This window comes from Amphibalanus amphitrite, unplaced genomic scaffold (genome assembly GCF_019059575.1).
Source record: "Amphibalanus amphitrite isolate SeventyFive unplaced genomic scaffold, NRLGWU_Aamphi_draft 000715F_arrow, whole genome shotgun sequence".
In the NCBI taxonomy this organism is placed as follows: domain Eukaryota; kingdom Metazoa; phylum Arthropoda; class Thecostraca; order Balanomorpha; family Balanidae; genus Amphibalanus; species Amphibalanus amphitrite.
This window is the reverse complement of record NW_024882209.1, coordinates 304066-369996: the sequence shown is the minus strand read 5'-3', so window position 1 is coordinate 369996 and position 65931 is coordinate 304066. Positions and strand designations below refer to the sequence as shown.

The 65931-nt window shown below is 46.0% G+C and overlaps 2 protein-coding genes and 1 long non-coding RNA gene across 3 annotated transcripts; 1 reads left to right on the top strand and 2 right to left on the bottom strand.

Annotated features, from left to right (window-relative positions):
• Nucleotides 1-29: 29 nt before the first annotated feature.
• On the top strand, nt 30-1869 carry LOC122365118. Its single transcript, XR_006253679.1, has 3 exons — nt 30-224; nt 341-539; nt 1694-1869. It is a non-coding gene; the product is annotated as an uncharacterized LOC122365118 (long non-coding RNA).
• Nucleotides 1870-5736: 3867 nt separating this feature from the next.
• LOC122365120 lies at nt 5737-35169 on the bottom strand. Its single transcript, XM_043336077.1, has 2 exons — nt 35052-35169; nt 5737-7659 (listed from the first exon to the last, which is right to left on the bottom strand). Exon 2 carries the CDS (start codon nt 7305-7307, stop codon nt 5925-5927), a length of 1383 nt encoding a protein of 460 aa, XP_043192012.1. The 5' UTR covers nt 7308-7659; nt 35052-35169; the 3' UTR covers nt 5737-5924.
• Nucleotides 35170-42225: 7056 nt separating this feature from the next.
• Nucleotides 42226-49283, bottom strand: LOC122365105 (C-type lectin domain family 4 member M-like). The gene is made up of 2 exons (XM_043336046.1): nt 48931-49283; nt 42226-42848 (listed from the first exon to the last, which is right to left on the bottom strand). Exons 1-2 carry the CDS (start codon nt 49223-49225, stop codon nt 42406-42408), a joined length of 738 nt encoding a protein of 245 aa, XP_043191981.1. The 5' UTR covers nt 49226-49283; the 3' UTR covers nt 42226-42405.
• Between the last annotated feature and the right edge of the window lie 16648 nt (nt 49284-65931).

Sequence of the window (65931 nt, the reverse complement as noted above, 5' to 3'; positions counted from 1 at the left end):
TCTTTGCTTTTGAGTATTGGGTAATCTATGTATGCTTATTTCATGCCGTAAGAATCCCAACATTCAATGTGTTTTATTGTGTTGTGGTAGGTATTTTGGTTTCGAACTATCATGTCTAACATAACAGTCTTTTCTACTTTCAGTTCCCTACGCGTGCCCACTTTGAGGTCACCGTGGGTTGTGTGACCTTGAAAACTGCGCTTCGTTATGCGAGTATTTCGAAGGTAAGCAGTTAGCTGAGCCGGGATGAAAGCAAATAAACAGTGAAATTCGATTTATACCGGAATAAAATGATACATTTGCATCAGTGATGATTTTCACCTCCATTGACTGTCGCCAGAACCCGCAACCAGCATTCGTGCTGAACGCTACAGCAACCGAACGGCCGTCCAGCAAACCTGGCAGCACGTTCACAGTGACCACGTGCGTGGCAATGAATCCGACCTTCTCCCCAGTCGACCTCGCTAGTCTGATTGTGGACATGCCTTCCGGTTACGTGCCAGTGAGCGCCAGCGTCCGAGAGTTGAGACACAGTCACCGTAAGAACCGTTCGGGGAGGGGAGGAAGAGAGAGAGAGAGAGAGAGAGAGAGAGAGAGAGAGAGAGAGAGAGAGAGAGAGAGAGAGAGAGAGAGAGAGAGAGAGAGAGAGAGAGAGAGAGAGAGAGAGGAGAGAGAGAGAGAGAGAGAGAGAGAGAGAGAGAGGAGCCAGTGCTAGCATAGCATCCGCGAGCAGAGATATGGTCGCAAGCAAGTAAAGTTATAGTTCTTTTTTTTAGTTTGCCCCTCACTGTAAACGTCTTTTTGAACACAGCACGAGAATTGCTAGCTGAATTATTGAAAAAAAAACTGGTTGGCGCGCATTGATTTGACCAGGGCCCAATCTTACCAAATGCCGTGAATGCGCATTCACGGCATTTGGTAACATTCAGAACTATTCCACATTCACTTATTCATTTGTTCAGGCAACATGCATAATCATTCACGCTATCAAAATCATTGGACAAGATTAGCTGAGTGTAAATAAAAGAAATATCTTTGATATCAGAGCCGTTAACTCCGGCCAGTGCTGCCAAATCCTATTTACGGCATTGGTAAGATTGGGCGATTTCATAGACGATCAATTTCATCAGATTTATTTACTATTTCACAGACTCGTAGCTCGTATTTGCCAATACCTACAGCCCCACAGGGATAGACGACTTCTCAGGAATTATGTGTGAACTAATAAAGAAATTGCACGGCGCTTAACATAACGTTAAATCGTTGGTGTTCAAAACTTATTTTGAAAATATTATTCATATATACAAAACAATGTGCGCTAACCAGTTTTCTCAGTAATTCAACTAGCAATTCTCGTGCCGTGTTCAAAGAGACGTTTACAGTGAGGGGCAAACTTAAAAAAAAACGAACTATAGTCGATGACTGAAGGGGTCGAAAAATAAACCTTGAAAGGCAATATTGCGTTTGCACATATACAATATACATGCAACGTCTATCTTATGCACTAAGGATGACGTGTACTTGAACATTATAAAAAAGATGCCGAAGTTATACATTCATTTAACAACTTTTTCCATGGCTAAGGGCTAAAGCCGTGGTTCTTCAAACCCTATGAGTAAGATGTTTCCATTTGCTCTCCGCCATCACCACTGTCTTATCTATTTGCAATTTCGATCTCTGTTCGTGCCCTCAGAAATCAAAGGCCTCAAGATAGTGAATAATGACGCTGTCGAAGTACAGTTGGAGAACATCACTCAGAAGACCAAGTGTTTTAGCTTCCGTATCGTGCGTGAAACTGTCGTCGAGGAGCCGAAGTGGGCCATTGTGAACGTCATCGACTATTTTAGCCTATCCCGTCGTGCTGAAACGTTACGTGGGGAGCCTAAAAAGGAACATCCACTGATACCTAAGCAAAAGTGCTTATGTAGTGTGGTTGTGAAGAAGTCATTGCATAGCTGAAGAAAAAGCAATAGCTATCGGTGTTCTAACTACAGTTCCGTTGTTTATTAAATCTCATGGCTAAGAGTTACAATAAAAAATGACAATTCTATCTAAATCTGATATATTTTAGAAATTCGACAACAATGTTCCATCGTCAGTGAATGGTACAAAATATTTTATACAATATTTTGTACTATTTTTTAGATCAGTTACAGACGATAGCACATTGTTGTCGAAATGTAAAAAGTATATCAAATTTAGATTATGATAATCATTTTTGATAGGCTACTCTTGGCCACCACATTTTGTAAATATGTCTAACAATACTGAACAGTGAATAAGTCCCGTTGTTTCCATTCGTTTTTATTATCGAGATTGAATGATGGCAATTATATTTCGCAGACGTATACGCTACAGTAGAGTACCACCGCTCCCAGCGGTCGGCAAACCCACGAGTCTACTGAGGCCAGACATGGAACGGCAATTGGAGCACAATTAAGTGGTGGCGTAAACTGCACGTGCTCACTCCACGGGGCATAAGAAGTGTGCAATATTCCACCATGATATCACATGCTTCGGTTGATTTTGAAACTGAATTAACGTTTTATGAGGTTTATGTAAGCTATAAATTCGTATAGTGTTAAAGCTGAATTTTAAAGGGACCCTCCCACCTTCACAAAAGTTAATGAATTGGCATGAAAGTGATGTCGCTCGGTTCAGAAAGAGTGAAAACGAATATCGACCAAAATTCACCGACAAATATTCACCAGTTTTCAAGGTTCAAGGTTTTCAAGACTTTCACTTTTGTTTCACTTTTTGGGATCTCCGCTGTTCCTAGTGACTTTATTTGGAAGCAATAGTTTGGCAGCTGAAAGTGCGGCACTTGTCGCGTGCAAAGCAGCATATACCACCGCGTGCTTCCAAACGTTTTTACGAGCGAGCGAGCGCAGTGAGCGAAGCGAAGTCTTTTCAATATAACGGACAAATCTCAGTATGAGCGGCCCGGCCCGGCCCGGCCTGTAGCGCTTTTGAGAGGCTTATATCTCAGCAACCGCTGGACCGATTGGCCTGCGGTCTTTTTTGCTGGGTAGCCCCATCCCTTCTTCCCCGTAATTGACTACTTTTGATACATCTCAGTGACCGTCGTGGCACGTGCCACGTGAAAAGTCAAGGGTGTTCAAGCAGTTTTGCAAAAGTAATGATTTTGAGAGGCCTAGGGGAGACCCGGGAGGTATGGGCCCCCTGGAGGTATGGGCCATCGCAGTTTTGAAGAAGTGTTGCGTGTTTTTACACATTTGACCGCGTAAACTGGTAGCAGCCATACCGTTATACAACCCATGTGATTTTCAAAATCTTCGCCAGTCTTCTTTGGCAGTGAGGGGTGATAAAGCGTTTTTGCCCTCTTCTAGTAAAATACTGTACATACAGAAAATTCGTGATAAATTTGAACCAGGCTCGTTTTATGATGTCAGACCAATGCTAACATTAAGTTTAAAGCATGCCAATTAGGGCTGGAGAGACAATATGAAGCTCTCTTGCAAGATTGTGAGCTAAGATGCTACGCAAATTCTGGCGTCCTAACCGGGAGGTTCGGGCCACCCACCCCTGTTGATCCTAAATCAGTAAAAAAATGCTTTCATTGATTGTCATCTTTAATAAGTTTTATTTTTGTCGCGCAAGGTTGAAAACTTAGCTTTAAATTTCATTCGAACAGAAAAATATTATATATTTTATTTCATGGTGCATGATTGAGTTTACCAAAATACATATGTGCCCAAGTGACCTGCATGAAGTAAGCTGTTCGCCGCTTATGCGGTTCCTGGGCTCTAAGAGAGATCAAGGTAGATACCAGCTACGAGCATTGTTCTCATTGTCGAGAAAAAGATATGAAACATGGCACCGGCCCATACCTCCCGGGCCATGGCCCATACCTCCCGGTGCATTTTGATGGATCGAAAAAGCGCATGATTTATTAAAAGTTATCTCGAGACAAAACAGTTCATACCAGATGCCTAATATCAGGCACACTTTGCAGGCGAAAGGCAATTTCACGTGCACAGAGTGAAAAATCGGGTGTAGCCACTGCCCACTGGAAGAAAATTGCCTTTTCACAAAACCGGCCCATACCTCCCGGGTCTCCCCTATATCTCAGCAGCGGCTTGAGCAATTGTCTTGCGGTAATTTTTATAGGGTAGCTGCATCCCTTCTACCAAAGGTCGGATACTCTTGATCTATGTGAGTGACCCCCACTACACGTGCAAAATACAAAAAGAAGAGGTGCCAAATTTGTTCCCATTTCAGTAACTCGGTAATTACTGGGGCGATTTCGCTGAAACTTGGCATACAGGTAGGCACCCACCAGGCAATGCATTCCCATGTGTTGCGGTTAGGGTGCTACTGCACGTGCGCACGTGCAGGGGGCGTTTCCAGATCTCGAGAACGGCTGGGCCGATTGCGCTCAAATTTGGTACACGGTTGGGGACCGGTTAGTAGGGTGCCGTGCAAAAGTCATTTTGGACCCCGTTTGCACGTGCGCACGTGCAGAATGCCGCTTCCAGATCTCAGGGACGGCTAGGCCGATTGCGCTCAAATTTGGCACACCGCTAGCGACCGGTTAGAGGGGTGCTTTGCACAAGCCCGCTGAAAACACCCTCTCGCCCTTCCGCACGTGCAGGGCTCACTATCTCGCTCGCTCGTTCTTCGCCCAAAAGGCGTTTTACTGGTAGTAAAACATTTAAAATCGTTAGATCTGCGCTGACGTCACACATTTAGAGGGGGCATTCAAATGCATTCATTAGCCCTCTGGATCCAAGGTGCTGCAACTTTGAAATGAAATATTTTCGATTTGAGGCATTTCTCGATGTTGTAAGTGCCCAAACCGATAAGTGCAAGCCAGGGACCCCAGTTTGGCTATCTCAACTCAAAACTAATTTTAAGGTGGGATGGTCACTTTAACAACAGGGTAGCTACAGTTTTATATATGCCTTGTGGGAACTTTGAGGAAAAACTATTCGGGAATTTCCTCAGATAATTTTTGGGACGCTTTTATGTGTAGGGACTTCATGCAGAGCTTGTATCGCATTTAATAATAAATGTGTGCAGTTTGACATGTTTGTGATCCATCCAAAGTCACTATTCTTTGATACGACTAACCACTGAGCAGTGAGCACTATCAACAAGCGACGGAGCGATTCCTTTGCTCGACATATAATACCTAACACTGATGAAATTTATTATTATTTTTTCTAGCATTTTAACTAGCTAGCTACCTTTTCTGTGCGGGCTTTGTCTTCTGACTCAGTTCAAAATTGATAGCGTCGTAGTCAGAATCGCCGATGGCATTCGTGAACTGACGAATGCGATCCCTGACTTGTAGGCTTCAGGGAAGTTCTACTGGTTTTAGGGAAATATTGTCCTCAGTGACTTCGCGTACAGACCTCACCTGGCGGGCCGAGGAACATCCAGAGTGTGGTCGAGTGCCGAGCGTCAGCGGACAGATCCAGGGTCTACATAGACTTTGAGGCGACGGGAGGATCTTCAGTTTGTGTGTTGTACACTGTCCATCGTCCCTGTCCTTTTAGCGAGTTTGAGTTTGATCTTCTTCTTTTTCTTATGGGGAGTTCGTTCCATTTTAAGTAGCTGATACGTCATATAAGAATACTTCTCTATGAATACGCCAAGAACAACAAATACAAATAGAATTAACTACATAGAACTATAGGCTAGTGGCTACCATTGGTTAGGCGAGTCTCCTTAACGAATTTCATGAGCATTCTGTGAGAAACACCAGCCGCATATCTTCAGCCTAGAGATGAATATATTTCCCTGATCACCCGTCTTTCCGGCATCAATTCATAAATGTCTTTATTCAGAAAGGGAACATGTAAAATAGATTGATGTAGAAGTTATAAAGATTACAAACAACAACTTTAGACGGCTACGTTCAGTGTTTCCAACGATCACAGCGATAGAGCTCGAGCTCCTCAATGTGAGGCGCCCCGCTCAGAAACATTCAGATAATCCTCCAGAGCTTTGCCCAGAGCCCAAACATTAACCATCATGTCGTTTCCTTCCCAAGGAACGACACTGCCATCTGTTGTCGACAGTCGGCTCCTCTGATTATCCAAGCTGCCGCCAGGGTCGCTAGTAGCGGCCGAGGTTGACGGTCGCTCCTCCGTTCCGTCGATTTTTCCGAACGCTTGCTGTAGGCGCATGATATCGTTTGTCTTGCAGACGATACCACCACCTCTTTCGGAATACTCCATAGCTGGCATGGAGAGTGACCTGGCTCGTGTCACCTCCGGCGTAGCTGGGTGCTCGTTGTGGAACTGAATCGTGACGCGGCGCGAGCGCTCACTGAGAACGTCCACCGGCGGCGCGTCGTAACGACGCAGCAGGCATCGCACGCGACCCGGGGTCGGCACGCGCTGTACCAGCCCCAGCAGACGCATCGTCGGAGCCGACACGTTCCCGTTACGGAGGTCGGAGACCACGACCTCTGCGGCGCGCTTGCGAGGCTGAGTTTCTGAATCTCGCCTATAGGTGTCTCTGTGGCGAATGTTGGGAACCATTGCGTCCGGCTCGCTGGAGAGACGACGAAGCGCGCGGAGAGGTGGCGCCATCAGGGGTCTGTTGGCGATGATTTCACTATGACGGCGTTGTGTGGACATGGCGCCTCCTTTTCCCGTGTCCACGCCTGTGAATAGAGGCGTGCCACGTCTTCGCAGTCGCGTTGACGTCGTTGATGGCGGCCCCGATCCACGTCGTTCGAAGCTGTGCAGCGGCGCCAGCAGAGTTGTGGTAGGTAGTGGCTGCGAAGCACGTCGAGCATGTCCTTGTGTCGCACCAATCGCTTCGCGAGGCGTCATTGTTTCTCTCCCCGCAAACGAGGTACTTCGCCTTCTTCTGGGGATCACAGTCGGGCTGAGAGTGGACATGGGGGCTCGTTGGTATGTCTGATGGGAGTCTGTGTCGACCTTTGCTTTCCCTATACAACTGCTGTCGTCACCGTTACCTCTGAAGCCGATCCCGCTCCGACCCGACCGCAGCGACATCTGTGGCAAGCTCTTTAGCGACGGTGGCGCCACCTGCATGGGTCGCCGCGATGTGCTGTCGGGCACGGTCGGCCGCTCGGAGTCAGCCAGTTCGATGACAATTTTCGGCGTCACCGGACGATTTTCACGGACGAGCGGTGTGAATTTCGACTTTCGTTCGGTCTGAGTGCTGGGTCGAGAGGAGAAAATCGTGCTTGATGAGGGTGGAAGCCTGGGTGACAGAAGCGGTCCGGTTGGGAACGTAGCTGGCCGAGCTTTTCGGTTGACCAGGGAACGAGGGGTGACCCCACGAGAGCTACGAGCGTGAATCATACCAGAAGGTTTTCTCAGTGGTTTGTGTTTACGACAGCTCTATCAAATGGTCATGATGATTATCACAATAATTAACCAGTGACTGCAATTGTTATAATCGACCGTTCAATATCGGCAATAGCCAGATGTTCACTTGAAGGCTTGGTAAGCGACGCTGATGAAAACTGAATGCTGTATCTATCCTTCTTCCTTTGATCTTCTTTCCTTTGGTCCGATTTACGAGTTCCTTGGTTTATCCCAAACTCGGAAGACGGTGCTGTCGTCTGTCAGACGGTGCTATCAGCTCCGTCAGTAGCTCCTCGGGAAGAAATTGATTCGCAGTCCTCGTAATCCAGTTTTCAATCTCGATCCACTGCAAAGAAAGAAAAATGTGTTAGCATCACACGGAAACAACAATACCGACCGTGGTCCGTGGGCATCCAGGGGAAAAAATGCATTAACCCTCGCCCATGTAGGGGGGGGTTGGTGCAACCCCCCCCCTGAGGCTTTCGGAAATAGTGCAAAAACGGCGGCGCGCAGCGCCGCCAAATTTTGGGTACCTTATGGGGCAAACCTTGCGCATCTTTTGATAAAAAAAATTTGACCGGGTCATGTCAGGTCACGGAGTTATGACGTCACAAAGGGAACAGCCTCCGGCCGGATTTTCACAAACTGAGTGCCAACGCCCGAGGTTTCCTGCCGGTGGTACGGACATCGGTTGATGGATCGTGATGAAACTTCCCATGCATGTTGGAGCAAGTATTGGCTATCATATGGTATAAACAACTTGACCGGGTAAGGTCAGGTCACGGAGCTATGACGTCACAAGAGGAACAGCGTCCGGCACTATTTTTGAAAAGCGCCCGAACCACTATTTTGCTAATTCTTTTCACCTCAATGGGAATATGCAGCAATATTAGCTTCTATAGGGAGCAAATGGACCTCCCAAATCCAAAAATACAATCAGATTTAAAAAATTTAAATTTTGATTTTTCGAATTTCTGCCGCCGACTGTGACCTTGCCGACTTCCGGCGCTCCCAACGCGCCATTTTTAGAGCTAGGGAAACGAAATACATACCAAACGATAGAGAATTGATCAAGGAACACGATAGTGAAGGTTTCAAGTCGATACCTCCCACCGTTTTGCCGCAATCGCCGCCGAAAGTTGAAAAAAGTCTATTTTTCCGAAAATTTGACCTTTGACCGGTCAAAAGTAGGTCAAATGTTGACCTAGGACCAAAAAATATACCACCAATCGCGAGATCTCGTTGAGAGCAATCCGTTGGTTTTTTCCGCTAAGCTCTACGACCTTCCGTTTCGAAACGCCAGGGGGGGTCGTAACAACCCCCCCCCCCTGGTCGTTCGTGTTATGAGAAATGGCGTCGTGCGAGGGTTAAAGTCAACGTTTTTTTATGATGAGGCAACATCGAGCTCGCTGTTACTGATTAGTTTAATTGCAAAAATATGCCATCTCTCTTCTCCCCTCTCGTATTCATTTCGTTTTTACTCTCTCCTTCCCTCGCACTGCTTTTCCTTTAACCCTCGCCCTGGCAGGGGGGGGGGGTCGATGCGACCCCCCCCCTAAGGTTTTTCGAAGATAGCGTAAAAACGGCGGCGCGCAGCGCCGCCAAATTTGGCACAGCCTATGGGGCAACCTTTTTACATATGACCTGAAAATTTCAGGTCCGGGTGACCTTGGGTCAGGTCACCAGGTCAGAAAAACCGGTACAAGGTCATGGTCAAATTTCAACTTTCTTTTTGCACCTGTACAACTCACAGTTCTCGACTGATTTCCTTCAAACTTTCAGGATGTGCTAAGTTCACCGAGTTGTATAACATATAGTTCGGGTTTTTTGAGGTCACTGACCTGAGGTCAGTTAGAGGTCATTGCGTCGTAATGTTAAGCCTATGGGAAAATACTAAATTCGGAAAATACTGGAGATATCCGCTTCGTTCTATCACTTTTGTGCTTTGAAACCACAGTACTTAACAGCAGGTCACTTGGTGCTTCTTTGTTTGGTGTACTTATCCATGAGTCAGGTCAAATGAGGTCAACTGAGGTCAAATCACATATTTTCCAATAACTTGGCACATAATGACGCTAGAGCTTAAAAAATGGCGTCATTGTGTTCCTGGTGATCAGCCGAATCGAATGATATGCGATATGATGCAATTTGGTTAATTTGAACTTAATTAGTTAATTAAAGTTTACTTAAAAATTAAGAAAAACTTTAGGTACAATTAAGCAAGCTAAAAAGTATATCATTCGACGCGCCTTGACGTGCTGAGTTCACTGGTGCTTTTCTTTTTGCTCTATCTTAATTAGATCAAAAGTTATAAGCGAAAAACTTTTGACCTGTTTTTAGCGAAATTTTTACATTTATACCCCCCAAAACCCCCCTAAATATTGACCTAGAACAACCAAATTTGCACAGGGGCGAGAACTCCATGGGGCCCACCTACCTACCAAATTTGGTGTTTCTAGGTGCCATAGGAGCCAATCGCGAGGGGGGGGTCGCATCGACCCCCCCTGCCAGGCCGTGTTATGAAAAAGGCCCTGCCAGGGCGAGGGTTAATTTATATTCAATTTTCAGATTTCTCTCAATCCTAGCGCTATGCTTATGATGCCATTCTCTCGCCCTCCATTTTCTCTTTTTCCTCTCACTGCCTTCGCATACATTTCCCCTCTGCTCTGCTCTGCTCTCTCTCTCTCTCTCTCTCTCTCTCTCTCTCTCTCTCTCTCTCTCTCTCTCTCTCTCTCTCTCTCTCTCTCTCTCTCTCTCTCTCTCTCTCTCTCTCTCTCTCTCTCTCTCTCTCTCTCTCTCTCTCTCTCTCTCTCCCTGTTGCTCTCTCTCTGTTTCTCTCTCTCCCTCTCTCTCTCTCTTTCTCTCTCTCTCTCCGCCGACCTCTCACATTTCATGTCAGCGTTACCGTCCTCTGGGAGCTCGTTTCTCAGTACTGCAGTGCAAACACCGCAATTATCCTTGGCCGGGCTATCCTCGAAGTCCCCTGTTCAAATATGGTGTGCAAACGAACTAAATCTCTTAGGCAAACTCGGTCAGGTTGAGTCAAGATAAGATCGAAGACATGCTTCAGAAATGTTGAAGAGCATTGTTGGATCATAAATCGTGACAGATATTTCAGTAGCTATCTCATTAGGACTGAGCGCAATTATCTGAGCGTAATTATCATTGATGATTGTCCATAATGAGAGCGAGGCGTCTCACGTGTCTTTGAGCGTGTTCTTTTGCTAGGAAAAAACGCAGATCTTATTTCCAATTTCCTCGGAATGTTACAGTAGCTGCCTTGAGCCCAGCTGGAACCTTGCACAACTGGTAACTGATACCATGTTGGTGTTGCGGCACCAGAACATGAAAGCAATTAGAAAAGAACGAAACCCAGCAGCTATTCGAGTTCGGCGCTTTTGCGTTATTGAAACGTGGACGAATGATATGTCGACACTTGATAGTCGAGCCCTTCTGATTTAGTTTGAACATCTAGCGCAAAGCAGTGTTCGCCACGGGCCGCAAAATCTTAGTCCAGCCCAACCCAGGCCCATGGCGCATTGGGCTGGCCCGACCCGTGGCGAACCACTGGCGAAAAGTACCACAAACAAAGGAAATGGAATCGTGTGAACTCTGCTTACTTTCCGCTAACCTAAACTAACTTTATAAACAAGTCACGTGCGACTGCTTTCAGCGCGGCAGTCGGTACTTTGTAGGTATTGGTCTGGGTCCGACCAGCATGCCCTTCGGCGTTGTTTGGTCGCTGTAGCCAGAAGGCGATTATTGCGCAGCGCCGAAAAGGGAGCAGTCAATATGGCGTAGATCAGATAACGAAATTGGGGCCACATTGCGCGAGCTCTCTAGTCCAGGCACAAAGACCACTGTTTGGTGGTGCGCAATCACGACCCTGAATAGCATGGATACAATGCACCACGGCAAGAAACTGCAATAAAACGAGGACAGCTTTAGATCGTTTCGATTCGTGGCAAAGAAGGCTCTGGCAATTTACCATTGGCTAGAATCTCTTTTGTCCTATATCTTTAGAAACCTTTGAAGTCGAGATTACCTACATAAAATACAAGATGCAGAATAAAAATATCGGAGTTCTCAGTACTTGTGACAGGCATTATGTAAAGCAATCCTCTCAAAGCTAAGCCACCGTACAGAAAATACCAGCTCTGAATACTACGACGGGAAGTCCTGAGTTAGAACATCCCTCTCACCACTGCAGAGCTCTGTTTACGAAGAGCTTCCGCTCAGCCGTGGCGCAGCTTTCATCGCTGGCGACTATCTGAGTCGGCCAGATAGTGCTTCATAAACAGTGCGGCGCGGTCGGAACGGCAGGTCACCGGAGGTCAGCAGCGGAGAACGGGTGCTGGAGAGCGGTGGACGGGGCGGCCTGCAGCGCGGAGGGTGTCGGGTCGACAGGCTGATGGAAGTAATTTGTTCTGTTTTTATGTGGCCGGGCGAGGCATTATGTAAAGCAAGCCTCTCAAAGCTAAGCCACCGTACAGAAAATACCAGCTAATTTATAGTGTTCTGTGTCGCGTTAGCGGGAATATGAATAGCCTTCAAATGCTACTAAACAACAGTGGTTTGATGTTTGGTTGGATTATTGCTTCTGCATTTTCCAATTAGGCCTAAAACAGATTAAAATGTGTTTAAAGAAATTTCCGAAAAAGAAAAGATCTGGTGGTAACTGACAGGTACGAAATTGCAATGTCATCACCCACGAAAACACTAACCAGCAATGCATGCATGAAGCCTGAAAACAGTGCCCAGAGATAGCCTCATGAATATCTTCCAACAATGTTGTACAACAGCTGTCACTTAAAAACACATAGCGGAAAATTGCATCGCCAACGGGCCGCCATTCGCCGTAACTCATGTCAGCCTTATCGCCATGAAAATTAATCGCCACAGCTCCTTCGTCCCTGAATGTTGACGTCACCCCATAAATTCCACGACAGCATACCATAAATTCCCTGCCGGCATTCCATAAATTCCAGAGTTCTCTCGTGAACTCTTACACAGTGCTGGCAAAAGAGGCTCTTGGCGCTCGCTAGCCCATACACGATATAGCCCGATCCGCCTTTGGTATGACTCGTGATTTCTCCCTCACGTGGCGTATATGACAATCCCGTCACGTGTGATCACGGTTCGACGGCTCAGGAATTCTGGGCGACGGCGGAAATTCAATTTATGTGCAGATCCCAGCCTCGCCGTGCGAGCTCGGGCGACCTGCAATGGTGGAACACATTCTTTTGGTTCAGGACACGGGTTGTCGGCAATTGCAATAGCGCGATCCAGGGTCACCAACGCTTGGCCATAGGATGGTGAAGTTATTTTTAGAAAGCTGAAGCCATGCGAGTCAGCCAGGACAGCTTGATGGACCAGGGCAGCGAGGAGTGAGGCTGCTTAGAAATTGAACTTCACCGTCTTGTTAGGCCGGTGACAACCGGCACCAACTGGCGCTTAGGACCGCAGGAAGCTCACTTGTTAGTTTGCATGCTCGTAACTGACATGTTATGAATTGCATAGTGACATGTTATGAAATGTTATGAACTGACATGTTATGAATTGCTTCGTCCTGTCTGTTGCCGATGAGTTTTTAGATGTTGTAAAAGCCTATAAAATTAATCATTCTCGCCAAGAAAAAGACCCCAAAATGTGCTATAGCCTTGCCGGATGATATTTGTCTTATTTCCTAATTTAAGTTAGCATGCGCAAGAACGGATCTATACATCGATATACTCATTTTGGTCAAATTATGTTTTTTCCTGCGAATAGTGTACAATATTGTATTTTACTCATCAGGTAATTGGTAAACAGGCTCAACCAAGTAACTAGCCAATATTTCATTTCTATGCACCATATTTTACCTCTTCATTTTTCTAAAGTCAAATCTCTTTTTATTTTCCCACCTTCTCGTCGTTTCTTATCAGCTCAAATCCCCCATTGTCTTTGAAGTTGAAATCCTTTGAAGTTCTATTATCTCCAGTCAAGAGGAAGCAGAATAACCACTCCCCGATTCCACTCGGGTGCCGGCTCAGTTCCACTAATGCATTTCTGTCGCTCCTCGTGAGACCCCGATGACAGCAAAGACCACTTATAGATCACCGTGCACTTGGTCACTGGGCGTTTCTGTCTGAAAGCAGAACAGAAAACAGACTAGGCTGTTGGCTGCGAGCGGGCGGCTGAGGCCGGGCGCCGGGCGGCGAGCAGCGAGCGGCGAGCGACGGTGGAGGAACCTTTGGCGAATCCTCTTGGGATCAGCTGCGCGGCGGCGTCCAATCGGCGCAGCCGGCGTGACCCGACTGGCCAGGTGCCATTGATTACCCCCCTGCCTTCGACCTCCCCCCCCCCCAGATCACCTCTGACCCCAGGCAGTCAGAGGGGAGGGGAGAGGAGGAAGGGAGCGCTAATGTAGCTGGTCACGACCGGACCATAGGTGATTGATGCGGGAAGAGAGAAGCTGACCAGGAGAGAGAGGGAGAGGGAGAGAGAGAGAGAGAGAGAGAGAGAGAGAGAGAGAGAGAGAGAGAGAGAGTAGTTTGGGATTTGATATTGGTGAAGCTTCTAACTAGCACAATCTAGTCATAATCTAGCATTTTACAGGACTCAAATGACAATCGTCATTCGTAATGTTCTAGCACTGTCAAACATTTGTAATGCATCGGTTAAAGCATCAGAGCGTGCATCAGAGCGTGCAGGTATGACCGTGATGCTATCTGTGATTTTTGACAAGTTTCCCACCCATGTTTTAACTTTGTAACAACTGACACAGAATAGCCACGTCTGCACTGTGGAGTGTCTGCGGAAGTCGTAAATAAATAAATAAATAAAACCGTGTTTCAACTCAGCAGGGCAACACAGACGGTCACTGCTTAGGAACGCGGACATGTCGGTGGTAAGATCGCACCGTTTCTTACTCTCTGACAAACATCAACTCCGGAGCCTTGGCCTTGCTCACAACCGCCGACAAAAGCAATCAGCGCGCGTCGTTCACCACGGGGCGGATGTTGTCTGAAGCTGGTGACGGGCCGTAAATGAGTTTCGATAATGGGGTCGGTTGGAACGTTTGGCGAGGAGGTTTCACGAAGACGCGCTGAAAATGAGAAAATGGCGCCGAAGGAGCTGCGGAACAGCCCTGGCGTCTTTCGAATGCTCACAACAGGTGTCTAAAGCGTCCTGTTATGAAAAATGGGGAAAATGATAGCAATTTTTGAAGGTTAAATGTGCCACAACCGGCTTATTTATATCTATGTAGGCTGACAATGTGATTTACAATCCCATATCAGCTTCTGCTAAATATGCCTATCCGTACAAGCAAACCATCCCTTCAAACTAAGCTAAGTTTTAGCTTGCAGTCTCAATAGCTCAAGCTGTAATTGCATCACAGACGATGCCCATCTATCTTCGAAACTACTGCCAGCTCAGAAACTTGTGCTGTACCATGCTATCAAAGATAGACATGCTTTGGAATTTACATTCGCATGAGGACTTTACATAACATCTTCTAAGTTGTGTTGCTGGTCCTGGATTAAATGTTGAACATTGATGTTGCATTCTAGACATCCTTGGCAGCGTGAGAAGAAAAGGCACACTTATTAAAGATAAACGACGATTATGTCTGTTCAGTTTGCAATTATAACAAATGTAAACGAACTATTGTCTTTATCTATTCAACGAATACCTCAGCGACACCCTGTAGGATCGTATCGACATCTATATTTGACCATAAAATGCAAGACGTTTTCTTGCAAACGTCCGCTTGACATTATCGTATCCGGTCGAAGAAAGGTTTTCATTTGCCCTGGTCCATTCTGACCTTCCATCAGTACGTTATTTGGTTATTTAAAAACACCGTTTGTCCTCTTAAGTCTCTTACTGGAAATAGCGTGATTGAAATAGCCGCTCTTAACTCTGAAGGCACATTACCGTTCTAAAGACTATTCTTGCCGCTGTACCGCCACTTTCGACTCAGTCACCGGCTCTAGACGAGTAGCGACAGCGCTTCATTTGTCTTAGGAGCGCCATTTTTGGTTCAGTGGGCCGTCCTATCAGTCACTCAGAGCTGCCTTAGCGCCCGTTTCCGGATGTCGTCAATCTTTCGAAGTTTTGGCTTGTGAACTCGTCGTATCCGGTATCGCACACTATGCTAAGCAATCAAACCAAATGGTAGTCAGTTACCAGCTGCTATTGCCGCTGCAGGATGCAAAAAAAAAAACATGACTTTTAGTCTACCATGGCAGACAGTTGCCACCAGAAACATATCATTAGCGGTATGACGACTGACGACACTTTTGTTCCGTCCCGCAACATGCGTCATATGGCAGCATTTTCCCTTTGTCAGTGTGGTGCTTCACCAATTGCCGGGGGCGGTGTTCGTTAACTAGAGCCGGCAGCGGCTGCCGACGAGTCTGTTCATTAGCAGCTGAACTGATGACCTGCGCGGGAGCTAATGACGTGACTCGTAACCAGAGGTGATCGGTGAAACCATATAACGGCCGCCGGCGGCGGTGGCGGAGGAAAGATCGACCTTTGACGGGACGGCTGAAGCTAGGGACAAGGGGGGGGGGACCGAAACGCATTTGTGCTGTCTTTTGCTGCAGTGATCAAGGAACTGGTGATAATTCAACGAGAAAAGGCAAATGTGGCGCATTATCATTTCGTCGCGAATACTGAAAAAAAACTGTTTAAAAAACATTGTGAGTTTTTCTCACCCCTTCTTTTTGAAATTCATTTTTCAGTTGGAGAGCGAGCCATTGGCTGCTTGTCGGTGGGTGACAATAAGATATGAAAACGAAAATTGTTTTGGATACATATGGGTATGTTCTGTTTTTGCCGGAGCAGCGGAAGCCGGATTGCGTGAGATCTCAGTGGTGCGCGGCGGATAATGATTGGGATAATTACCGCCCGATACGGATAATGACTGGGATAATTACCGCACCGGTACGAATAATCCGCGTCGTCTCAGCCCGGGTTTCCGGGGGAATCCGCCTGGACTCTGGACTCTGCAGCAGACGCAGTTGCCTGCCAATTAGTCTCCCCACCGGACGTCGGAGGATCGCCTGCGGTTGTCAGGCCGTCGGACGTGCTGAAGGGGGATTTTCTGTATCGGTTTTCCTAAGGCTGCCAGAAAGAAAGCAACAGAGGGCCGGTGTTCCAGATTGCATACCCAAAAAAAGCTTAAAAACACATGTTCAGCACCAAATGCTGAACAATGTGATACATTTGAAGAAGCGTAAAAAAGTATGGAATTAGTGGAAAGCCTGCAGCAGTCTCCTAAGTGTGAAGGCATGTTCAGCTGTGCCTCAAAAGCAATTTGCCCTTTGAGCAACACTACAAGAGTAACAAAAGTAATGAAGTTTGAGGAGAAAAAAAAATGCAATAAAACGCAGCCCATTTCCATTATAAATAGGTACGCCTAAAGGTGCGATTTCATTTCGTGCGGTAGCCGAATTCCCAATCACCTCCTATGGGACAAACGAGACAAGTTTTGCGCCTCTTGCATAATGCATAAGCGACACATGTAATGAGATTTACTATTTCAATTATGCATACAGTTTCGGAGTACAGTATTAATCAATGCTTGCCATGGTCCATGACACCATTTCAGCTAGGAAGTTTTCTCGTTTGGGTTCACATGGGTCACGCTTTTGATGGATCTATCCAAGTTAATTTTACGTTTCATGCTGCTCCAGATATTCGCGCGCCTTCTTGCAATTCAGTGTCAGGACGAAGTGTTTGCCGTTGTCTGGCGAAAGTCGACCCTTTTGCGACTGCGAATTTTATGGAACTTCTGAATGATATGGTCTGCAGCTGCGGGCTGGTAAAGGGATGCCTCAGCAAGTTAGCGTCTGGGGCGTTCCACGACAAATCGACAAGTGCCCTGCACCCTCATATTTTATTTTTTGCTTAGAATTGGTCTAATGGGTTGTGATGGGCGGGGAAGCCAGCTGTGGCAAGGATTTTTTTCTTCGAACAACGGTTTCCGAGATATAGCCTCGGGCAATTCTTGGAGTTCGCGCTGCAGCCCTATGTTTGGCGGCCTATAACTCAGAAACTATTGGCTTTTTACGATAAAAACTTTATATGGTTCAACACACAATCAAGCAACAAACATTTTGGCTATCTCGGATTTTCAATTTTTGAAAATTTTGATCACGTGACCTTTTGTCCTATTTCTCGAAGAGTGACGTTGATATTTTCCCCACTGAAAGTTGCAATTTTGTCTGATGACGATTAAAGCCTTATCAATTGTCATTCATATGCGATAATAAAAAAAAGTGGTTATCGCCCAGAGTTGACTTCTGGTAAGGTCATTTTTATGACCTGTCCATTATTACGAGCGGGAGCGACAGCGAGATCTCGAGAATAAAGCAAGATAGCGACAAGCGGTAAACGGTAAAGGGTACACACGGATAAGGTCTATAATTTTTACTAAGGTTATTTTCAGGTCAGGTCAAAGATGACGTCACAGGAGCTAAAAGGAAGTCAAAATAGCGGCACTATACATATATATGAAGTTTTTCTCGAATAACTTTCAAGGTATCCCAGCTAGGAACAATCTAATAGCACCATCGTGATTCTCTCGTCGATCCGCATCGAAACATATGTTTGTTGACCTCGAAAGGTCGAAAGGTCAAAGGTTGACCTTAGGTCACGTGATCTAAGGTCAACTTTTGACCTGTCGACCTTTCGAGGTCAACATACATATGTTTCGATGCGGATCGACGAGAGGATCACGATGGTGCTCTTAGTTTGTTCCTAGCTGGGATACCTTGAAAGTTATTTGAGAAAAACTTCATATATATGTATAGTGCCGCATTTTGACTTCCTTTTAGCTCCTGTGACGTCATCTTTGACCTGACCTGAAAATGACCTCAGTAAAAATTATAGGCCTTATCCGTGTGTACCCTTTACCGTTTACCGCTTGTCGCTATCTTGCTTTATTCTCGAGATCTCGCTGTCGCTCCCGCTCGTAGTAATGGACAGGTCATAAAAATGACCTGACCTGAGGTCAACGCAGGGCGAAAACCACTTTTTTTATTATCGCATATGAATGACAATCGATAAGGCTTTAATCGTCATCAGACAAAATTGCAACTTTCAGTGGGAAAAATATCAAGGTCACTCTTCGAAAAATAGGACAAAAGGTCACGTGATCAAAATTTTCAAAAATTGAGAATCCGAGATAGCCAAAATGTTTGTTGGTTGATTGTGAGTTGAACTATATAAAGTTTTTATCATAAAAAGCCAATAGTTTCTGAGTTATAGGCCACCAAACATAGGGCTGCAGCGCGAAATCCAGGAATTGCCCGAGGCTATATCTCGGAAACCGTTGTTCGAAGAAAAAAATCCTTGCCACAGCTGGCCCCCGCCCATCACAACCCCTTACACCAGTTTTCAACGAAGAATAAAATACGTAGGGTGAATGAAAAGTTTTGAGCCTAACATAGTTACAGGTGACGCAGATTAATGAAACTTTGGTCACACATTTTGCCACTATTGATATGAATGGACACAAAATTGTGAAGTCCTAGCACTTTTTTCCTCACTTTTATAGCGCCTTGAATCATGCTATTTTGGGTAAGTGCTCGCGGTGTCAATGACGTCATTATTTTTTGTGAAGCGTCATCCAGTCAGTTTTTTCTTTAAGCTTAGACAGAAATAGACACCCTAAGGATGCCAATGCTGTTTAAAAGATTAAATTTGGGATACTTTGGAAGGCTCAGTAATTCATTGTTTACATTGCAACCAGTGAAAAATGCCCTGATTTATTGTCCTGGTGAAACACGACCAATTTTGTCAGGATTGCCCTTCTGATCTTCCTGATTTTCTAACGAAGGTGTATCAGTGGTTCATCCTAGTAATGCCCAATTACAGTAAGACCCTTTGAAAAAGTACACTTGCAAGACATCACATTTATTTTCCGAATTACGGAACACTTTCCTCCTTGTTGTGACTCTGACATTTAATTTTTCAGATTAGAGTAGTGACGTTCTTTCACTGACTCCACTGTTCTTCCAGTGCTGGATTGAAGTGAAACACCCACAGTTAATCATCGGTAGCGAAAAGTGACTTTGAATTCTCAGAATCTGCTTCAACTAGCTGCAAATGTCATTACACATCTCTCGTCGTGCTCTGCAGCAAAAAGCCGAGAGGCCCAATGAGCAGAGACCTTTCTCATGTCATGCCCATTGGTAAGAATGTCGCCAGCTTGCTCCTGGGAGATGTCCATTCTTACCGCTATCTGATGAGGTCATAGTCTTTGATCCAGCATCCACACTCCTAGAGCAGGGTCAATGTTTTCGGATTTTGTCACATTCTACGGCGTTTTTTATATTTGTTCATTTTGGACGCTGTTCCTGCCCTGCTTGAAATTAGCAGCTCAAACCTTAACAGTGACATATGATGGGCCACAACCAATAAGTTTAATTTCAGGTCCTTTTTAATTTCAGATGAAGGCATGGCTTTGAAATCGCAATACTTTATAAAAGTTCAATTCTCGATTTTCTCCCTTTTCACCGAACGCGTAATATTCTTCACATTAACGGGCTCTAAAAACGAAACGAAAAGGACTAGTACTTCAAAACTTGGTGTACACACCTAAAAATAGTTGCAAAATGTGTGACCAAATTTTCATTAACCTGCGTCACCTGTACCTGTGTTAGGCTCAAAACTTTTCATTCACCCCACGTATGAGGGTGCAAATTTAATTTTTTATTTGTCGATTTGTCGTGGAACCCGTCTGTTCGTGTTCCAACTAGGATGACACCCAAAATATTTCTCGGGGTCTTCCCGTGTGATCGACTTCCCTTGAGGCACGTTTTCATTTAATTTCAATGTAGCTCATTGAAATTCCTGATTTAATATAAGCATAAAAATATAAATAACCGTCACATGTTATTCCTTTACGACAAATTAGGCATTTCGCTGCTCGAAGGCGTGATTAATTCAATAACGTTGAAAAATACGTGCATGCTTCAGCGAAGCATCTAAGTTTTTCGTTCCATTTCATTTCCAGTGTGTCTTTAAAGTAGTCCGCGCTTATTTTCTCGCATCAAACGGGCTGACTTCAAAGGATGCCTAGCGCTTGACGAATGACTCACACCGCACCCTCTTATTTCACCTAGTGACACATTTCCAAAAACACATCTAATAACTCCAGCCCAATAACACATCCCCTTGCTGTCGACCCTACTCACAGACGTTCGATTTCTGAAAAAAGTCTGAATTGTTCCTGTTTTTCGTCTGAAAGTGATTCGCTGGCCGATCCTTCGCACTTTCAAACCAATCTGACCTTCAGCCTGACAGGCGAAATCCGCAGCCCAGCCTGTCAGCATTTTCAAACGTCTCCCGAGTGTCTGCTGTTTGGAAAAATTTAGTCTCACTGTCGTTCAAGCCGAGTGCGATGACAGGCAATTGATGAAATCGCCTCTGAACATCCTCTGTGGGATGATTTTCAAATTGTGAGCCCATCAAGACGGTTCGTTGAGTACGGAGGAAAGTTATGTGACGTGAGCGATCTGGCTGTTAATTTTGAGCTACCGGATGCGAGAACCCATCAGAGGCTGGTTTAATGAGCTCCGACGAAAGCAGTATTAATTAATCCTATAAAAATAGCACACACAATGCATCACGTTTTATGAGCCGTGCACATTTTGCAAACCAGAGCTCCACTATGACGCATATGGTGCGTAATGCTCACATAATGACGGATTAATATCGTCATTATATCACCAGCACCTTGTGCAAACAAAGAGCGCTCCGAGTCTCATACGATGCGTAGTTGTAAAAGTGCGATACTCTGTCCTCTCTCATGTAACGTAACCCTATGGCGCAGCCGGAATGGGATCAGTCAACCCTGGCGGTGCCTCCGAAAACATGGATTGAAATCAACAGGCAGACAGTGTTTACTAAAACACACTGCGTCGGCTCGGCCCTCAAAGTGAAACTGTTTACGCCGCATGACGGCGAAGAGCCACCAACGTTTGTTGCTCACAAAGTTTGTAATGCATTCCAAATGCAACGTTTGTTATACACTCTACATGTTGGAGCGCTCAGGAGAGCTACAATGGCGTATCTGAGAGCACCGAGATAATTCAAATGTTTACTGGTATCGGTATCAAGGGCAGTACTTCTGGCTATCCAGTTGTGTGTTCTGATATTACTACTGAGGTTCAAGATGGCTAGCGTTAGGTGATGATGTAATGGAAAAAAGGAATTTCATCACATATCAAACCACGTTAAAATCACAGCACATACCAACCATGATGAAAATAGGGTAAAAGTTGTTACAGACCGAATCAGAACGTCATTCGTCAGCCTCAATTCAGTGAGCTGAGAGTCCCAAATTTCATAATCTCATTTCTGTAATGAATCAGTTGCACGCTTTTCAACTCCGATTTGACACATGTCCAATATGTCACGTTTCTATGATTTATTTGCGAAGAAATAACTGCTGGCAATTTGTTAGTGAAAATTAATTGATTCTGCATAGAACTTGTGCATTTCATGAAAACCACGACACGAAGTAATTTTTTATCATCCTGGCCACTTGCAAGCAGGAAATGTCAGAAGTGAGGGCGATCCTCATGAATCATTTTTAGCCATCAGACTCGTTCATTTCACACAAAAAAATGATTATTTATGATTTCACCCTGCCAAAGATAAAAAATAATAACTTAAATGGTGTTGAATATTCCGATTCTTCATCTAGACGCACGTCATAAGATCGACGTCTTCACAACTTGGCTGAACATCACTTTAGCATGAGTGCTGTTAGTAATTGTGGAGCTCCCGAAGTTATGAACAGTCAGGTCTCTGTCTTCCGTGAAATGAGGTGGCGAGATTGGATGGGAAGCGGTTCGGGGCAATCTGGTGACTGCAGGCTGCTTGAGAAGCTGCCTTTGATTTTCCACTACATCAACCAAGCTGTTTGGACAGCGACGTAATGACAGACGCAACAAAAACATTCAACAGGAGACATGCCGGTTAAAGAGAAAAATAGCGAATGATACTTGTTGACGTTTTATGGAGCCACTTGCCAGGGTAGTTGGTAGAACTAAGTTATGAGAACAAAAAAGCTTGTTTCGTTTTGTAGATTTGTACATTTATGTCTTACGTAATCGTCATCATTATCATGAATGCAAGATGATTTTAGTAATCAGTATTTTATCGGTATTTAATAAGTACTGAAGTACTTTTCCTTGATAACTTCGCTACGCCGTAGCGGTATTGTCAATTTACGGTAAATTGACATTGGATTCTCTAAGTGTCTAGTCTAAGCACTGATAGATTTTCTTTCCGGAATTGTGAGCGATCGTGTTCGTGGCTTCTTGAGTCTTGACGTTCAGCGTCTGTGGCTTCTTGTCCGAATATCCGCCGCTCTTTGTGCCACATGCTGCCGCAGCTTACAGCAGTCGGGGATAATCAATGGCTCAATATTGGATCATTCGAGGCCGGACGGTAGCGGCGAGGGCCATTTGCTGCGGGCTGTACCTTACACGCGTGGCCATTGATCATTGATCGCTGACCACGCGTGATGATCAATGACCATTGATCATTTGTGGCGCGTTGGCGGCCGGTGGAACACCGCGATTGTGGAACTTAGGAGGGACCGCTGCATGGTTTGAGAATTTACGCTGCGCTTAACACATCATCAAGCCAAATGACAGTGTCGTAAATGCTTTATATAAATATTCATTGCTGTCACTGTGCATACTTCTCACGGGTAAGTTCATAATTGTTTGGGCATGACAAACGCTGCTCTTTATTGTTCAGTTATGAGGTAATGCTTCTCCATAAGACACCATGAAATTTTATGCGTGGACAATGAGTCTGACAGAAAAAGACAGCTCTAGGATCACGACCGAAACGAGGTCGGCACTGCAAGAATGGTCATTGGTCCAAACTACTCGCATATTCACGTGTATACACCGACAATAATGCCATACGGCGCCTGCTGACTTCAAGCGTAGCCTGAGCGGGACCCAGTCAGACTTGCACACATATTAGCTCCCGGGCAAAAGCAATAAACCATAATGAAAATCGCTGCATTACATTTTAAGCTGCTGAATTATTACTGTTGCCAGACTAATGAAGAATGATGGCCGACAATAACCAGCGAATATAAGGTGGGATATTCGCCGCAACCGTCAAATCTGGACGGAATATAGCTACTGGACTTTCATTTAGCACATTCCTCAAAATGATGAAATATGCTTAAAGTTTCATAAACTGAGGAATGTTTTAAAACTTAGGTCATGGTAATGAATAACTAGATATTTACTTGCGTTGTGTCCGTTGGGTCTTGTCATATTCAGAGCATTCTTTTTATCCTTTATTCGATCAGCATCTTTGCCCGCCTACACAACTTAGCTGTCATCGACTGAAGCGCCACACAGCAATTGATATGATAAAATCTGGCGGCGCACTCAGCCGGTTTTCCGCCATAGCGAGCCGTATGGAGCCGCCTGGCAGTCAGTCGACTCAGTCCGGCCTGAAATGATAGGCTGTACCGCCGGGCAGCCAAGCGCTGCGGCACAGTCTACGTAGCCAGGGCTTTCGGCGCGGATTGCCTATAAGCGGCGGAGTACCTATCACTACAGGGCACAGGCGTCTTGCCTTTTTCACGTTTTTCAGACAGTAGGCAGACGTGTTGGATATGCGTTACACGACTCCTTTTTCATTATCTGTCCCCTCTACCTCACTTCAGTCGTGTGCACTCTTGATGCGCTTTTTAGTACACTTATCTACTAGCATGTCTTCCAAAAATATATCTCTAAACACTTCCATCTACCATCATCGCGTCGTATCCCTCTGTCCACTCTGAATGACCGTCATCCAATATCTTTTCATCACATGCATATGCTGAAATGTATGTATATGTACGGTACCTATCGTTGTTATTTCTAGTCGCAACATTATGCATCTTTCTTGACACTATGTATTTTCTCGTCTCTATTTTTCCTAGTGCTTCCAGTAACGAATGTGCATTGCTTCAAGAATGCTCCAGTCCAAATGTATCGCTATTCGCTACTCCCTCGTATTGTTCGTTCCAAGCGGTAGGACAATAAGCCTTTTTCCTGCTTTCTACCAGAGGTAAACAACTGACACAGCCAATATACAGAGCAGAGCACTGGATAAGGGCAGATGAGAGTTAACCAGAAACTGGCGAGTTGAACTCATTGTGGAAAAATGATGGGTTTCATATACTAAAAAAACTGTATTTTAATTGTGTTCATTGCACTAAAAACGTAGACATTTACCATTAAAATTGCATTTCTTTAGTGCCCTTGTAGACTTTATTGTTGGAATATATAGAAAGTCTCCAATATAGAAGCAGCCGTATCGGCACTAAAAGCAGTGGGTCTGCTGACTTCAGATAACCGCATTGAACTTGGCACTTTGCTGACCTTTCCTGCAATCTCCCGAGTCTCCACACCGGATCCACACCGCGCGGCCATCTCCCCCCGCCCCCGTCGCCCAGGCCACCAGCCCTCCCCCTACATCACCCCCAGGAGGATTCCACGTGTCACTTTCCCTTTAACATTACCTACAGAAGACTTTCTTATGTAACCCTTCCGTAATATCGGTGATCCGTATTCACCTGCTTCCATATGTGACGGTGATAATGTCTCCTGGGAATCTATTGGGTACTACCATGGCGCCTCCCCGTAAGAACCAATATGGCGGCGGTTGCCATGGTGATGCATGGTCTCTGACCGGTCCAACCCTGAGGCGATAAGGAACTTAGAGTTGCAAGTATATGAGAAAACGTAGCAAGTTCGAGTGGTGTGAGTGTCTAGTTTCAGGGTGTGTCTGGGTGAGTACCTACTAAAAGTGTGGAGCAGGTAGGTAAGTAGGTACGAGATAGGAACTTTGAGCTTTAACGTTAGTTTCGGCGGCTTGGTAAAAGTTGTTTTTCATTAGAGCTGATAATTACAGGCTGCAGTTAAATCGTATCGTTCGTCAACGCAAGAAGGTCGCAAAGCTCATGTGCTCTTTCAGAACAAATGTGGAAAACAGATAAACAAATAAATACTTGATTTTTGAAAGCTGAAATCCATAACACCCCGACACTTTCTGCGCCCTAGTCTGGTAAACAGGCTAAGATATGCTCGGAATGTCGTCTCAGTTCGTGCCGAGCCCCGCGTTCTGCGGACGGTCCCAACTCGACTAGGGAGTCTGTCGCAGTATGGAATCAATAGCCGGTGCGAGAGCCGAATAGCTCGACGCGGTGGGATCTGCCGAGTCTTGCCGTTTCTGTGAATGTAGAAGCATATTGGAACTGGTAAGAGATCCATAATTAAACGCGTTGGCGACCATTGATGTCGGAATGTAAGGTCACACTGTCTGAGGACTTTTATTAATTTTTTTGGTATTAATTTGGGATGTTTGTCCAGTCCATTATAGTTCAGGAAAGAAATTAAACATTCCAGAAAGAAGCAGCTAGCTACATCTTGCATACCCTGCCTAATTCGATAGCAACTGGATATTAGATTCATTCCGTAATACCACTCATAAGCCATGGCGATTGGGTCAATTTACGGCAATTCCCAACGGGACCTCTTGCTCTGTTACAAAACTTCTGTAACAGTATCCTGTCGTCATTCGCCATTGAAAACTCATCAATTTTTCGCCCGACTACATCCTATTTCAACATGGCGTCTCCGATTTCCATCTCGGCGTGGCTCTGAGCCGGTCCAAGTCTCTGCTCAATCACTGAGTCTCTGTCGCATTTATGTGTCACGCGCCTTTGGGACAGCAGCGCCTTGCCGGCGGCCGGAAAGGCTGGGGGGTCGGACAGTCACACTGAATTAAACACCACACTGGCGTTTTACGGCCTTGGACGTAGCTAAAACCGATGACCAAGTGCAGCAGCTCGTCCAATATGAGTTGTGAGGCTAAGGAGGGTTTGAAGTGCCATATTTAGCTATCCATCCTGCCGCATTCACAAAAATGGTGCAGCTGTAGCAGCACAATCGATGACATTACAGAACCAGTCGTATCAAAAGTTCCTGATCAAATAGGTATGCTTTACATTTAATGTTCATTGCCTGTGTCATTTTGACGATAATGCCCGAATATGGTGACACAAATGGCGATTAATATTGACCATATAAAGTGACCAAATAAAGCCCAGGCCGGAGTTCTAAAGCGGTTAATAGCGGAGCACTGAGGTACTATGAACACCAGCCTCATCAGACAATAAACGAGAGCCGCCACATGACGCTTGCAACGCTGGTAATATCCTCTCTCACTCTCTCAGATGATTGTCCCCGCTGGACTAAATTCCATACGAATATATAGCTGGGTGAGCTAGAATATGCTCATAATTCAACTTGTGATTACGTTTTAAAGCCTTGACAGTGTCCGAGTTGTTTGTCAGCGATTGTAAAAAAGTTGCTGTGATAAATCAATTTGTTTTGGCTGCAGCAGGACAGTTAACATTCGCGAATGTATCACTTACAAGTTACAGCACGCTGTTTTTAATGCATCTGTCTACAAGTCTGTGGATTACTGAAGTCAAATGCAGCCGTAACCTTGTACTCGAAACTACAACAACTAATTTCCAACATGTTCAGCACCCACAGAGGAGCTGTTTCCAAGTTCGAAGCAGAACTATCGATCACGCTCGCTCGCCTTTTCTCCTCATCAAAGTTCGAGTCTAACCGGCACCGTGGCTGCTAAACTTGCGTCGCCAGCGGCCGCTCCCCCGAGGGCTCACAGCGGTGCGACCCGCACACCGTCTGAATTGTGAATTGGCTCCACATCTGTGACCGGGCTGCCTCCAGAGAGCTGACTTCTCGAGTGTGTCGGAATAGGCGTGATGAGGGGCAGTCGCGGGACTCATTCAGATGTAAATTGGAATGGCGGGTTGATGTCAGTGGTGATTGTTTTCAATTTGAAGTTATGATGCAACGGGGTGAAATAGGAGGGTGAAAGAAGGAGAGAGAGAGAGAGAGAGAGAGAGAGAGAGAGAGAGAGAGAGAGAGAGAGAGAGAGAGAGAGAGAGAGAGAGAGAAAGAGGGAGAGAGGGGGAGAGAGAGAAACAGAGAGAGAGAGAGAGATAGAGAGAGAGAGGGAGAGAAAGAGAAAGAGAGAGAGAGAGAGAGAGAGAGAGAGAGAGAGAGAGAGAGAGAGAGAGAGAGAGAGAGAGAGAGAGAGAGAGAGAGAAAGAGAGAGAGAGAGAGGGAGAGAAAGAGAGATAGTCAGAGAGTCAGAGAGAATCTGTTGGTCACGGAATCCGTGGTATCTTTCCTCGGAAATAATCAGCGCCCACATCGCCGCAATGCGCCATCACTGCCGGATCCGGCATCGCGTCATACCATGTTCATTAGTGGCGCCCGCAGCCCTGCCCAGCACCTGTCACCAAGACGGGCCCAGTCATAAATAGTACATCAACAAATCTACGGACCCGCACGCCACCCACACCATCCTTGGGGAGCCGGATGAATCAATACTGGTCATGTGCTGACTTGCTGGGATTCCGACTGGGGTATAGCGACATCAGCACGGGCATCAATTTGACAGATATTAACATTATCTGGCAACATTATCAGCAATGGGTATTTGAACAGGAAGACAAGGTGAGGTCCAGCATGTACTTTGGTTTTTAGAGTTTTTGTTTTAGTTTTGTCATGATGAGTGAAACCGTTATATTTCATTTTCATACATTTTGGATCATTTAACCCTCGCACGACCAGGCCATTTCTCATAACACGAACGACCAGGGGGGGGGGGGGTTGTTACGACCCCCCCCCCTGGCGTTTCGAAACGGAAGGTCGTAGAGCTTAGCGGAAAAAACCAACGGATTGCTCTCAACGAGATCTCGCGATTGGTGGTATATTTTTTGGTCCTAGGTCAACATTTTACCTACTTTTGACCGGTCAAAGGTCAAATTTTCGGAAAAATAGACTTTTTCAACTTTCGGCGACGATTGCGGCAAAACGGTGGGAGATATCGACTTGAAACCTTCACTATCGTGTTCCTTGATCAATTCTCTATCGTTCGGTATGTATTTCGTTTCCCTAGCTCTAAAAATGGCGCGTTGGGAGCGCCGGAAGTCGGCAAGGTCACAGTCGGCGGCAGAAATTCGAAAAATCAAAATTTAAATTTTTGAAATCTGATTGTATTTTTGGATTTGGGAGGTCCATTTGCTCCCTATAGAAGCTAATATTGCTGCATATTCCCATTGAGGTGACAAGAATTAGCAAAATAGTGGTTCGGGCGCTTTTCAAAAATAGTACCGGACGCTGTTCCTCTTGTGACGTCATAGCTCCGTGACCTGACCTGACCCGGTCAAATTTCTTATACCATATGATAGCCAATACTTGCCCCAACATGCATGGGAAGTTTCATCACGATCCATCAACCGATGTCCGTACCACCGGCAGGAAACCTCGGGCGTTGGCACTCAGTTTGTGAAAATCCGGCCGGAGGCTGTACCTCTTATGACGTCATAACTCCGTGACCTGACATGACCCGATCAATTTTTTTTTCATCAAAAGATGCGCATAGGTTGCCCCAGAGGGTATTGAAAATTTCAGCCCGCTACGACAAGCCGTTTAGCGTGCACTTCGAAAAAACCTCAGGGGGGGGGGGTTGATACAACCCCCCCCCCTAGGCGTTCTAGGGTTAATCATTCCATGCATGCATAAATGTTTGGAAGCTACGGTAATAGTACCGAACTGTTTATATTGTCATGAAATGGAAAGGAAATAAACGAAGAGATTTTGAGCGATGCGCTTTGGTATTGAAGCTCAGTTTGCAGTGTAGTATCACTCATTTGTCCCATGTGTGTATAAATGCATGCAAGGAACGGTGACAGCACCCAATTATCTGAAAGTCGTGAAGTGGGGCTGGAAATGAAGGAAAAGTTTTCCAGCGACACGATTTAGGACTTAAGTTCAGCAAGCAGCATACGCAGCTCGCTGCAAGAGTTTGATCAATCATAAACAACTTGTGATTGATTCAAGTTCAAAGGCTTACCTCACTTTAGCTGCGACGAAGTAATATTGTTTGATCGCTTTCATAACTGCCATTTCCTTGCCTCCGCGCTGCCTTATTTTCTGTTCAGATCTACTCAGGCATGTTTGTGTGAGCAGGTCTATTGCTCTGCTGATGGTGAAATGGCTTCTATTCTTGCCCAGAGGAAATTACTGTTCTCCTGCGTGGTTGTTTTCGGAGTCTCCAGTTTCCTGTTTCGGAATCGAGTTACCTACTGTTATGTTCAGTTCAGCTATTTCACATGAGTCTTTGAGAGTGTGTGTTGGAGGAGTGTAAGAAATCTGCGCTGTGCGAAACATATTGATACTGAAGTATCTGGTTTGTTATTGTTGTTAACCCGGCGGCCGCTGGGCCTCCGCGCCACCCGCCGGCCGCTGGGAGGGGGGGGGGGTGGTATATAGTTGCTCCCCTTTACTTCTCCGACGATATCATCGCAACGCGAAGAGACAAAGAAGCGAAACTTTGCACACATCTTCCTGAATACCAAGCAGAGGTTGTGTTTAATTTTGGTGTCGATCTCATTTTAAATGACGTCACAATGACGTCATAAGTCATATTATAGTTTTGCGACTCTCAGTTTCTTCACGACTTCACGATACATTAGATATATGGGACCAAATATAAAGGGCTGATTATTGGTCAGGAACTAGATGCAAGTGTACTTAGATGTTTTAGGATGACAGCAGGTGCTGTTTAGTTCATTTACAGTTGAGTTTCATGCTCAGCGACATCAGAAACGGTCCATATCGGAAAACGACAAAACTTTATGACGTCACTGTGACGTCATCTTAAGTGCTATAACCACCAAACTATTCTCAAACATTGCCTAGGTATTCATTTGAAGCTATGCCAAGTTTCACGTTCGTAGCTCATCAGGTCTCGGAGATATTCCACCGAACGTAAAGGGGGGGGGGCAACTTTATGCCCCCCCCAGCGGCTCGTGGGTTAACACATCCTTCGTGCTACTGAGAGGTCAATATAAAAACTAAGAGAAAGTATAGCATGGATTGCTTATATTAGACAACGGGGGCATTCCACGTCAAATCAAACACCGAAATCCGTCACCCCCTTCGATATTTCTGAAAATTTGTAGGCAGACTGGGCATGGTTCAAAACTGAGTTACGTATAATATTTTCGAAATTTGATAACGTATCGCTGAGATATAGGTCATCGAATATAGCGAAAAATGCCACACATCAATTTTTTAAATGGCTATATTTCTGGTTCCTTTTCTGGTATCAAAATGATATTAACAGGGTCTTATAGGCAATCGATAAGGCTTTGATTTTTAATTATAAAATTAAATTGAAGTGACCTTGAAATACATTTGACCTTGAATTAAAACAGAAAAATTTAAATAGCAAAAAACACGTCACCTTCGATTTGAGTAATTTTTACATATTATGTCCGTCACAATGTTCCTAACCATCTGTGAAAAAATTGGAGTGGGCCATTCATAACTTTCGCGGCAAACGCCGTTTTCATGCATCAACATCACGCAACCGCGCGTGACCTTGAAAGACAGAGTCAAGACATGCTTGCTTGTGCACACTTTCTGAAATGAATGATTGCTGATTAGTGATATCCCAAACTCTGCGAGAATGGAAATGCATAGTCATCGTAGTCAAGCATTCACCTTCCATAGCAAAAGTGTCTCAGGCAAACGGTATTTTGCGGTGAATTTTGAGCCGTGTGGAAATGCATCATGAAGTAAATTCAACGAAAACATTATCACGCAACGATATCTTCACGTCTTTTGATCTTCACTATACGAAAGAACATACATTTTTTTGTATGTATGGGGAATTTCTAGTTAATCCAATAATAAATATGGCAGTTAGAGGCCTGCTATTTAGTAACATGTCGCCGGCTGAGGCGGGCTCGGCCGATGCGGGAAACGCAGCAATCACAATTTTGTGTTTACACGTTCATATTTCAATTGTTAACCAACCGATTTTCAAAATTCTTTCACCATAAGATTGCCTGTACATTTCTTAGTCTTCTCACAAAATTTGACGTGAATCAAACGTAATCAGCGGTAGGGAGCGCGATGTAAAGACGGAACCGTTCCGTTCCGTCCCGGCACAGTCTACAATTCAGGCGGCGCGTAGCGGTCGGCGCCGGCTGCCGAGTCGCCGCGTCGCTGCGGCGACAGGATGTTCACTTTACACCGCTATTACTAGAACAGTTGTGAACCGATTTTCTTATTGCTTGCACGATGAGATGTCCAATTCAATTCTTGACAGGTAGCCATAATTAATTTCGCATTAATCTTATGAGATATTGGCGGAAAACAGGAGGGGTGGGCGAAATTCGCTCTTCCCCCTTCACTGCGCGTGCTAACATACCTTTGCATATGTGCAATTTTCTTCGAAACTTATGAATGGCCCACTCTAATTTTTTCACAGGTTGTTAAGAATATGGTAGGCAATAAAATATATGAAAATGAGCCAAATCGAAGGTGACGTGTTTTTTGCTATTTCAATATTTGTGCTTAAGAACAGAGTTAAGCAAATTTCAAGGTCATATATTTAAGTAGGTGCAATTCTAAACAAATGTTTGAGAAATTACCTAAACAGTAAGGTTTATTTCATTCAAATCAAACAAGTACAACCAAAGTTATAGGCGTTCAAAAATATAAAGATGCAACATTTTGTAAAAATTTGATGCCCTATATTTAGAAGACCTGTGGTCAGAATGTGCAAAAAATATCAATGTAATGTCCGGGGCCACACAGGAACTCGCTCACAAATTTATAATGAAATCGCTGATGGTAAGGTGCAAAACAGCCGATTTTTGTTCGATTTGACGTGGAATGCCCCAACGGTTCTTTAAACCCCAAAAGTTCACTCGAATCCCACGACCATCGGCATGCGTCATTTTGAGCTTATAGCCAAAAATGGTGATGCTTGTAAGTCATAGCATTTACAACAGGTGTGAATAAGATCAAGTGAAAAACATAATAAAGTAGGTATAATGAAACGTATTTTGCCAGCGAAATGAAACAGGACTTACAAGCCACGTCGGAGTGTGAAACTACATTTATCTATTTATAGTCACCGTGCATTTATCGACTATCACCAACAGTAAATCTCGTTTTTTGTCCTGACAGCCAGGGCTGCGGAGTCGGAGTCGGAGTCGGAGTCGGTCGGAGTCGACAGTTGTGACCGGAGTCGGAGTCGGAGTCGGAGTCGATTTTAGAAACCCGAGCCGGAGTCGGAGTCGGAGTCACCGAAAATCTGTCGACTCCGCAGCCCTGCTAGGTCTGCGGAGTCGGAGTCGGGAGTTGGAGTCGGTCGGAGTCGACAATTCTGCCCGGAGTCGGAGTCGGAGTCGGAGCTGGTTTTTGAATGCCGGAGTCGGAGTCGGAGTCGGAGTCGCCGAAAATCCATCGACTCCGCAGCCCTGCTGACTGAGCTGTCTTCATGTTGCTCTGACCATTTTTTTAGGCTAGAACATTACCGTACTAAACCGCCTTTAGTCTAAAGTTTCACCACGTGACCCGACACTATTGGAACACCCACTGTCATTTTCGGGACATGCTGCTAGCTGTTCCGGTGAGAAGAAAACTTGGCGAAGTTGTTGAAAAGCACCGTGTGAATCGTGCTCAGATTTACCAAGTCGTACTTTTAGGGCATTGCTTGTATTTCGGGCTCAACACCACGTAGCGGAATCGGTTATTGTCTTGGGTAAGTCGACAGACGATACTAATAAAACTGGTAAGGGATGAATAAAACTAAATAGATGTTAGTATTTAGTAATATATTTGTTTATATGTACATAGAGTGTGCAAAAATAAAGTGTCAAGGAAAACATAACATCTCAATAAAAAGTTGGTGAAGCGTTGCGTCAAGATAATTCAAGTCAAATATCAATTTTCATCAACAATAACGAGCGATTTAATTAAAGTGACCATCCCACCTTAACATTAGTTTTGAGTTGAGATAGCCGAATTGGTGGCCATGGCCTGCAAATACCGGTTTGGGCACTCACAACATCGAAAAATATTTTAATTCGGAGATATGGAATTTCAAACTTGCAGTTTTCGGATTATAAGGGGCTAATGCATTGAGATGCCCCCTTAGAATTTGTGACGTCAGCGGTGATCTAATGATTTTAAAACCTTATACTAACATCTTTGTGAAGCAGTGGTGATATATAGTACTAGGTCGTTCAATAAGTAAGGTAAAATCGCACTTATTTCAGTCCACCTTTGGTGTAACGACATGAAACTTGCAACATATGTTAACTGAAATCTTGTCTTCAAAATGGCTATAAGCATTTGGTATCAGGTCCCATCGATCAACCACCCCAGCCTTCAGAACTTGCACCTACTTCCAATCACCGTTTAGGCGCACGTGCTTATCTCAGCACTCCATCAAGCACTGAAAACCCGCTCGGAAAACTCCTTATTGATGTGTTTTGCCATGTCTTTTTTATTTTCCCGATTGCCTCATCCGTAAAAAGTTACTCCCAGAAACAGAACGTCTTCCGGCGATCCGAACAGATTGAAGCTGGACGGCGCCAGATCAGGGCTATACTCCAGCATTCCTGTACTGACAGAGCAAAGCCGCCCCCGGACTGATGCCTAGTCGAGCATCCTTCTGTTGTTGAGTAAATTCTTTTGGTATCCATCTCAGGCAGACCTTGAAAATATCTAACGTATCTGATGATGCCTGTAGCTGATTCGACTATAACACTTCACTCCGTAAATGAAGTCAGTCGCGCGAATGCTTTGGGTCTCCATCATCACCTCACTGACTTCACGGGTTGTGCCAGATCCAGAGGGTCCTGCAAGCATAGGTCTGCCTACCGTAGAATTTTGTCTCTTACACTGCCGTATCACTACCCACTGCCCACCACTAGCATTGTTAATGGCCATATGGCGTCATCAGGGTGCGATTTGCTGCCGACGCCAGTTTTGAGATGAACTCGAGGCTCACCTGACAAAACGGCACTTCCCAAACGGAACGGTGCTGCATCAATGTTTTCATACCGACCGTGTTCGGAGAATTTTTCAAACTCCTAAAAACGGTTGGATACGTTGTGTAGCAAATTTTTCGTAGAGTCAGATGACATATTTTATTTTGCTCAACTTGTTTAAGTTAATGAGCTATAGCACATTTTACCTTACTTATTGAACGACCTAGTATTATGCTATTTGCACGCAACATCTGTCGCAAACGCCGCACTTCCAAAATGATGTCGCTAGAAACAGCGGAGACCCCAAAAAAGTAAACAAAAGTAAAAGTCGAATATCTTGAACACCGGTGAAAATTTTTCGGTGAAATTTGGTAGAGATTCGTTTTTGCTCTTTCTGAACCGAGCGACATTACTTTCATGCCAATTCATTGACTTTTTTAAGGTAAGAGGGTCCCTTTAATATAAATGACCGTTAACTGCGCAGCGTCATTTCCTCCGTTCAAACAGACCTACTGCATGTAATCTAACACTTCAAAGCCGAATATTGTTTGAACTTGGTTCATCTTTTATGAATCAGAGACCCTACTTCCCAAAGCATTTGTACGTATAGATGTCCCAAGCCTTTCGTTTGACCAGCCTCCGTCATTCGTCTCTATAATATAAAAATTAGACTATTGTTTTTTCCAAGAAAATGATCCAACTCATAAACAGTACCATTACATATTATTCCACTTCGACCAACTTTCTGCAAACATCTAATAGCGTGTAGGTAGGTACTTATCAGGTAAATTGAGCTCACTTTTTACACCCACCTTGTTAGACGATTCTATCTAGTTTTCTCGCCGATCGCTGGGCCTGTTGCTGTTCTTCACTGGTGACCTCCAGCAGAGCCGAGCCGACCCGACCGGACCAGTGCCCGAGCCAGACTGCAGGGCGTCGAGTCGTTCGTCGGCTCCGACGCTGGGAATCCGCGCCAGCCGACGAGCGCGACGGCAGCGGCGAGAGGCGTGAACTCGGAGGTGGCTGCAAAAAGCTGATCACGTGTACGAGAAATTTCGCAAGCGTTCGTTTCCTTCATATCATACTCTTTTTCTCGTTCACTGTATTTCTACATATAGAGATGATAATGCGACAGCTGACAGAATTGTATTGTCTATGATTGAACTGGCATTGAACTATGTATTGTAGGTATACCTACCTAGAAATGGCATTGCTTATAGAGTGCAAAATGTGTAGACTGTAAAGAGTTACGCTAAAAGCAATGAAGTGGAGTGTTTGATTAATATTGTATCAGACCTACATGCCTCAACGCCCTACAGCCTCTTCTAAGCTGCATTGCATCCAAGCTTCAAAACGATTCCTCCCTGCTTTACGGCTTCGTCAGCTCACGCCCCACAAATTCAGTTATTGAGCACTTCGATCTGTGTCTGTTGTCAACGTGATTCTAACTGTTAAGAGTAAGACATTACTTCTGGTAGATATTGATGCAGAAACTAGTCATGAATTGTAAACCGCTACAAAGCCAAGTAGCGATGCCCAAGCAGTAAGCACACACACCCACGCATAAACGTCCCCACGTTCCCTGATGCAACGGGAAGCCTTACTTACTTATAGAAGACCCAGAATCTGCTCTCCGAATATCGGGTGACCTCACCAAATCGGCCAAGGCCAGGGTGTAGCACAAGCCGATAGGTCCGGCGAAGGTTAACAAGAAGAGTAACGCCTGGACGAAAAAGTATATTATACGTAATGTTACAACCACCATGTGTGATCAAAGAGTGGATCAGTCAAGATGGCCACTGTGTGGCTATCAGTAATGTCAACAAACCAAGCTTCATGCTAACGACACTCACATCACCAAAGTGAATTTGGATATTTAACCCGCGCACGACTGGGGTATTTTCCATAACGCGGCTGACGGGGGGGGGGGGTGCTCTACAGAGCCTCCCTCCTATCTCCGTAACTACTGAGCCGAGCGTCAACACTGAAACGGTGTTTCATAGTCCAAGAAAACTGTCCAACGAAACTTAACTTCATTGACCTCAAGGCAGTCGATTACGTCACAGGTCAGGTCAAAATAAAAATTATCAACATTTTAACTTCTTCACAATTTACCTAGGCTCTGGCCGCCGGCTTACAAGTCCAATCGCATCCTCATTCTTGGTTTACGCAATCCTTGGTATACATATGCGCTGCCTTAGATACCCTGAGGCCCGGGTACCGAACTTGTACTTTCAATTATCTTTAATGTCAAGGCCAGATCATACTAGGTCACAGAAGTTTTATGTCATGTATCGGTCCCGTGACACATGTTTTATGGTCGATTTGAGCCATAGAATTAAAAAAGTCGTCTGTGTCATTTGAGGCCATTTTCAGTTGAATATATTTTAGGTCAGCTCACTTTCAGGTAAAAAGGTCAATTTTTGAATTTGACATTTTTAACCCGCGCCCGGCTGGGGGTCCTGGATTTCCACGCCCTGCTGGGGGGGGGGGTGTTTGAACACCCCCTTGTAATTCGGCTCCTGGGCCACGTAGCGATACGTGGAAGGCGGCGTTCGAAAGAGCGTCAAAAATAATGACGAAATCACTTCAGTCAATTTTTTGGTCAGGTCAAAGGTCAGGTCACCAGAGGTCATTGAAGGCAAAATTTCGCCGATTTTCAGGTCGAATGTCGAAAATTTCCAAGAAGCCAACGCATAACTCGGGAACCAATAGAGCTACAGCGCCGCGGAAAAGCGCATTCGATAGCTCTATTAACCCGCGCCCCGTAGGGCTACCGGCGGACCCTACCACCCGTAGGGGGGGGGGGGCCGTTTCGGCCCCCCCCTAAGATCTCGGAAAGTTACCGGCCGATTTTCAAAATTCAAACGGCGTTCGATAGCCCCACCCGGGAACTACCTTATGACCAAATTTCATTGACCTAGGTCAAACCGATGACGTCACAGGTCAGGTCAAAGGTCAGATTTTCACCGTTCACAGGCATTTCAAGAAATGTGTTGTGAAATCGAGTTAATTGGTAATTTATCGAAAACCATCGATGGTACATTGTTCGTCAAACACATACTTTGCTATCTGAGGTCACTGATACCAGGTCAGGTCACAGCGAGGTCAGGTCACCGGGGTCACAATATGAAAGTGTCGTGTGATACATGTTTTATGGTCCATTTTACATGACAAATGCGATTATGTGGGCTAGGCAGCCTTTGGGGCCAGCCTAGGTCACGTTTTGGTGAAGGTCAGGTCAAGGTCAGGTCAAATAAGGTCAAATTTCAAAGTTGATATTTTTGCATAAAATGGGTATCGATTCGATGCAGCTCGTCACGGGGAGTCTAATGGTGGTCTTTGTTTTGCTCTACGAGGTCTAGAACTGCCAAAAATTGAGTTTGAAAATTTGACGTCATCAATTTTGAACAGTTTTTCGCTATAACTTGGCCAAAAAACGAGGTATCGATCTGAAATTCGGTATGTAGATAGAAGACGGTAGGTACTATCACATATATTCCGTTTTTTTGAAACTCAAAAAACTTTTTGGATTTTTTGACTTATATATCCAAAAAAATGTTTTTTTGATTTTTGGGGTTCAAAACTCAAAAATTTCAAAAATCCGAGATAGCAGTTTTGTAGCCCTGTCAATTCTACACCTTTTATGTCTTGATCACTTTTCTGTATCTTCAAAGCTGTAGGCCTGACAGGTCTTCTCGCGAAGGTCTTTTTTCGGTCGAAAATGACAGAACATGACGTCATTCTGACGTCATTTGTGGCCAACCTATCATAGCCTCTGAAAAAAGTTTTGGTCACAATGTGTAAAATTGATGCCCGGAGGGGTCCTGAAAGTTTGGTGGCGTTATCTGAAGCGGTTTAGGAGATATCGACCGAAAAGGACAGGGGGGGCCGTTTCGGCCCCCCCCTACGGGGCGCGGGTTAACGCCCTTTCTGAGTAATTCTCCCAGATTTAACCTAACGTCAACGGTTTTGCCTGCAGGGGGCAAAAACTGCAAAAATAGCCGATTTTTTCGGAAACAGTTTTTCTGCAATAACTTTTGACCCAAGCCCTGTACGAGCTTACTTTTACCAGCATCGTGTTCCTCTCGTCAAGACGCATCGAATGAACTATAATTTGACCTTGAAAGGTCAACTTGAAAATTTGACCTCAGGTCAAGGTCATGACCTGACCGGAAAGGGTCATGTTGCATATCAGTCGATCCGTATCGTCGAGCTGAACACATCTAAGGCGTTTTCATCGCTCTAGCATGCCTCTATCAAAAGTTATTTGCGAAAAACTGTTAGATACCATTCGTGACCTAAGATGACCTCAGGGCATAAACAAGGGTCACGGACACCATTTTCATGTTCAGTGTGTCTAAACCACTTGTAATTCGGTGTTTGGGAGTGTTTATAATGTCTTTCGTCCAAAAGAGGCGCATTTCAATTTTCTCCCATTGACTTATAATGGGGAGGTCGCAAAATTGACCTGACCTTAGGTCATCGATATCAAAATTCTGGGATATACATTTTGTACATGCTATCATAAGCGTAGGAACCATGGGTGCAAGGGTGCAGCTGCACCCACAATATTTATTCAGTGGGTGCAGACAATGTATTCTGCACCCACAATAATCTGAACCAAAAACCCCTTTTTCATCAACACTACTTCCCATGCAGCACGGCAAATTCAGGATATGTTGCCTACTATCCATCTTTCGAAGCATTTGCTACTGTGATGGTCTTCAAAACTTACATTTGTGCTGAAAAAAGGGAAATGGAGCATGTGATTGAACACATACCGAACCGATGACCCACTGTCAAAAATTTTAGCCCGATATTTTCAAAAATGGCTAAGTTGGCCGCTTTTACTTTTTGCGGTTGTCAATATTGACAATATTAGCCCTCGCATGTGTGCAGCGTTTTCCAGCTTCTAATGTGTAGGGGGATGGGGAGGGGGGTCGGTCGGACCCCCTGCCGTTCGGCCCCTGATCGAGCTAGAGCTTCGCGGAAAAAAACGAGGGTGTTGCCCGTGACCAGAGGAAGCCGATGATACCCAATTTTAAGGTCTTGCTTCATTGGTTGACCTTCCAGGTCAGGTCAATATTCCAAAAGTCGGGAAAATCGGGACCTGCTAGAACTGCGTAAAGTGAAGCTGTTATCGGGTTTTTCGGGGTGCTGATCACGAATATCTGATGTTAGTTTTGACTTTTGATCACAGATGATTTCTTCAGGCATTTAGGCCAGATCGGGTCAGGTTAGGTCAGGTCAACCATAAGGCGTCCTACCGGCTATCCATAGTAGGTGTCAACTACCACTGACGGCGTCGTAGCATGTCACGAAAGCACTAAAACTACTTCGCCGCGTAAACGTTCAAATGGATGCTAAATTCGAAATCAGCCCTATAAACTACCCTAGAAACATGTAAAACTCGAAAAAGTGAACCGAAGTCATCAAAGGTCAGTGACCTGACCTGACCTTCAGGTTACCTTCACACCCACCGTGATGCATGGGAAGAACATCATTTCACATGTTTGGACGTCTACAATCACAAAAAGACTGGAAACGCGCGGATAATGTGAGCTGACATACGCCAAATCGCGATTCCGGCCGAACATGGTCTCGAGAACCAGGTCACAGGTCAAAGGTCTTTTGGGTCAGGATCATGAAATTTTCAGAGTAGGTGTAAAACTGATCAACTCGAGGGTCCTAAAAGTTTCGTCGCGATCGGCCGCTTTTTGCGCGAGTTATTTGCGAACAACCATGGGGGGGGGGGTTCATCCGACCCCCCTACACATGCGAGGGTCAATGCTTCCAAATGCACTTATCGGTCGGTACCTTTTCGACATGGTACACCCTCAAAGCTCGTAACGAGCCTTCGCTCGGGTGTCGCTCCCTACCCCTCCCCCCCCGCTTCACCGGCCATGGCTGGATTTCTGCACCCATGCACCCACAATGTTCCAGCCGTTCCTACGCCCATGCATGCTATTGCTCTCAGCAATCGCTGAAAGTTTCAAAGCGATCGATCACTCGGTGTAGCTATGACAGACATTGAAACTTTTTATGAGGTGAGGTCACTTCAAGTGACCTGGTGACCTGACCTTGAATGAACTTGGTCTGAAATTTTTACAACATGTGTAGAATTGATGTATGATAAGGTGTACCAAAAACATGGCTGACATGGCTGGTGACCTGACCTTGAATGAACTTGGTCTGAAATTTTTACAACATGTGTAGAATTGATGTATGATAAGGTGTACCAAAAACGGCGGCGCTCCGCGCCGCCGTTTTTGAGATATTCACGAAAAACCACAAGGGGGGTGTTCAAACACACCCCCCCCCCCAGCAGGGCGCGGGTTAAAACTGACCTCTTGAGAGCGACTGCCGATGTTTTGCATCAAAATCGGATAGCTTTTGACATGACATGACATGACGTTAAATAAATAAAATAAATGAAATCGGCTGACATGGCTTCACTGTGCCGTCATTTCCAGCTGACCTATGGTAGCTATAAAATATTCATTGGGACTGTCAAATTGATGCAGCCGAAGCTACTACAAGTTTCGTGTTAGTAGGTCAAGCTGTTTAGAAGAAATTGCAGAAAAACGGGAGGGGGCTCTGTAGAGCCAAGAGTTAACCCTCGCCCGTAAACGGCGATCTGCCACCTTCGCCCATGCAGGGGGGGGGGGTTGGTGCGACCCCCCCCCCCTTGGCGTTTGAAAACGGAGCGTCGTAGAGCTTAGCGGAAAAAAACCAACGGATTGCTCTCAACGACATCTCGCGATTGGTGGTATATTTTTTGGTCCTAGGTCAACATTTGACCTACTTTTGACCGGTCAAAGGTCAAATTTTCGGAAAAATGGACTTTTTCAAATTTTCCGCGGCGATTGCGGCAAAACGGTGGGAGATATCGACTTGAAACCTTCACTATCATGTTCCTTGATCAATTCTCTATCGTTTGGTATGTATTTCGTTTCCCTAGCTCTAAAAATGGCGCGTTGGGAGCGCCGGAAGTCGGCAAGGTCACAGTCGGCGGCAGAAATTTGAAAAATCAAAATTTAAATTTTTGAAATCTGATTGTATTTTTGGATTTGGGATGTCCATTTGCTCCCTATAGAAGCTAATATTGCTGCATATTCCCATTGAGGTGACAAGAATTAGCAAAATAGTGGTTCGGGCGCTTTTCAAAAATAGTACCGGACGCTGTTCCTCTTGTGACGTCATAGCTCCGTGACCTGACCTGACCCCGTCAAGTTTCTTATACCATATGATAGCCAATACTTGCCCCAACATGCATGGGAAGTTTCATCACGATCCATCAACCGATGTCCGTACCACCGGCAGGAAACCTCGGGCGTTGGCACTCAGTTTGTGAAAATCCGGCCTGAGGCTGTTCCCTTTGTGACGTCATAACTCCGTGACCTGACATGACCCGGTCAATTTTTTTTTTTTATTAAAAGATGCGCAAGGTTTGCCCCATAAGGTACCCAAAATTTGGCGGCGCTGCGCGCCGCCGTTTTTGCGCTATTTCCGAAAAACCTCAGGGGGGGGGGGTTGCACCAACCCCCCCCCCTACATGGGCGAGGGTTAATGCGCGAGTTAATGGTACTTGAAGTGCCTTTGCGAGGAACATAGCGAGTATAAATGGTTTAACTGTTAAGGATCATTAACCTTTTCCTCGGACAAACAAAATAAAAGCCGAAAGCTACATTCAATACGGTGACCTTTCGGCTACAAGCCTTCGTCAAACCAAGAAAAGAAAAGACTAAATGTCTTTCTTAGCTGCCCAAACACAGCTCTTTTCTTGGTTTTCGGGCTGATGACAGAGCTTCCGTGACGTAAATGAAGGAATTGCTTCACGGACGGTTGGACGGTCAGCCTGTAGTCACTAGCATACCTGCAACGTGTTCGTTTTGCGTGACGCCATCGTGTAAGTTGTGTCCCTTTTCTGACGGATTATCTTCAATAACGTTATTGTTTTGAGATATTTCGTAAGATTCGGGATCATTTTAACGAAAAATATAATTTCAATGTCTAGAACTATTTAAAAAATGCTTGTTTTTACTCCCGTAGAAGTTCACACATGATGTCAACATTCTCTCGTGACGCCACCTGGATTTATCGCCTTGGAACCGGTAACTCCGAAAATGAAGGAATTCCTTCACTGGCAATGAAGGAATTCCTTCACTGGCAGTCGGGTCGATAACAGAGCGGCAGCTGACAGAGGGGGCTGAATAGCTCACTTCCCCATTGATCATTCCACTTCGCGTTCCACTGCCCGTTCGACACGACTCCCATCACAATGTAGTACTGGTTTCCGTTCATGTTGTTGGGCTGGTGATCGCCCCAGTAGGGATCGGTGGACAGGGCGGTGCCACAGCCGTCGGCGCCGACGAACTGGCCTTCGGTGATGACGTCGGTGAGACCAAGCCAGACAGTGGTGCCGCCAGCGGCAATCATGGCGCATCGGTTCTCCTCGTCAGAACGGGGCACGGCCAGGTGGGCGCCCAGCGCGGCGCACTGGCTCTCCGCTTCAGTGTAGGTCACTGCCAGGTCCAGTCGCTTCAGACAGCGGCCGGCACAGCGGATGAAGCCGGCCGGACAGGCGCAGGGATCGGATGTGTTGCCTGAGAAACGTGCAAAAGAAGCACAATCAAATGACTCTGCTTTTGAAGCCAACCGATATTTTATGTTGAAATTTTGGCCAATGAAATAAATTGTTGGTATTACATGTACCTACATATTGTAACCTCAGCACATACGGAATTGAGGGGTTGATGATTTATCGTAGACTGACCACGACCATAGGCGGCGGAACGGGGAGGGCACTGGGGCACCGTGCCCCCCTTTGATTTTGGCATTTTAACATTAGCCCTATGGGCGTTGGCATGGAAAGAATGGGACCAAAAGTCGGCAGTGCCACTGCCCCCCCCCCCCCCCTAATTGAAGGTGTTCCGCCGCTGACTACGACTTCATATCATATATTTAGGAATACATCCACAAAATGGGTTTTCAGCGTTCCACGTCATGTAACACAAGTAAAAACATTTTCCTATTAATCCACATTTGCATCACCCTTTAAAAGGCATCTGCGATACACTTTTTTAAAGACAGGAAGAGAAGACGCGTTTCTCGCATCTATTTGACTTAAAATCTGATTCCCAACATTCACCAATCATCTTACCCTGCGCCCGACTGGGTCTCAAATAGTATTTGGCATACCGATACCAAACAGATACTAAATTGATATTTGGTATTCCAATCTTTTTTATTTTTTACAGGTTTTACAGATTTTCTTCACTTGTGTACGAGAAGTTCTGAATTTCGCAGAGTTGATGTTTCTCTCGATTTCCCATGTTCGCTCGGTTGACATGTTTGGTATTTCAGCCCATGGGTTTGGTATCGATACCGCCATTATCTGGTTATCAAGTTATGTTTTAGACGAATGGGTGTAGTCACTTATGAATTACGAACGCTCCATTTGAAGTTGGCTGAGATGGCCACCCGGGCAAGAGCTAACCTACTCTGGATGATGATGTAAATAATAAACCAATTAGTGCAAGTCAAATCTATTCAAAAACACACAAAGCTTTTGACTTCAACAGCCTTGATCATTATGTCATAGGTAAGGTAAGGTATCTAACAGGGGCGCACCCAGGATTTTCCAGGGGAGGGGGCCCGGGCTCAAAGGGGCCTCCGTGTTCCGCTTGCCAGGGGGCCTTTTCTCTATCGAGGGGGCCTCCAAATGGCTTACTTTTTGACGGCCTCTGTATGTTTGGTGACGTTCTTAGCGTTATTAGTAAAGCTTAACCCTCACCCTGGCAGGGGGGTCGATGCGACCCCCCCCCCCCCCCTAAGGTTTTTCAAAGATAGCGTAAAATTGGCGGCGCGCAACGCCGCTAAATTTGGCACAACCTATGGGGCAACCTTTTTTCATGTGATCTGCAAATTTCAGGTCCGGTCGACCTTGGGTCAGGCCACCATGTCAGAAAAACGGGTACAAGGTTATGGTCAAATTTAATTTTTTATGTACCTGTCCAACGCACAGTTTTGGACTGATTTCCTTCAAACTTTCAGGATGTGCTAAGTTCACCGAGCTGTATAATATGTAGTTTGTTTTTTATGTCACTGACCTGAGGTCAGTTAGGGGTCATTACGTCGTAATGTTAAGCCTATGGGAAAATATTCAAATAACTCCTATTCGGAAAATATAGAGATGTCCGCTTCGTTGTATCCCTTTTGTTCTTTGATACCACAGTACTTAACATAATGTCACTCGGTGTTTCTTTGTTTGGTGTACTTATCTAAGGTTCAGGTCAAATGAGGTCAACTCAGGTCAAATGACGTTTGTGCCGATAACTTGTCACATAATAGAACAGGTTTCAAAATGGTATCATTCTGTTCCTCTTGAACAGCTGAGTCGAATGATATGCAACATTAAGCATTTCAACCATTCCTAAGACTTAAGTTTTACTTAAGTTGTGCACTTAAGTACACTTTAATACCTACACTTTTAAGTACACTTAAGCAAACAAAAAAAAGTATATCATTCGACACGCCTTGACGTGCTGAGTTCACTGGTGCTTTTGTTTTGCTCTATCTTAACCCTCGCCGGCCGAAGGGGGGGGGGGCGGGTGCCGCCCCCCCCATAGGGTTTTTTCGCGATAGCTCCGAACACGCTGGCGATAGAGAGCTGAAACTTGGCATACCTGACCTTTGATCCAAGCCGCATCTTTTGACACCAACCGCATTTTTGGGTCAGGTCAGGTCACTGACCTATGACGTCATAAGTGAACCTCTGCACGGTCTACAGATGTCGCAACTTCGCAACGCCCTCACTGCCAGAGGAGAAGTCACAGGGAAATGAAACTTGCAGGATCTAGTATCCATTATGAGTCCCACAACTTGTATATCTCGGATTTTTCCTAAAGGTCATACGAGGTCAGGTCATTTTCGTGACCTCACCATTATAAGTCAATGGGGAAAAATGAAAACTGCTATTCTGGCGCCGGGAACGATCTCCAACTATCTCAAGCACACAGAATCGTGATTTGATGCACTCCTTGCAAGGTTAGATGCGTCACTTTTGCAATGTTGACCTTCCGTGACGTCATTTGTGACGTCATCAAGGTCATATTAGTTTTTCGTCAATAACTCCCGATCAAATTGAGCTAGCGAGTCGGGAAAGCCACCAATGGACTCAGGAAGACCTGCCGAATCGAATGATATGCAACATGACCTCTTTCGACCAACTTCGTGACCTGGGGGTGCTGACCTGACCTTGACCTGAGGTCAACACCCCAAGTTGACCTGACCCGGACAAAAAGTATGTCATTCGACGCGCCTGAGCGAGACGAACACGATGCTGCCAAAATCGGCGCTCTGCGGCCGTTTTTTGCGAAGTTATTCACCAAAAACTGAACCGTACCTTGGGGCACTTGACCTGACCTCAGAGGTCACCGGTTGACCTAGGACCTTAAAATCGGGTACCAATCTCTGCGTCTCGTAACGGCGCACACGCTCGTTTTTTCCGCGACGCGCTAGCTCCACCAGGGGCGAAACGGCGAGGGGGGGGTCGTACCCCCCCCCCTCGGCCGGCGCGTATGTAGAAAACCAATAGGTCCGGCGAGGGTTAACCCGCGCCGGGCCGGGGGGTGTTTGAACACCCCCCCCCCCCCCCCGGCGGCTTTTCGCAGCTCCGCGCCGCCGTTTTTAACACACCTGTTCGTGCATCTTTTCCGCACATGCTGTGAAAATTTCAGACCCAGGTCTCTCAAGGTCAGGTCAGAAACAAATTAGAATGTTCGTCATGGCTACACCGACCGCACGATTGCCTTGAAACTTTCAGCGATTGATGAGAGTAACAGTGTATCTCGTGTATCCTATAAAAGCGTGTATAAAAACCTATTAAACGTGTATCTCGGAATTTCGATATCGGTGACCTAAGGTCAGGTCAATTTTGCGGCCTCTCTATTATAATTCAATGGGAGAAAATTGAAAGGCGTCTGTTTTGCACGAACGCCATTCTAGACACTCTCAAACATCGGGATGTAGGTAAAATGGACACACTGAACCCGAAAATTGCACCTGTGACCCGGAGTGTGACCCCTCGTTCTGAGATGTCCCCGAGGTCATCTCAGGTCACGAATAGTATCTAACAGTTTTTTGCTAATAACTTCTGATAGAGGCATGATAGAGCGATGAAAACGCCTTAGATGTGTTCGGCTCGACGATGCGGATCGACTAATATGCAACATGACCTTTTCCGGTCAGGTCCTGAGGTCAAATTTTTAAGTTGACTTTTCAAGGTCAACTTATAGTTCATTCGACGCGTTTTGACAAGAGGAACACGATTCTGGCAAAAGTAATGTCGTGGCTTTTTTGAGTCAGAAGTTATTGCCGAAAAACACTGTTCGTAAAAAACGGCTATTTTTGGAGTTTTTGCCCTCTGGAGGCTAAACCGTTGACCTGAGGTCAAATCTGAGGACATATTGGCGAAAGAGCGTCAAAAGAGCTATCGAATGCGCTTTTCCGCGGCGCTGTAGCTCTATCGGTTCCCGAGTTAGCCGTTGGCAGTTTCCAAAATGTTGAAATAGCCAACATTTTACCTTTGGTGACCTCTGGTAACCTGACCTTTGACCTGACCCAAAAAATGACTGAAGTGTTTTCGTACTTATTTTGGACGCTCTTTTGAATGCCGCTTACCGCGTGTCGCTACGTGACCCAGGAGCCGAGTTAGAAGGGGGTTTTCAGACACCCCCCCCCCCGGCCCGGCGCGGAAGTCGCGGAGCACCTGCCCGGCGCGGGTTAATTAGATCAAAAGTTATCAGCGAAAACTTTTGACCTGTTTTAGCAAATTTTTTACAATTATACCTCCCAAAAACCCCTAAATATTGACCTAGAGCAACCAAATTTGCACAGGGACGAGGATTTTAAGAGGGCCACCTACCTACCAAATTTGGTATTTCTAGGTGCCATAGGATCCAATCGCGAGGGGGGTCGCATCGACCCCCCCCCCCCCTCTGCCAGGCCGCGTTATGAAAAATGCCCTGCCAGGGCGAGGCGCTGCCCGGATAGGACCTCTTGTGAAGAGGGGCCTCCTATCCAGAGATGGCCTCTTTCCCAGAGACGGTCTCCTTCCAGAGGGGATCCAGAGAGAGTCCTGCCAGAAGGGGCCTCTTGTGCAGAGAGGGAGCCTTCCATCAGGAGAGGGCATAAAGGGTCTCGTTCAAGAGGCCAGAGGGGCCTCCTGACTCCTGCCCAGAAAGGGCCCCTGTGCAGAGGAAGCCTCGGGGTCTCCTGCCCATAAAGGAGCTCCTGCCAGATGGGGCCTCCTGGCTCCTGCCTAGATAGGGCCCTCTGTGCAGAAGGGAGCGTCCCATCCAGAAGGGGCCTCCTAAGCATAAAAGGTCCTCTGCCAGAGGGGACTCCTGCCCATAAAGGGTCTCCTGCCAGAGGGGGCCTCCTGGCTCCTGCCCACAAAGGGCCTCCTGTGCAGAGGGAGTCTCGGGGCCTCCTGCCCATATAGGATCTCCTGCCAGAGGGGGCCTCCTGGCTCCTACCCAGATAGGACATTTTGTGCAGAGGGGGCCTCCTGACTGCTGCCAAGATATGTCCTCTTATGCAGAGAGAGACTCCCATCCAGAGAGGGCCTCCTGCCCAGAAAGGGTCTCCTGCAAGAGGCCAGAGGGGCCCCCTGACTCCGGCCCAGAAAGGGCCCCTAAGTAGAGGAAACCTCGGGGCCTCCTGCCCAGTATAAGATTTCCTGCCAGAGGGGGCCTCCTGCCCAGTATAAGATTTCCTGCCAGAGGGGGCCTCCTGGCTCCCACCCAGATAGGGCCATCTGTGCAGAAGGGAGCCTCCCATGCAGAAGGGGCCTACTAAGCAGAAAAGGTGTCCTGCCAGAGGGGCCTCCTGCCTATAAAGGCTTTCCTGCCAGAGGGGGCCTCCTGCTCCTGTCCAGAAAGGGCCTCCTGTGAAGAGCGAGCCTCGGGGGCCTCCTGCTCATGAATGATCTCCTGCCAGAGGGGGCCTCTTGATTCCTGCCCAGATAGGGCCTCTTGTGAGAGGTGCCTCAAATCCAGAAGGGGCCTCCTGTGCATAAAAGGTCCCCTGCCAGACGGGGCCTCCTGCCCATCAAGGGTCGCTTACCAGAGGGGGCCTCCTGTGCAGAGGGAGCCTCGGGGGCCTCCTGCCCATGAAGGATCTCCTGCCAGAGGGGGCCTCTTGATTCCTGCCCAGATAGGGCCTCCTGTGAGAAGGTGCCTCACATCCAGAAGGGGCCTCCTGCCCATCAAGGGTCGCCTACCAGAGGGGGCCTCCTGGCCTCTGCCCAGATAGTGCATCTTGTGCAGAATTATAGTAGGTTAGGCAGGAAAGTCAAGTGTAAAAGTACCCTAAGCGGTGCTCAGGGGGCCTCCTAATTATGACCGAGCGGGGGGGGGGGGGGCCCGGGCCCCAAGGCCCCCCCTTGGGTGCGCCACTGGTATCTAAAGCCTAAGATACAGTGATCAAGGCTGTTGAAGCCGAAAGCTTTGTGTGTTTTTGAATAGATTTGATTTGTACTAATTGGTTTATTATTTACATACATCATTATCCAATCTGTCATGGATAATCAACTAACCTACTCTGTTTGAGTACTCAGCCCAACATTGGGTTCCATAAAGTACACAATGTGAACATTTCTCGGGGTTCTCTTTGTTTTCTTACCGGGACATTTGGACCGGGCCATGTAGCGTTCGGTGGTCTGTTGAGAGCTGACGATGGCCGGACCGCGGCAGTCGCCAGAGAACAGCCGGCACGTGCCGTCATCGGGTCCGTAGATGAAGCCGCTGCACTCTTCAGGAGAAGCTTCCTCGCACAGGAGACCGCAGTCGATCTCCGATTCAGCAGAGAGTATCTGTACAGCCGGACCTTGGAGGGACACCGGGTCCAGCCAGCGGTACCGGACCGCGGCCGCTGACGTCACCAGGAGCAGCAGCAGTACCGCTCCCGGCCGGGCCATGGCTCCAAGTGGTAAATTCGGTGGTGCATTTTGCTATTACCTTCCCTGGCTCTATGATCTGCGTGGTTAAATTGTATGAAAGTATGCACAGCGGGTACTTTATGCAAATAATGCTTGAAGCATCCTCAACAAATTGACAGTAATTTCAATGACATATTATGATGCCGACCACCAAATGTGATTAGCTAATCATAGCAAAAGGATCATGATTGCTATATTTGTGCGCACTCACAATGTCTTCGTCATGTCAAAACATATTCCGTAGATGTTATCTAGAACAGTTACGGGCTACAATGTATGCTCTTATGCTTGAGGCCGATGTTCATTAATGTTCACGTCAGGGGCGGATCCAAGGGGGGGGTCACATGGGTCATGGCCCCCCCTTGAGGCCCGGGGGCCCAAAGACCTGCCAGGGGCACCACCGGCCTATCAGGGGTATCACAGTCCTGACAGGGGCACCACAGGACCGCCAGGGGCACCACAGGCCTAGCAGGGACACCTTGGGCCTGGTGCCCCTGGGCCCTGACAGGACTGTAACGCCCCTGACAAGCCTGAAGTGTCCCCGGCAGGCACGTGGTGCCCCTGACAGGCCTGAGGCGCCCCTGCAAGGCCGGTGGTGCCCCTGGCAGGCCTGTGGTGTCCATGGCAGGCCTGTGGTGCCCTTGCTAGGCCTCTGGTGCCCCCGACAGGCTTGTAATGCCCCTGGAAGGACTGTGGTGCCCCTGGGCCCTGACAAGCCTGAGGTGCCCCTGACAGGCCAGTGGTGCCCTTGCCAGGCCTGTGGTGCCCCTGGCAGGCCTCTGGTGCCCCTGACAGGGTTGCGGTGCCCTTGGAAGGACTGTGGTGTCCCTGGGCCTGACAAGCCTGAGGTGCCCCTGACAGGCCCGTGGTGCCCTTGTTAGGCCTGTGGTGCCCCTGGCAGGCCTCTGGTGCCCTTGCTAGGCCGCTGGTGCCCCTGGCAGGCCTCTGGTGCCCTTGCTAGGCCGCTGGTACCCCTGCGCCCGGAGAGGACTGGTGCCCCTGAAAAGTCTGAAGTGCCCCTCGGCAGGCCCGTGGTGCCCCTGACAGGCCCAAGGTGCCCCTGCGAGGCCGGTGGTGCCCCTGGCAGACCTCTGGTGCCCCTGGCAGGTCTGTGGTGCCCCTGGCAGGTCTGTAGCGCCCCTGGCAGACCTGTGTTGACTGGTGCCCCTGCTAGGCCGCTGGTGCCCCCCACAGGCCTGCGGTGCCCCTGGAAGGACTGTGGTGCCCCTGCCCCTAGGGGTGCTCATGGGCCCAACAGGCCCGTTGTGCCCCTGACAGGCCTGTCGTGTATACTTGCTAGACCTGTGGTGCCCCTGGCGGGCCTGTGGCGCCCCTACAAGGCCGTAGGTGCCCCTGACAGGTTTGTGGTGTCCCTGGAAGGACTTTGGTGCCCCTGACAAGCCTGAAGTGTCAAGGACAGACCCTTTAGACGCCAGGATCAAGTTCGTCGGACTGACAACGATTTGCTTACCTGATAACGTTCCTGGTAAGTACTCACTACTCAGCGTCCACAACATATATGTATACACATAGCACATTCATATATACTTGCTTACAATTGGTAAATGTGGTTGTGGCTAAGAGTTAAGATACTGACTAAAAATAAAAAATAAAAAGAAAAAAAACTGAAAATGGGGGCACCACCAAAATGAAGTGGACGAAATCCGTTGAGTTTTTAATTTTGGGTATAGGTAGGGGCACCACTTCGATTCATGACCCTCCCCTTGGAGTTTTCCTGGATCCGCCCCTGGTTCACGTTCATATTCTAGATAACTGCTTTTAAAGAACTTATTTCATGCACCACTCATCAACAAAGCAGCGCTATATGATGGTACACAGAGCACATCCCTGTATAACTCGGATAATGTCTAGGGCAAGGACGGCATCATAATATTACTGGGTCACCGATCAAATAATCATATGTCATCCAGTAATCAAGTAAATATGTATGTATGTACGCATAAATAAAAAACTACACATTTTGATGTAATGGTAGGCATAGCATACTTTCACAGGTAGGCACGTAATGTGTATGTTTTAACCCTATTAGTGGCAGGCTCCTGGCTACCCCATATTAGTGGCAGGGGGGGGGGGGGCTGTTTACGACCCCCCCCTTGATATCTCGAGATCTAACCGGCCGATCATCAAAATTCAAACGGCATTCGATTTGGCTCAACGAGATCTACATTTCTAAAAAAATAAAATTAAAAAATGTCAATAGGGGGGTAGAGGGGGGTAAAAACGGGCAAATTGCAGATACATTTTAGACTGTTTATCACGGCCATGTTTCTGAACCAATCTTAACGCAAGTTTTGCCGATCGATAGAGAATGAACCAGGAATTCACATGGATCCTAAAAATATGCATTTTCAAAAATCATAGGCGGATACAGATCATTGAGATTGGGGGTACACAAAAAGTATAGTAAATAAGGTTTTTGTTGGTACTGTTTCTAAAAAGGGTGGCAATGGTCTTGTTATGTTACAATTTCTTATGAGAGAACAACTAAAATTGTATTGGTCATGCATAGGCGGTGTCAGGGCACCTATGTTGGGAGGTAAAAAATAACCCCCCTTTTTGGACGCCTGGATCCGCCTATTATAGCAAAAACGTGTCAAAAGAGGATGCACAATAACTTTGTATATGTTATAACATGATACCTTTCATTCACTGTTCGTAAAACTGGTGCAGCATCGTGATCTTCGCCCAAATGACTCGCTTCACGAATAGGACCCCCCAATTCCCAGTGCTCTGGAGCCGCCCCTGGTAAAGTTATGAACTTAAAATTTTCAGGGAATGTGCCCAATTTAGTTTTAGGAAAAGTCAGAAAATTTCAGCATCGTAGCTTCAGCGGTTTCGGAGATATTCCCGAAAAACCTGAGGGGTGGATAAAAACAACCCCCCCTGCCACTAATAGGGTTAATAAACAGACAGAGCCGCATCGTTGTATTGCTTTAAATCATTCACTTACATGAGCACTTGAAAATCAACCATGAGCAATCGTGATCGATGCGTAGGTATAAGAGAAGTGCATTGCGCAGAAGTGTGGATTAGACAGATGCCTTTATTAACCCGCGCCCTGGTGGGGGGTGATGGGGGGCATTTTTTGTCCCCCAAACTTTTCGATATATCTCCAAAACCGCTGCGCTGATCGTCACCAAACGGTCAGTACCCTCCCTGGCATCAATTTTACACATTGTGACCAAAACTTTTTCCAAATGCTATGATAAGTTAGCCGCAAATAACGTCAGAGTGACGTCATGTTCTGCCGTTTTCGACCCCAAAAAGGCTTCGCGGGAAGAGCTGTCAGGCCTACCTATAGCCCGCGCCCCACGGGGGGGGGGGGCAGAATCTGCTTCCCCCTCCCGTTTTTCGCCAATAACTTCTAAACGCGTTACGCGAATGACGTCAAACTTTCGGTACCTTATCATACATCAATTTAAGACGTTTTTTTAAATTTGAGGGAAATCAGTCGGAAAATTCATGAGAAATGACGTTTTAGTGACGTTGTGTCCGCCATTTTCGCCTCAAAAACGGCAAAATTTCAAACGCCGCTAACATCTTCATTTTTAAAGGAATCAAGACGTAACGAAAAAGGTTATACGTGATTCTACTTTGTCTATCAACTGGTTATCTCGGTTTTTGAAAATTTTTAACCATTTTTTTTTTCTAAAAAACTGATTTTTTTGGGAAAATAATTATCTTTCAGAATGTGGATCGCTCATGATTGTTCAATAGCAGGGCCTCGTCTAAGGAATTTTCACTGGGGGGGCCAGAGCCTGAAGGAGCCAAACCTAGGGTACCCCCAAATCCTGTTTTCTCACCGGATTTAGACCACTTGTTTTTCATCACAGCCCTGACACCATGATTTTTTTTTTAACTAAAGGAAAAAATAATAGGGCATCCGACCCATGGTGTTGAGTGTTTTTGAGTGGCAGTGCCTTGTCTAAGGAATTCACATGCCGAGCCTTATGTCGGGGGCCCACACGCATAGACTGAGCGCTTGACTCTGAGCTCTGCCGAGTTCTGAGGGCTAACACCAGCTTCTGGACCCACGCCGGCCTCTATGGTAGCCCACACTGGCTTTATATGATCCATACCAGGCTTTAAGGATTAAGCTGAGTGGAGACAGTATTTTCCCACGGCCCCCTCAGACGAGTGTAATGCGTACGTATCAACTTGGAGACTGATGGCTTCTCAGGTGGATTCTCCGTAAGTCGTAATCGCCGTGGATCTCCGACACAACCTTAAGGTTGTCAGAGGCTATAAATTAAACAAAAAATGAAGATTTCCCCGTGTAGTAGTGCAATTTGAGGCCCGTTGGGACCCTACAGGCTGGTATTTGGCTGGCATTTGCCCACCGGGACTCCACGCCGACTTCTTTAGATAATCCAGCGACAGACCACCAATCTGCGCCTATGTACGACCACCACGGGATCCTGCTTCATTACGACTAGGAGCTACTCTAGCCGCACACCGGTGACCGTCCAGCCAGAAGCTGGACGCCGCATAGTGAGGACGACGATAGGCAAAAACAAGAGATTGACGCCCCGAGGACAGAAACAACAGATTGATACGTAAAGGAGAATTTTTATCGGTAGAGCGTTGGACTCCGCGTGGTGAGGGCATGCGTCCCGGTTATAACAGTCCGGGTTCGAAGCGCGACAGAGTCGCTTGATGTTTATGAGCCTCCTGGCGAGTATGGTTACGGTTGGTGGCAGGCCGTAACCAGTCGAAGTCAGTGAGGGGACCGGCCGTGCGCGGCTATGTGCATACGTAAAACTTTGGGCTCTAAATTCTGCCATAGATCAGGAATTGCGCGATCGGAGGGTAGAGGGCAGGGCCAACGCAACAAGATCTGCTTAGCGGGGGCTCTGTCCTTGTGAATCCTTCCATTCAAAAGGTTCGGACTAAATTTATAAAAAAAGAATATCCGAGACACGGAGTTGGGCGCCTGAAAAGACGAAATGTAACGTATTGCTGAGCGAAAAAAAAATGGTTAAGGTCAGGTAAACAAAATAAACACTTGATAACAGGCCTAAGTAATCGGCTAGGTATCAATGTGCTCACATTGCATCCATGTTTCGTTTACACATTTGCTTTTATGTGCACTGACGCCTCGACCTAAAAATTCGTTTGCCTTTTGGCTATTGCCGGCCCCCCCAGTAGTGACTTTTTGCCCTGACTGGGGGGGCCAGGCCGATGACTGCGGGGGTTTGGCCCCCCAGTTAACATGTTAGACGAGGCCTTGTTCAATAGGTACAATACAATACAAATATTCATACAGAAACGGAAATAAGTCGTAAATTTGAGCTCCGATGAACAGTAAAGCATTCATGAGAGGTTGAAATCGTAAAAAATAACCGACTTCAAAAGCTCATAAGGTTTCAGGGCTGAGATGAAAAATAAGTGGCCTAAATCCGGTGAGAAAACAGGATTTGGGGGTACCCTAGGTTTGGCTCCTTGAGCCTCTGCCCCCCCCCCCCAGTGAAAATCTCCTAGACGAGGCCCTGATATAACGTAACTATTCATACGCCGGTAGCCGATTCGCGATTCCGGCCTGACATAGTCTTGAGGAACAGTTTATAGATCAAAGGTCATCTGGGCCAGAGTCATGAAATTTTCATTGGCCGAGAGTCCACACTGGCACCGAAGGACCCATCCGGCCATGCCGACTTCGAGTTCGGAAGGCTTCACCCTGGCCTTCGAGGGAAGGACGAGGTCCCTGAGAGGCTGAGACAACCTTCGAGAGCTCCACATCGGTGCCTACAACTTGCAAGTCCCACAGGCCACAGGTCGCCAAGGGTCATTTGCAGGTCACTTAGGTTCCAAGAGGTTTACGACCCCGACGACGAACGCACGTCGGGGGCTCAGCCCCTCGAGTCTCCTTGTTTCCGCGCCTCTGCTTTATACGCCATGCACTTAACCCTCGCCCGCACATGCCATTTTCCCATCCTAGAACGCACATGGGGGGGGGGGGGGGTGGTTGCCACCCCCGCGCCATTTCGTTCCTGTTGGAGATAGAGCTTAGCAGTAAAGACCAAAAAGATTCTTTGGGAAGAGACGAATCCAATGATACCCAGTTTTACCTTCTCAGGTCAGTCATTGACCTTCCAGGTCAGGTCAAACTAAAAAATGTTGCTGTTTTGGGTCACCGTTGAATATCAAGTGCGCTGCTTATCAAATACCGATGACGATGCTGTCTTCTGGTGCCAAGCCAGCCAGAACCTCTTTGTCACACTATCCGACCAGAATTTTGCTGCTGAGGTCATTTCAGGTCAAGTTAGGTCAAGGTCAATTATATGTGTTTGTATGTCTGTGTGTGTCTGTGTGTATACTGATGTGTGCACCGATTGTTTTTGGGTCCATATCACATGAAATCATGATCTGAGAAGCTTTTACCAAAAATGCAGTCAAAAAACTTCACAAAAAGTGAATTCAGCTTGCGTAAAACGCAATTATCTTAGATGACCTAGGTTGACCTTGACCCTGACCTTGACCCCTGTACATCGTCGAACAACATGTTCCATGATAGGTGGGAGGTAAGACTGGCAAAAAAGGCCGAAATCAGGGTGCCAAAAGCTCACAAGGCCCATGGCAAACGCAAGATGTTGAGAATTGGCCATTTGGGTCATGACATGACCTGAAAAACAAGGTCATATCTCCGAAACCAAAAATCACAGAAACTTGAAATTTTGAGTGGACATCAAGAAAGGATAGACGAGCAGCTATACGAAAAATCAGCCTTCTAGCTCTAAAAATGTTGAGTGCAGAGCAGAAAGACTGCCTGGGGGGGTGGCAACCACCCCCCCCCCCATGTGCGGGCGAGGGTTAAGCGATACGCTCTATGTCATTTTGTTGACATACATTTGCCCCTCCCTACGTATGTCGCATGCACGTACTTTTGCGATGCGTAGGTACGTACTACATACTAATGCGATGCTTGTCCGAAACCCGTAGCAATCTTGGCTAGAAGCACTAGATGTCGCCACATGGCTTCCGCTAGATAGCGCTTGCGATGCAAAGTAGGCATCGCAAGCCTCTAACCAGCCTCTAAGTAGTCTATAAAGGAGTGAGGACGTGATACATGAGGCTGAGAGGTTAGATTAAAAGCCTTTACCTACGAGTGAAAAGATGGTCCTATAGACCTAAGATCCTTTATTTGGCATGTCTAGAAATTTTGGGCGAAAAAAAACGATGCTTGAGACGAAGAACAACCTAAACGCAAGGCCCTATACAGTACCAAGATATGCCTAAACGCAAAATATTTGCACATTAGTGCTCAATAATAGGTAGGAACCATCTTACTTACCTAATACCTAGGTATATGACATTGACAGCAAAACAAAACATTTCTTTTTAGTGAAAATTCACAAAATAAAATACAGTTCAACATCGAGTGTTTGTAAACAAAAACAAAACGACAAAAACTCAGGCGACATCAAGGCCCTATATAGAAGGTATGCTCATTAGGCCGAAGCAGCGATTTCCGTGACGTCACTGGTACGAAGGGTCGGACGGCTGTAATGCAATCCTGTGGAAAATGACCCAACTTTAGGGCTCTCCCACATAGCTGCCAACCTCGACACTAAGGTAAAAGTTATATCACATAAAAATTCAAATCAAGACGAACAAGAAACCTATCTGACGTTTTTACGTATTACTAACGGCTTAGACTCTATTCAAGTATATTCAGAGCTCTGCATTACCTCACTTTTTCTGCCGTCAATGCCACTACAAACGTCTAGTCGGCGCACGTGCGCCTGTCGAGCGGGGACCACCAGTCGGGCGATTCAGAGCTGCCGCCCAATCAGAACGCCGCAATGCCGTGACGTCATTGGTCGCACACGACACGTTACGGAGATAGGGATGAGACAGCCCTGAGGCGACATTTGCGGCGTTCTTGACGCACCAGCAAATGTCGCGCTGTCAGCACTGTTGAGTGTTGTGAGTATTTTTTTAAAAAAATATTTTTCAAGGCTATTTACAAGCTCATTTTTCGGTGTGCTATGCATCCAGGCAATAGTGTGTCCGATTGATGAGGTACTTGCTTTGATACCGATTATCAGGTTGGCCTGAGCCCTGAACCTAGGGGTTCAGAGTGAAGCTTGAGCTGTGAACTGGAAAAATAATGACAACTCAGTCGGGCGCACTGTGGTATCTCCGATTCATTTATGGAGACGTTTCTATTATTGGAAACGTTTCCAAATTTGACTACTCTTCTGTTCCAAAAATGGAAACGCTCGTTCCATAAATAGAAACGCTAACATCTCCGCACATATTTTTTTGCCAAGGGTGGCTGGATTCGATGTATAACAACTGTTTCGCGTAAAACAAGCTCAGATACACCAAAAGCACTTGTCTTCTTGCATGAAAAGCTGTCGTATGCATAAAAATTCACGTCTTTAAAATGCTCCTGAATCGTATCCATTTATGGAGACTTAGTTTCCAAAAATGGAAACGCCGATGTTCCAAAAATAGAAACGCTGAATTTCAAATGTGTGCAAACTTAGCTTAAATGTGTTTTTAAAATTCACATGCAACTAAAAATTTGATGTTTTGGGACAGGTTTAGCATCTCGGCTCTCGGCAGTTACCTTGGACGTCGGGTTCGATAGTAATACCTTACGCGCCGCAGCTTGAGCACATTCAAAAGTCAACTAAAACTAAGATTTCCCAGAAACTACTGGACAGATGTGGTCCAAAGTGGGCAATACATAAAGCGTAGATATCATTTCAATATATAAAATTAATATCAATGTTACACATGAGCTAGAATGAATAAATTCATCGTAAGAATACAACGGTATTTGGTGTGACGACGGTGCAGACCTTATTTCCATCCTGCTTTTTACGTATTTGCACGGAGATTTACGTTGATCCGAGCCTACGATCATATTCAGCACATTTGAAATATCATAAAATGCCCACTTAAGTCTCCAAATAGGGCTTTGCAACAACTTTCATGCGATTTAATCAAAGATTGACGACCACCAGGCCGCTGGTACACCGGAAAACGCAGCGTGAAAATGAATGAAAAACTGAAGTTCCCGGTGATGTGGTTGTTCCAATCAATGGGTCAGTCTTTCAGTAGTCTGTTAAAAACGTTATTTTTTGTTCAAAACATTCATAAATGTTATTATTTTCAATTCGAAAAACGTGTGATTTTTTTTATCACGTCAACATGTTATAAGCATCGCCTCGTTCGTCAACTTTCGGTTTTCTGATCGGAAAGTCGGAGAACAGGAACATAAACTAGAATGCTGGCTGTCGATTGGTGGCATCCTGTGCATGCCAAATTGCACCAATCAATGCCCAGTTTGCTTTAAAGGTAGCGATGCACACATCGTCTCCATTTATGGAACAGATCGTTTCTATTTTTGGAAACGGCGTATCCATTTTTGGAACATTGTTCCAAAAATGGAAACGTTTCCATATATGGATCGGAAATACCACAGTGTGCCCGACTGAACTGTCTATCTTTTCTTTGGGCTATGTAAACTTGCGGATACTCTAATGGGCTGTTGTGTTACCATGTTTTCAGTATCCTGCATGTATTGCCATATTGACAGGTTTTCTAAACCCCATATCTTTTCCGTGAATTTTCGGGAAGCACGAAAGAGCCCATTAAAAAATGTCCAATCATTCGATCCTCATTAAATATGTTTGGTAGTGTTAGTGAGCTTCTTCTGACATTTCTTGATCTGCAAAAACAGACAAACTTGAAAAACTGGGTGACTGTACCTTTTTTGAAGATTTCTTTTCAATCTGTCGGAAATTCATGGGAGAACAGATATGGGGTTTGGAAAAAACAGTGATATCACAAGCTACCTAACTACTTTGCATAACCTCAAAGCTTGGGGATGTCAATGAGGTATTTAATACAGAAAGTGCAGACAGCCGCGTCAGCTACGTATAAATGTAATGATTGCCCTTTCCAGTTATTTGCAGGATTTTGTCACAATTTCATCCCTCAGCTTTCTATTTTTTTCTATTTCTATCTTAGCTTTCTAATTTCCCCCTGAAATCATGAGATGTTCTTTGATGCTGACGCCTTACGGGTGCGGATTTCCAGAGAGGACGCAGCTCTGTCATGTCACTGTTTTTCATCACCTTTCTGCCAGGATTTTGAGGCCCTAGGTGTGGAGGCGCGTGGTAGGTCGGGTGTCCCGTTTGTCCTATATTTATTTTTGGTTTTCAGCATATTATACTCTTTTTTGTTGCATTATTCTGCCTGAATTATTGTTTTGTTATTCTGTTTTTGCACATACTTTTCTGTTTGACCCTCCTGTTCCTGCTCGTGCATGCTGGCATGGGCATGATGTAAACCCAATATGGCGTCTCAGCCTGGCATGAATCGAGACGTATTTAAACCATCAAATACGCTTGAAAGAACCCCACCAGGGTCACCCAGTGTAGAGGAGAAGGATAAATCACAGGCCGATACTTCTAAAAACGGAGAACTAAACAGAGCTAAGGCTCAAACAGAGACAAGAACTGACAATGTGGGACAGGCGCTCAACGAAACTCAAGAACTCGACTCTGACGATGATGACCAGGATGTGGAAGGACAAGGTGGAAGTAGAGTAAAGCGGCTAGACTCTAATGTTTATAAACCATTTGGAAGTCGCTCATCATCGGGTACGAGCCAGCCGTCTCACGACATCTGCCGGGGAGGACCAGGAAGAAGAAAAGGAAGCAAGAAGAAGTGTGGACTCAAGGTTGAAGACAATCAAGATGGAGTATGTTGTGATGGATGCAAGTTCTGGTTCCATCTGGATTGCCAGAAGGTGCAGTCGGAAACCTACAAAGCCCTCCAGGAGACAAAGGGAGTGTTCTGGTTATGTTCGGAGTGCCGTTCTATCCTCCCAGAGCTTGCAAGAAGGGCCATCACAATGGGAGAAGAGAAGGAGGAATCACAACCAAAGGCTGACAAGAAAGAAAATGTGCAGGAAGACAACCAGGCAATAATCTCTGCCATCAAGGCCCAAAAACAAGAAATCCTGGCAGCCATGAAGCAGCAAGAGAAAGTGATCATCACAAGCATCAAAGAAACACAACCAGCAAAAACATATGCTGAAGCTGCAAAGAAGATAGAAGATCAAGTTGGCAAACTGCAGTCTGCGATGAAGGGAACAGCGGAAATGTCTGAAGCAGTCAATGTTATCAAACAGAAAAGTGAAGAGCAGAGTGATAAACTCAAAGGGATGGAAGAAAGTGTGGTGAGGCAGATGGCCCAACAAAGTCAAGTCCTGGAGAGTAACACAACCAACATAGAGAAAGTCGTGAGATTGAAAGAGAAGGAGAATAGAGCACAAAACCTGATCTTCCACAACATAGACGAGTCAAAGTCTGCCAATGTTGAAGAAAGAAAAGACCATGATGAACAACAATTCAAGGAAATGATGAAAAAGCTTATGGGAGAAAACAGGAGCTTCAAGACAGAAAAAATCATCAGGCTCGGAAAGAAAGATGAGACGATAAAGAAGAACAGGCTGATGCTGGTGAGACTGTCCAGCAGGGAAGAGGCAGAAGAAATCTACAAGAACCGCATGAGGATGAGAGAGGTAAATATAGAAAACAAATACATATCCCTGGATAGAACGCCAGAAGAGAGGAAGAAGTTCCATGAGCTGAAAAAGGAACTCGAGGAAAAGGGGACTGCCACACACAGGATCTTTCGAGGAAGGGTCATCAGAAACCAATGAACTACCAAGAAAGAAGAAAAGGGGAAATCAGCTGATAAAGAGTAAAACTGTTACAGTCAACATGGTGAATGTGCAGGGCCTCACAAGAAATAAACTTCTTGAGCTTGAAGAACTTTTGAAAACAAACTGTGATATACTGTTTCTTACAGAAACACAACAAAAATTTGAAAAGTATGAAGTTTCTGTAGGTGTTACAATGATTGAGAGTATGAGAGAGATTAGGGATAAGAAGGGAGGGGGACTCCGGATAATGTTCCAAACTAAGCAAGGGACAAGTGTTGCAAAACAAAGAACGTGTAGCACAGACATTTTGCATGCAGTCATGGAATTAGGGTGTTTTAAGTTGCACATCATCCTTGTATATCTGTCTGTAAGGAAATCTGCTGAAGACTGTGAGAGGAATAAAAACATGAAAGCTGAAATTGATAACATAATTGAAACAATTATGGCAAAAGATGAGGCTCTATTGTTGCTCGGAGACATGAACGGACACATTGGACAGCTTGGCTATCAAAGAGAAGATGAAAATGGGAGAATTGTCTTAGACTGGACAAATAAATCATCACTGATACTGCTAAACCTAGAAGAATTTTGCCAAGGTACATATACATGGTCAAGGCAGGACCAAAATAGTGTAATCGATTATGTCCTCGCAAATAGGAGGTGCTATCAGCGTATTGAGAGCATGACAATTGATGAAGAGAGGGAGCTTTTTGACCTCTCAGATCACCATATGATCTCGGTCAGAATGGAAATACCCACAAGAAACCAAAGCTTTAATAAGGGAACGACAAGTGTCAGAGAATTCTGGAAGGTAGATGCTGGCTCATTGGAACTCTTCGGAGAAGAGATGCAGAGAAGGCTCCGAAATGAGAACATAACAAACATAGAGGAGCTCAATGGCCTGATGACAGAAGTGGCCAACAGCAAGTTAAAAGCAACATACCGCAAGAAAAGCCTGATAGGGCAACAGGTGAAAGAAAAGCCATGGGTCACAGATGAAATCAGGGAAGCTATCAAGAAACGCAGGGCCATAAACCGGGAAAAACGAAACACCAAAGACAAAGATCAAGAGAAGCTGCTCAATGAACAGTATAAAATACAGAAAAAGAAGGTCCAGGAAATGGTGAAAGAGGCTGTGACAAAATCAGAAAAGAAGACAACTGAAGAAATCAGGAACAGTGCTAACAAGAGCAAGTCAATGTTTGAAAACATTGACAAACTAAGGAAGAAGGAGAGAAACCAAGAAGACATCCAATTGTATGACAATGAAGGCAAGAAACTGGAACCAGAAGTGGAAGAAGAGGAGTTGGTGAAATTCTGGAAAACTGTGTACCTACCAGCAACACTCAAACGAGATCAGTAAAATATGGAACAGTGATGTGAAGAAGGAATATGAAGAAGGTATGAGGAGAACTGTGCACGAGGGACCCCACTTCCCGAGACACATGAGAGAGTTGATGGATATGGCTCTCCCTGTGAGACAGGAAATATCACAGATGAACCCCACACAAATTGAAGTAGAAGATGTGAAAAAAGCAGTATCCGGACTGAAGAACAAAACTGCACCAGGACCAGACTTGCTCAAACCGGAACTATACAAAGCACTCGTAATGACGAAGGAAGGCCTAGATACCCTAACAAGCTGTCTACAACAGCAACTGGATGCCGACTCGAAGCCAGATTCGTGGAAGACGTCGAAGACTAAAATGATCCCCAAGATCAAGAAACCCACTGCAAAAGACTTGCGTCCCATAGCGTTGACAAACATATCATACAAGCTGTTCATGAGTATTCTGAAGGATAAAATTGAGAGTCACTTAAAGTATAATGATGAAATGCTAGAGATACAAGCAGGTTTCACTAGTGGGGGGAAGGTTGAAGACAATTTATTCCTATTGCGTTACTGCGTTGAAGACAGCTTTCGCAGGAAAAAGCCATTGTTTGTGACAGCCATTGACTATTCGAAGGCCTTCGATTCGGTTAATAGAGCTGAAATGGTAGAAGCCCTGAAGTTCTACAAGATCGACTCCAAAATCATTGATGCTACGACGCAAATCTACCAGGGAGACTCAACGAAAATCAAGCTCAATGACAGGACTGAAGCAGTCATCGACGTCACATCAGGAATACGACAAGGATGCAATGGGTCAACGACAAGCTTCAAGATTGTAACATACCTTATCGCCAAAGCTCTGACAGATACGGGACTGGGCTTCAAAAATGATATTGTCCGAATCCCAGTGTTGTTCTTTGCTGACGACGGACTCGTCCTAACTGAGACTTTACAGGAGACAGAGCACCTAGTGACAACGCTGGCGGACATCAGTGGCAAGTTCGGTTTGAAGATAAACAAAGACAAGAGCGCGGTCATCATCTACAATTGTCAGGAGCAACCCAAGGTCATCGCAGACATCCCTGTGGTTCAACAGATCAAGTACCTGGGAGTTTGTGTCACAAACAAGAAAAGGCTCTTCAAGGAACACATCAACGTAATGCATCAGAAGTCCCAAAAGCTGGCCAACATGACCTACGGAATAACGCAAAAATGCTGCAACAAGCTGATGATTGGCAAGTGCTATTGGAAATGTCTGTCGCTCCCTTCGTTTCTTCATGGGGCGAGCATCCTGAGCCTTACGGACGCAGACATCAAGAAACTCCAAGTATGTGAGAATGGAGTGTTCAGACAAATTCTGGGAGCACCGAGATACACGCCGATCTGTACGCTCAGAGGTGAGGTGGGAACCTCCCTGATGAAGACCAGGATCATGGAAGGGCACTTGCAGTTCCTGAGAGGCGCGATGCAAGGAAGCAACGACCTCATCAGAAGGATCGCCAGAGCAGAACTAGAAGTGCGGAAAAGTACATTGGCGAAGACAACGAAACGGTACCTGGAAGCTGTGGGATTAAATGCTGCAGAACTGGAGAGGATGAACAAGTCTACCTTGAAGAAACGCCTGAAAGAGTGGGATGACAAACAGTGGAAAGAAGAGCTCGAGGCCAAGTCCAGTATAATGGTATACCGATCTGCCAAAACAGCCATTAAAGAAGATCCGATCTACGATAACACAGCATCGTCAATCATACTCTTCCAGGCCAGATCCAACACGCTCCCGCTGGAGACTAGGAAGAGACACACTGGCGAAGAAACCACGTGTCTCCTGTGTGGAGATGGGGAGGAAGACCAGCACCACTTCCTGCTTGAGTGCACCAAACTCGCAGAAGAACGGCTCAAGATGACTTCACTCCAACGCCCACACCAAGAAGACCAACTAGAAGTCCTGAAGACATTCCTCTTCAATGAAAGCACGGAAGAGATGGAGAAGAACAAGGAGGGACTCTACAAGCTCTGGAGACTGAGGAAGAGGAAACTGGTGACCGTGACGGATGGTGAGCAGAGGACTGGAGCGGACAGAAGCTGACTTGTCTAATTCTGTCCAGGTTACATCCTAACCATATCCCAGAAACCTCCCACCACCCGACGCGCGTTTATAGGGCTACCGATGCAACCGGTGACAGCCCGACCACATCATCAGCATCAGCATCAGCTTGCCTTGGTAGGTATGTTTTTCTCACAGATAATGACAATGCTGTGACAATAATAACAATAAATGGCTAAAGCTGGTCTTAAGTAGAAATGTGGTCTCTTTATTGTTCCAGGGTCTTTCTCAAAGTTCAGGAGTCTGAAGTCAGCACTCAGCAGCAATACCCATTCAGCTCAGCCTGTGAAGTGAACAGAGAAATATGGAGACAACATTCTGCAGCTGCCTGTCCACTGTTCACATTGCTTTCACTGCCTAAGTGGAGCATTATCTGAGCAGCATCTCAAATTTACCAGCTTATTGCCTCTTTTTATCTTTGCTGCTTTATACAGCTTACAATTCAACTTTTTCTCAAGTTCCTCTAGCTTTCCATAGCTTTGTTTTAAATCTGATTCATTTGCCATTTCTTACTGCCAGAAGAAGTCACTCTACCCACCCTACTCCATCACCATAATCATCTACCAGTGCCAGCACCTGTAATTGGCCTCACTCTTCTCACCTTCTCTCACCAGCATCACCTCTGATCCACCTCACTTCACCTCTTTCTCTGGCCTCTGCTATCCTCCCTATCAGCTATCATTTCATTTCATTTATTTGAAAAGCCACACACAGGTAAAACCCATTGACGGTGTTCCTCATTCACACAAATTCATCTCAATCATCCCATTTATCAACATATCTCTAATCACCTACCTGCATCATTGTCACTTAATCATCTATTTCTTTTCCAGAACATCCATCGGATCACAGTCCTTCCTCTTTCTCCATCATTCTCCTCTTCATCTCCTTGCTCTCTCATCTCTGCATCTCCATCAAGCCTCGCAAAGATGATGCAGTCCTCAACACCAACCGAAGAGGGCTGGCGACCTTCGTTTGGTCTCGGCCCGGCGCCGGCTCGCACTGAGCGCTGGCCACTGATGCTGGTCGCATCAGACTCCATGGAACTCTCCAGAAAAGCAGCCCGCTGGGAACTCAACAGTAAGTCTGTGTGAGGGGGAGGGGGAGATGGGTGGGAGGGGTCATCATGGGGCGATGAGGGGTAATGGGGCTGGGAAAACTGTCTGTAATTCATATCAGCAATGTTTTGGTTACTGTTCACATAAGGTAGCCAACGTGTTTAGCTGCGACTCTAAGCCATCCGACATTAGCCTAGGTGTCAACTTTGATGGTGCTGTTTTGGCTGAAGCTACACTCACGGCTAAAATTAGCATGATTTACGGTAACTGAGCTGTGAGTTTGTCTCAGGAATATTTAGTCGTAACTGTGCTGTGTATCGTTTTGAGCGGTTTTCGAGCGGTAAATTAGTGCTTCTGCGCCGCTGAGTGCCTGCGCCGCTGGAGTGTTAGAGTTCTCACCCTACTGTCATGGTGACGACTGGAGCGCTGCTCGGTCATGGTTGTCGATTTTTTATTCTCAGCCATAGACCACTATATATC

Excerpts from the sequence above, each read along its gene's own strand:
- LOC122365120 (XM_043336077.1), bottom strand. The coding sequence starts at position 7,307 with ATGATTCACGCTCGTAGCTCTCGTGGGGTCACCCCTCGTTCCCTGGTC.
- LOC122365105 (XM_043336046.1), bottom strand. The coding sequence starts at position 49,225 with ATGGCCCGGCCGGGAGCGGTACTGCTGCTGCTCCTGGTGACGTCAGCG. Across the intron at positions 42,849-48,930 it reads GGCCCGGTCCAAATGTCCCG|GCAACACATCCGATCCCTGC; the intron begins GTAAGAAAACAA and ends CACGTTTCTCAG.